Source organism: Polypterus senegalus, chromosome 8 (assembly GCF_016835505.1).
Source record: "Polypterus senegalus isolate Bchr_013 chromosome 8, ASM1683550v1, whole genome shotgun sequence".
Taxonomy (NCBI): Eukaryota; Metazoa; Chordata; class Cladistia; order Polypteriformes; family Polypteridae; genus Polypterus; species Polypterus senegalus.
This window is the reverse complement of record NC_053161.1, coordinates 28,149,089-28,210,036: the sequence shown is the minus strand read 5'-3', so window position 1 is coordinate 28,210,036 and position 60,948 is coordinate 28,149,089. Positions and strand designations below refer to the sequence as shown.

Here is a 60,948-nt window from a genome sequence, read left to right as displayed (position 1 = left end):
AGGGCAGCCCACACACAACTGGTTTTAGCAGAGATTTGACATGGTGTAGGTACAAAATAAAAAATCCAGTTAAAGACCCACTGCTACTCGGGCACAGGTCGTGGCAGATGCGGTCACACACAAGATGCACACCCTGCTCTGTTTCTAGTTCAAGCATTCAATGCATGACACTGCGCAGTAGCAGAAAAGTTTGTTCTTTGCCTTTACATATCAATCCTGCAGATATTTCCATTTCCACTTGCACAAACTTGTACTTGCCCAGGGTCTGTGTGATTTCTCACCATGAATCTGTCTGTGCACACTAACTTAATGTTGGATTTAATAGGTGCAGACGTCACTCATGATTTCCTGTCTAGTGCAAGCACAAATGATGCACACCGGACTGTGTTGTCACCAACTTGTGGCGACGTGAACGTGCCAAATATAAAAGGGCATTTACTGCAGAAGGAGCTCAAAGACAGAAGGTGTGTAGGTGATGTATCAGTGCATGTGAGCCCTCTCCTTGGCTCCCGCAGGCTATGTATTCAAATTAAATACTAACAAACGTAACTCATATTCATGGTGTATTTAGCATTCCTTGTCATTCTCAAACGCACCAAATTCCACACATGGTGACTGGAGCTAATCCCAGCAGCACGGAGTACAAGGCAGTGTGCCAGTCAACCAGAAGTCCCGACTCGTACTCGGTCCATAGGAAACACAGTGATGGGGTGCAAGAGGAAGCCATGCTGACCCCTCCAAAGCTGTGATCTGTTCAATTTTAAAAGCAGCACTCCAAAGCTGAACGTTGATACATACCCAAATCTCAAGTTATTAATAGAAGAGTCAAGTTTTGACTGTGTGTACTTCACATCCCCACCTTGTTTGGTTTATCCCTGCTAAATATAGGCACAGGCTTTTGTGTTTTTTGCGTCAATTCTTTCCTAAGAGAACCTCTGCCAACGCATACGAGGCGTGTGCAGCAGGCTGTTTACGTTCACAGGAGACAATGAACACCGAGCGCTCAGGCTCGCACGCCGACTGGCTAGCACAATATCTGCTTTTATTAGCCTTAGGTTCCAGTTTTTACATTTATACAGATTACATGTGTCTGGTTGCTTACTATGCCTGACCCATTAATAAACCGTGTCATTTCACAAGGCCACATTGTGACGGGATGTCAATATATACCCACCACACAAAGCCCTGAATGGACAGGATACCAGTAAGTGAAACATAGTAAATACTTTTAAACATGAAAACATTTTTCCTGTCAACATATTCTGCAATTTTTAAAAACCCTGATTAACAAAAGGGCAGCAATTAAAAGAAAGCACAGTTTGATCCTGCTATTAATTCAGTTTCATACAAACAAAACATAGAAATGTCTTTTGCAACTCAGGGATATAAAAATATCAGTTAAAATTTTAACTTTACAATATGTACATTAATATTTGCACTGTTAAATTACAATTACTATTACTCACTAAATACCAAGTTAAATATATCTCGTTGAACAATGCTAAATACTGCAGTTTTAGACGCGCTGCATGAACGTTACGACTGATTAATAATTGAACGGCTCACAATTGCACGTCTTTCAGTTGTCAGTTATGCACTGAGCTGTGATTGGTGGAGAAATGGGTTACATGATAAACCGTGTTGGCCTGAAATACAAGCAGACTGTAAACAATTTGCACAGTGGACACCTCTTAAATCTACTTAGTTTGAAATTAAATAATTAAGTCACAATACCCATATTGAGGCAGCTGAAATGGCAATATAAATACAAAGAAACAGTTAAAAAAAAAAAAAAAATAAAATAAAAATCAGTTTTTGGAGAAACCCCATATTCCTTCATCACCTAGCTAAGAAATAATGCAGTTTTTGCCCTTGTGGCCTTTTTTCTTTTTGGATTTGGCTGTTCTGGTTGGAAACAGTGCTGAAGGAAGCACCTGGGCTGGACTGGAAAGGTCGTCTGTGTAATAGCGGTACCTCTGCTGCCTCGGTTGTGGTATTGGCTGTCCAAGAAAGTACCCTTCTTCCTCCGAGTCCGAGGAAGAGGATGAACAAGTGGAGCACCAAGAGTCTTCATCACCATAAAGTCCAAGAAATTTGTCCACCACTTGGTTCGGGAATGCATAGTCAGTTGTGGCATGGGAATATGGTCCATACAGTTCCTGATTGGGCAAATATGGCTGCGTACCTGGAGGGCACTTTGTTTGCACCAACTTGTCATAGTCATCTGGGATATACATTCGGGACCTTTCCTTTGCACATGGTCTCCTATCAGTAGCCAGGTGCAGAGCATTGTCAGAACGGGACTTGCGGCTTCTTCTGCGATGGTGATGGCTGCGATGATTGTGTGGACGCTGACTTTGCTCGTCAAAATGATAAACTCTTCGGCGTGTCCTCTCGCTCATTGGAGGCTGCCGAACCTCTATTTCGTTATAATGTCCGTTATCTATCACGTCGTCAGAAAACTTCACTTGCTGAGGTCTTGACTGCGATTTTGACCTTCGAAGTGCGGGCAAGTGAATGGGCTTGGGCTTTTCCTCGGCTAACGCCAAGTCTTCATTCTCCAGTTCAGATGTTAGGCTCTTTAGTGAGTTTGTGCTCCTGTGTAGCATCGATGAGTTAAGGGTCCCCATGTTACTGATTTTCTCACAATCTTCAGTATCGAGTTCCTGGAAGTTTTGTAAAGAGTATAAAGAAGGCCTTTGCTTGTTTTCTCCATCAGCCGATGCCCCTGGAAATAAAACACATGAATACGTAAGAATGTACTTTAGATCGGTTCCCCTCCACCATTACAAACCCCTACTCTGCATATAATAGTCCAGCCTTCTTTTATATTATTTATGCTGAATTCACTTCTGAAGTCACCATTACATAACAGGTGTACAAGTCAGAGTCATTGCTAGGATTACGATGTTTCCCCTCTAGGACGTTTAAGTTTGGGTTTTAACAAGCGTTTGCTGCCACAATAACAACAGGTGTTGGATGACTTCATGTACTCATTTTCATTGGCTTTTCAGGTAAAATGTTCTTTTCCACATTTGCATACAAAATGGACTAGAAACGTAATTAAAAAAAAGACCACCACTTTGGAAGCTAACTCTTCTATACCCATATCAAACTTTTATTTTCTACCTTGATAACTAGCAATTCTTTCAGCTCAGAGCAAATCAAAATACATACTGCATGTCAGGACTAAAGGTACAAATGCCAGAACAGAAAATGAGCTGAAGAAAGCGTCCTTAATATTTGTCCATTTGCAACATAATCCATCCATCTTTCCATTATGAAACCTGGGTCAAGGTTACAGACCCAGAGGCTATCCCAGCAGTAGTAGGTGCAAGGGAGGAACCAACTCTGGACGTCATAAAGCACATATACCTACACTGTGCCAGTGTAAACAATGTACTGATGTGGTACTTGCAATGGCCCTAAAATTTAGCAAAAAAAACATTTTGGTGTAGCATTATACTCTATTAATCGAGGACTCTGCTCTATAAATACAAAATGATACTGCTAACCTTCTACTGCAATAAATATACATCTCTTACCAGTAATGTTTGACAGAGCCAAGGAATCCATGGAGTCTCCAATACTGCGTTCTGGCTGCTTCAGTTCATCTGTAATGCACTCTAAAGAGCCATCGTACCACTGTTTCTGGTCACGTTTAAAGCTTGTGGCACCATGGTCCATCTCTAGCTCTTGGATTTTTCGGCTACTTGCAGGCCCAGGGTGACTGCCATAAGCAGAATCTCCTAATCCATCTTGGGACTGGGTCCAGTACATATCAGATTGATATTTCTTGCTAGCCAAGCTTTGATTATGCCCGTTACTTTTTGACTCTGGTTTCATCTCACCCCCATTTTCAGACATCCAAGTATCCATCTGCCTAGTGCTCTCGGGCTGCTGGAACAGGGCGCGATCGCCAAATTTAAGTAGTAATTGAGTCATATAGTCTTCGTGTTCTGCCCATTCCTCTGGGTCCTCTGGAGCTTCTTGCTCCTCTCTATTTTTCCAAAAATGATCAGAAAAATTTGCTTCCTGCCTGGAGATATTTAGATCCTCCAGTTTACGAGATAAGGTATCATCAGCATTTCCAGAAAATACAGGAAATTTATAATTCACAGCTGGGGAGAAGAGCAAGGACTGTCTGCATTGATCTGCTGATCTACTACTCTTCCCCATTCGCACACTTCGCCTAGATTCCCTTGAACGTGCAGACTGAAAAGCTGAATCGGATGAATCTGAAGCATGAATGTCTTCACCAAGACTGCAAGCTTTGGAACAATAAATCCTTCCTTGTTTAGGTAAGAATGGACATCCCAACAAGGATGTTTTGCATTGAGAGCAACAGAAACAGGTTTCAGTCGCATGCCAGTGCAGCCCATCGTATGTCATCTGTGCGTGGTCAACCCCTGTTCAAACAGAAAACAAGGCAAAGTTTAGGGAGGGAGGTAACTCTTCAATCCAAACATTTGAAAAGGCACACAAATCACGGCAACTTACCGATATGCTCCCCACAGACCTCACAGTATTCGGCATACAGCGATTCAAAGCAGCCACAGCAATATGGTCGTCCATCCTTCATGATGTACCTCTGTCCACCAAGAACAGTCTCACACTCAAAACAGCAGAAGTGCTTCATGTGCCAGTGGCGGCCCTCGGCCTCTGTGCATTCATCAGCAAAGATTATCTAAACCAGAACACATTACTTGGTGTAAAATACTTGCTAGAATAATCAATTGGAAAAGCAATTGCTTGAATATTATACTTGGCACACTCAAATGGAAAAATGGTGGGATGTGACATATTGATTTTCAGCAAAACATTACAACATCAGCCTCCAAATATGAAGTTCTTCTGATACCACATTAGCACGGACTTCATATTGCATTCTCACAGTTAACCACACACCACTTGCATTTAACATTTCTAGGCAGTCACATGTTCACGTCAACATCTCTCACTGTTTCAGATGGAAATGAACACACTAAAAAGGTAGAGATTGCTTAGCCTGCTTTAATTATACTCACTTGTAAAACATCACTGTCCTCAAAGACACATTAGATGTATTCTTTATTTATTTTTTTTTAATGTGATTTTGATATCAAACTTAAAACTTTATTATGGTAACTTAAATTGCTACCCTATTTTACTATTACTTTAGCTATTTTCTAAGATTTTAATTATTATTATTTTCTAGCCATACTAAATTAACAGTTGAACAAGACAAGACAGAGTACTAACAGCGCAGCATATATTGACACAACAGATTTCTCATTAAGCAGACACTGGTGTTACAACCATAAGAGGGTGCAGAGATTGTGAAGTCAAGGCAGTCTGATATACAAGAGACTGGACATGTTGGCAAAGCATGTGAACCAATGAAGCAGGTGCTTGATGACGTCGCGCACAGTTATTGGCTCAGCCGGAATACACTGTGGGTAGTTTGACTCACGATTGACCACATTTTGCACATACTGGACAACAGTGTGTTTTGTTTTTTTTTAGAAATGGCTTTATCAATGTTTTTCCTCAATAAACTGAAGAGGCCGAACCACTTAGTATCTTTGAACGATTATACATTGTATTTCATTTTGTTTTTTCTGCTCTCTAGGTTGATATGGGAGAAGGTATCTGATCTGATTTGAATAAGATGAAGTACTTACTCTCTGCCCTTGTAATTTATTAATTGTAATGAAATCATAAAAATATGCAACTGCTGCGTCACTGTCTCTTTAAAGTGAAAATTCTATTTTGGTTAAAAATAACAGAGGGTTACGTTTCAATTAAACACAACTTGTGGCCCTTGTCAGTTACTGGCTACTGTTGACCCAGTTGATCTTACTTCATCACATGCTGAGCAGCGGGGTTTCAGCAGTTCAGCATGATGTCTCCCACAGTGAATCTTTCCGTCCTGATAGAAATAGATGAGGTCAACCAGCAGCTCGTTACAAGTGGAGCAAGAGAAGCATGCTGGGTGCCAGCAGACTCCAGGACCAGCTCTAGAGGCAAACACAGCGATTTCACCACCATTAATGTTTTCTCCGCACTACAAAACAAGAAAAGAAAGAGAGAAAGAGAGGCATTAGACCAACACCTTCTAGCAGTCCTTCAAACTTTCCTTTTAGTGTAGGAACACATTTCACTTTGAAACTTAATGACCTAATGATATTTTTTTTTTTTAAGACCGACGTGTAATGCTATCTGAAGGTTTATTTCAGAAACAGACATGTTTAAGAGGCACTGGGGGCTTATCCTGTAAATATAATCTTGCTATTTACAGTTTGGATTAGTACTGGAACCAAAATGAGTCTTTATATTGCTTCATGCTTATTTTTCTATCATGTTAGAGAATTAAAGTAATCTTTCTAACCTAATAAAAGAAAAGATTTGATCATATAACTAACTCAGCATAAAATTCCTTGAGCCTAGTGAACTCATCAAAATGAACTTTGAAACAAAGTTTCATTACACATTAAGAATCTATTTAGAGTGAGATGGGCAGGACTATAGTGGAAAATGTATCTAAAATGAGCTGTAAAATTCAGTAAATAAACCAAACATAACAGATTCGGATTCACTTTGGCAGATTTCTGAATGTCCACTTCAGGTATGTTTTAGTCTAGGGTATCTGAAGGTTATATAAATGGTATAAATAAAGCCAAAGATTTTCAAAGACATTTTTGCAAGTAGCTTCTATAATTAGAAAAGCACTTGTACATACCTGGTTACAAACTGAATGCATTAGCGTCCGAGGCAGGAGTTTAATTGTGCCTCTTCCTAGCGCTTCTTTCTTGCGTTGTGTGCTGAACATCTGTAACTCCTTTTTCTCCTCTTCACTGAGGGCCTGGCAATATCTCACCTAGAGGGAAAATTCTAGGCTTTACTTTTGGCATTTGTAAAATATTAGGCAACAGTATGTGCTTGCAGTGTTTAGATTTTACAAAGAAACTTCTCAAAAGTGAAGCTTTTAAACTTTTTCAGTTTCACAGGTGCCAGCTGCCGCTGGCTTTTCAGGATTTGATTTTACAACAAGCTTTCCAAATATGTACAAGACCTGCTTGTTCATTTTAAAGTCACAAACCTAAATGGAGGCAGTGTTGAAGGACTGTGTGAATGAAAGCAGCAGAAAGGAAGGAAAAAACCGCTATGGTATTCACCTTTCTCCCCTCTTTCATATCCAAAGTCACTACTGACAAATGGCATTAGACCTCATCAGTTAAGCTGCCTCTAATGTGACTTACCAAGGTTAATGAAGAAATTACTGGCTCAAGAAAAAGCTGCTGTTTACTTCAATGCTACTAATAAAAGTGTCCCCAATGAAAAGACCCCAACAGATACACAAATCCAAGTTTAGGCAAGATTATTTTTGTGAGCTATGTCGCAGTGCCACACTCTGCTTTGTTAAATGTTCATTAAACTGGTATTTGTCACTGATCAGCAGAGTCATGATACCACTGTCTCCAGTTTATAATGTAGTGATAGATCACTACAGGCAGTGATGCCCCTTCTGGATCTCCACATCAAACTTGCATGTTTCCCAATTCCCAATGTTATTTGTAATACCGCAAGGTACAAACTGCTCACACTATAACTGCCCTTGGTAAAAACAAAAGAAAAAGGTACAAAATGCAAGGAGAGTTGAAGCAGGTTTACTAACACAAAAACTGTTCAGACAAAACCAGAACAAATGTCTTAAAGAAACATGTCTTGCATAGGAGTTCTTGTAAAAATATTATTTCCATTTAGTGTTTTTTTCAAGTAAGAAAACTTAGTTTAAGATATTAATTTAATATTATTTAATTATGCTGTGTTAAAGTTGAAACAATTGAATTCTATAAAATATGTCAACAGAACAATAAATGAAACAAGTGGTTGATCAGCCACCCTGTATCTTTCTGCAATGTTCTAATTTTGGTATCCAGACTTATTCTTAAATTCTTATTGTTATTGGTTTTAGCTTTTACTTATTTTAATTTTTACTGCAATGATGAGTTTGTCTATGTGGTGGTATATTTTTATTTGTCTCTCCTATATATCACCCAGTGGTGTTGCATCTTCCTAATGATACTAAATATAATAAAGATTGGTTAGTTATTGAAAAGATAAAGGGAAACTTCCAAGGCATTACCCATTCACCATAAAGTCCACAATAGATAATTTGAGAAACTAAAGCAGTCACTCATAATTTAGAGTTAACAATTAACCTAAACTGCACATCTCATCTAGAAAACTGGAAAATGTATGAAAACCCAAGTGGACTCCATGTAAATGCCACACAGTTTCTGGGCTGCTCCATCCTGTGTTTATGTTTATGTTACTCGCAAATAATTTAAAAGGAGCTGCAGAGTTTCATTTTCACATAAACACTGTATGTTGTTTGTGTTGATCAGAGACTAAATATCCTACTGAAATGCATAATATTTTCATAATGTAATACAGCAAAATGTGTCACAGTCCAAAGGGGTTATTATGGAGAATAAAAAACTCTATGGTAAATACAATGTATGTGAGTAGCTGGATTTCATGTTTTATGGCTATACCTAAAGGTGGCCTGCTATTATCTGCTCTCCAAGTTATTTTTTTAAGAATATAACTAATCGATAAATATATATATATAATATCCATACTAATTTGCTGACCTGCACTTAAACTTGTTTTATTCTTACCTCATTATCATGAGGAGGCAGTTGATATAACAGTTGCTTGATACGATATTTCTCTCCAGGGCTGTTAATGTAAGGAACCTTATCCTCAGGTAGACAGGAAAAGTAAAGCTGCACCTGTATTTAAATAAGCAAAGATCAACAGTGATTTTTTTTTCCTTTAAAAAGCAGTTTACAACCATTATTAGTAATTGTAAAATCATTTTATATATTTGAGCAAACTTGCAAATGAGCAAAAGTTTAATAATTTTGTCAAGACTAGCATCCCAATTAAAATATATTAACTGTAAGCAAAGAGTTAATTCAAACCACATGATACCACAATAAGCAGGGAGCACATGGTCAATATGTGTCATATTTAGTCTCCAAGGGATCAGAGGTCAGTATAATGCCTCCTAGTGTAACTAGCGCCCAGCTGTTAAGCACATCTTCTGGAATGCAATTAACACTCACAATTAGGGGTATCATAAATTATGCACATTTAATGCTGCCATCAACTACACCCACCTCTCAGGATGGTCAACAAGGCCGCCGAAATTCCACATTTTGAACTACAATTATCACACATTGTGTGTGAAGCAAGCCAGAATACAGCCCCTATAAACACATTAAATTTGCTCTGCGCATTTTACACATTGCAAAGACAAAAAGCCATGTGCAGAGTTTTAGTGATCTCCTGTGGATTTTGACCATCCCTCCCATCAACCTCTGCTGTCTCCATTTGCATTTCTAAGGAGGTGGGGCTTATTTACCCCCTTATAACAAATTTCTCTGGGAAACAGCCACAAGTGATCCCTTCATTGCAACAGACGCCACACCACCCAGACACAAGTTCATGCTTTTTTGCAAGCTCTAAATGAACAAATAATTTACTGCAGCACAAGCCTTTTGCCTGAGGCAAACCGCTTATCTATGAAAGGCAACGGCAAATAATTACTAATAATTATTTGCAGGCTGGAATAAGACTATAGAGGAAAAGTTCCTGTTGTTAAATATCGCGCGGCAAGAAAATTGGTGGAAAATAAGCTGGAGATTACAAAGGAGAGCACATTCTTGTTACAGAGTCAAATAATATATATAAAAAAAAAAAAAAGTTCTTTACAAAATCATTTTTAGCTATTTTCATGTTAGCACTGCTTGACAGCATCCATTTACTAATAAGTATGAACTATTTAAATTAAAAAGGAGGCCTTTTCTCCTATAAGAACAGTTTACTCACTCAACATGTTTGGTTTTTAAAATATATTTTGTCAAAGCTTTCTGCTAGCAACAATTTAGACTACTGCAAACATCTGATGATCATTTCTCAGGGGTCAATTTTTGTGAAAAATAAATTAACACTGCACCCAAAATAGTATCATGGACCTCCATTAATTAAGAACACAGTAGCACAAGACTTCTTAAGTAACTTAATTTCCAGTGCAATCTGCAAAAGGTATGAAATGCAGCATGAGGAAGAAAAGGAGCTGCATGGTGTTGTATGGTACACAGAATTATTACGAAACTAAATAAATACAGGTGTGCTACTTCTATTGGGAAAAGCTCAACACTGTCTTTACGCTTCCGACAAGCAGTGTATATAAAATAATGTAGCATAGTGCTGTGTTTGGAAAGGCTTTCTTTGTATATCAACACTTAATTTTCCCCTTTGAAGTGAAAAGCTGGTTTGTGAAATATTGTTACCGCAAATCATTAGGCTTTTGAAAACGGTGCTGTCTTTTACTAATTGAGTAGAAGCAGGATGTTAAAAATGCATGCTTTCAAACTCTGATGACAGATCTCGCACAGAGTAGCTACAGAGAAGTCAAGGTCTCATTAATTATGGTGTCCACCACCCAACACCTAATAAATACTAATTTTGGCAACAGCTGCGTCTACGTAACTAAACGCAGATGTTACCAGCCACAGAACTGGAAGGTTTTTCATTAACCCGACCCATTCTAAACATCAATTTCTCTTTTCTTATTAAGACAAAAGTGTGGAATTCCAGCTGCTTAACATTTGGGTTAACCACGCTGTTTCCGCACATCAATAGTAACAGTAGCAGTAAAACCAGCAAAGTACCTGGTGCTACAGAGGAAAGCTATATAAAAATAGACCCACCTGCTCAAAGAATGAAAGTTTACACGCTTGTCCAGAGATTTCATTACTGGCAGAAAAGTTACACAAATGTATGATTTGGGAATGATGCATCAACAAATCAGGAGTTCCATATGCAAACATGCAAAGATGCTGTGGCACCATCAATTTTGCAGATGCTGATAGTAGCCATTTGGGCTAAAGATGAGCACTTTGGTCCACAGCAGGGCCATAAATGCTTTGGCCAGGGTTTATTCCAAGGCTGAGGACGAGTCACAGCATGTGCCTGTGATGAACCAGGCTTACTTTCAGCTGATGAGTTTGGCAGTTCATTTCTTAAACACTTGATTTAGTAAAATAATGTTCAGTTAAATTTCAGAAAAATCTATCTGAATGCTGATTAGAAGACAAGTTATCACTTAACTCTGGAATTGATTTCTCTAACTGAACAGGATAAATGTGATTATAAAGTTAATAAAAGTTAGTAGGTTTTGGACAAATTTGTGAAAAAATATTTTTGGTTTCGTCACAAGCTTTCCTTCATTTAGCTTTCTTTGAACTCTTTATGAGAGTTATATTTATATTAATGAGCACCCAAATTCTGCAATTAATATTGGCCGAGTGTTCATAATTGAGAAATTTACTACTATTTTTGTACTGCAGCAAGTACTTCATCCCTACAGTTACTACAAGCATGTGACCGGTCAGGGAGATGGCATTACTGGCCAATTAATAAAACAATCAACTGTTATTATAATATGAAACTAAATTTCAAAACTGATGCCACAGATACTGTATGTTCTCCCTATTTACCTGTTCTGGTCGGAGCCCTGGGGGAACCCAAGCATATTCTTCCATGGCGCATCCAGAATCATCATCAGATGTTGAGCTACGCTGGAATCCAAGTGTGAGTTTGCTTACTTTCTGGTCCATTTTAGAAACCTCTTCTTTTTTCAGTTTCTTCAAATGTTAATCCTACCTAAGAAAGAAAAGGAATTGACATTTTACCTTTCGAGGCTGAAAAAAAGTTGGCAAAGAAATGCAGTTCCATACTCTCAAAATTCAATATCCTTTCTTTTCTGTGAACAAAATAGCCAAGTTGGACAGTTTTCATTTTATTTAGGACAACAACAGGTAACACAGTTGTATCACCTCTCTTATGGAAATCTTTATATACAGATATTTTGGTACTTATGGTAGACTGTGCTAAAGTTTTATTGCTTTTTTTTCTTTTTTAATATTGTATTTTTTCTGCTACACTGCACTTTTTTGAAACTTGTGGCTCCAGTTTCTTCCCACGAGAACTGTAAGAGGCAATATCAAGCATTCCAGTTACTTTTGTAACTCTCCAAACTAAAGCACTAATCACCACTCATGGTTTCAGTTAATTCTTGTGTTTGTTCAGATTAAATTTAATTAAATGTGCTAGCAAAAAGTAATTTGTTTAAACATCTACCCTCCACAACACTACCTATAGAGCCCATCAAAGAAATCCAAAAATAAGCACACTATATTGTAGGCTTGGGTAGGAATAATTATTTAAAGATCTGCCCTTAAACTTTAATTTAAAAAAAATGTTATTTTGAGTATACAAAAAGAACAGTTTGAAAAAACTTTTTTTTTTTTTTAAACAAAAACAACATACTTGCATTTAGCAGTTGATGAAAACTGAATTGCAAGTGGCGTTGTTTCCTCCAAAAGAGAAGGATGCCACAACAGTTCTTATGCCTGAAATATTCAGATTTGCAGGTTTGACTGAATCGTCAGAGGCACCAATAGTGAATCCCACTTTACACAAGATACACTGGAGACAGCTAACTTACTGACATCCAAATTTAGAGAAGCAGAGATACTTTTTCATGAAACTGCATCTCATCACATGTCCTGGGTGAAGTCCTTCCAGCCCTTTAAAATAAATTAAATAATTTCTCTTTTTCAGAGTACTAAAAATCCTCCTAATGTAGGCCATCCAAATACAGAACTATTTGAAATGCTCATCCTCTATTAAGTAGTGAGTAAAAACTCTTTTTATATATCACCCTTTACACAGAGCATCATTGTAAAAGTTTACAAACTTAAATGCTTCACAACAATAAAGATGACAGTATAGAGCCTTAAAGAAGCAATTGAAAACAATGTAATAGTTTAGCTCTGGCAAAAATGCATCTATTACTCATTAACACTTTTAATGGTATATGGCCTTGCCAAAGGCTTCTTCTGGTCTTCATAGCATTTTCAAAACACCAGTAGACAGGTTATTCATCTCTGTGCAGTATGGCATATTGTCAAGATGGCTAAATGACTTGTTAATGTGAAGTGTTCACAGGTCTTACACTAAATACATCATATCAAGAGAACTGCGTCTCCGTTAAGCCATGTCAGACCACTCCAAAGTGAAGTTCTGCTTGTAGGTCACACTGCAGAGATGAATAAACACGTTACTGATGCTCTGTAAGTGTTATGAATACCCCACAAAGTGAATGTTAAGGTCGGGTTACATAATGGCAAATGAGTAATGGAGGCATTTGTGCAGTACCTAAATGAAAGTGTTACAAAAAAAAAACAAATTTGCTACGAGTATATGAAGATGAGAATTAGGCCTTCGTTTGCTTTGATAAAGGTTAGGAATTTAACTTTACATCATTTGTGTGCTTTCAAAATTGATGTAGAATCAGCACTTGTAAGATCCCTTCTTCAGTTTCCAGCTTTGTTCTCATCTGCCAGCGCCAGAAGGACTTTCCAAATGAAATGATTAGAGGCCATCACCATCGTTGTAAAATACCATTATAAGAATAAAATAATTGGCAGTTTCGATGTTTGTTTGGTGATACGTTTTCTCCCATATCTTTGAAAAAACTGTTCGACTGAACAAAGTTCTATCACAGCCAACCAAACTTTAAGAGTAAAACTGGAAACACTGCATAGGAAATAAAATGTTTTCATTTACACCAGTTTTCAATGGACAGAGATGGCACGACTGTTATGAAGCTCTAGCAGAACCCAAAGCCTGCCTTAAGAACTAGCAGTTCAAATATTCAAAGAAAACTCTTTACGCTTACATTTTTTTTTTTTATCTGTGCTGTACTTTGTTATTCTGGTCAGTTTAACTTGCAGAAAAATTTTAAGCTCGTAAGTATCTATAAAATTTTGCAACAAACTGCATCTCAAACAGTTGACTATACTTTGGCACATGGCAGACCTTGAAAAGATGTATGCTTTTACAGTTGCACCCATTCCTCAAAAAGCCACAACAAGCATTCAGTAAGAGTCTTCACAAAAAGAAAAAGCTGTGTGTAGTGGTCAGCAAAGCACAGAAGGTAACCCCAACAGCTGAGAAAACTAATCAGATAAAGCCTCTCTGTTAACTTTGATGACAAAGCTTCTAAAATAAAATTCACCAGTCTTATTTTGCTGAGCTCACACTTGGTGGACTTTTGAAGTGCCTTCTGCATGTATTTGTATGATTGTGTAATGTATACAATGGCTTTTCTCTGACTCTTTAGTAATGCTTGAAGGGGCAAACTAGTAGTAACCATATCAAAAGTAGACATTATTGACAAAGCCACTGGTCTCTGCCCGTTGACCATTTTCATTTCATTTGCCTAACAAAAGAATAACCAAAAAGTGACATAACATCTTGCTCACAATATACACACAGGTAATATTGAGAATTTAACTTAACCACCGCTATAAAAAGCCTTACAAATCAAGATTCTGCTCATGATTCAAGTACTTAAAAAGGAAATTGCAAAGTAACAGGATTATTCATCCTTTCAATCCTGATAAACAGGAGTATATAATTACTGGCCTTTCCTGAACTAGACCCATTAGGTCTTTGAAAGATTAGATCAGGATTAGAGAGATATCCCTAAGAAACCTAAATATCCTCGAGTCACTACTCCATTTGTATTGATCTTAAAACTTGTAAAATGACCACACGTCCTTTTTTTTTTTTTGAGGTCATGGATTCTGCAACCAGCTACTCACGAGTGCCACACCTCTCTGATGACCCCCTGCTGCTCAGTGGTGTCTTATGGGGTAAACTGTTTAACAGCTTCTCTTTGTAACACCACTTGTTAACAGGACTTTAGGGAATACAAGATGCATATCACATAAAGCTCCACAACCCAAAGCAGCTTGATGTAGGAGCAGCTGACCAACAATTCAGTAGCATAAATGCTCCAAGGAGAGGACAATTCAAAAATAAGTTGCAAAGACCATAATTAGCCGGGGCAAGTATCTGGACTACAACTAATATAGGTTGATTACTTTATTATTTTTTTTTTTTTAGTATTACCCTCCTTATTTCAATGTACTAATTTTTGTCAGGATTTTGGGTTGGCAAGTGGACCTTCAATAACTGAAAAATGTAAAACTTTGTGCATATTGCAAACAGTTCTTTAATTAGGTTCTTAAAGTCATGTACACCAGCATAAAAATTGCTTATTTATTGTTCTTACTTCAGATACAGACAAACCAGAAGAACAGCTTTCATTTAAAGGGCCTTGTCCTTCATTTGCTGTAGAGTGCTATAGGATATGAAACAAAACCTCTTTAACATTGGATTACTTTACAACTTTTGTTCATTTGATTTAGTATAAAGTTGAAGTCATAGGTGTGAACCTCTTTTAAACCTCTGTTAAATTAAATGTCCGGCATGAGCAAGGTATTATTCAATTCAACAAGCAGCATGTCTATCAGTATAACAATTCAAGTTAATTAAAAAACAACCATGCAACAAATCCTGAACGATTTCCGCTATTAGGCCAAAACCTTTATATGCCCGCTGTGTATCTAACATTTACAACCTACACTAGCTCCTCCTCCCCCGGCTACTGTAATAAAACTTCTAACAGCAACTTGGTTTTATGGTGCACAGCAAGTGACATCAAATATACCTGGAACGAAACCCAGAGCTAATTAAAGCAGACAAAAGGGTCAGCTCGGGCCACCTCAGCGTGCTGTAGCTGTCTCACTCTTTTACCTCTAAAACATACCACAGAGAGAGACATAAAAGGGACTAATGAGCAAGGATCTGAAGTTTTTTATCATGCTATGTATATTTTTTAAAGACTTCGTTCATAGGGTCCCCTTGGAGAAGGCCTCATTTGACCATTCTCCACAATCTATTTACGCAGTTACAATTATTTATTTTGTTATATATTCTACACTTAAACACAGTAGCATAATTACACTCCAGTATATTCAGTGTCTCATTTCATCACTTTCTGGCACTGACAAAGAAATCCCACATCCAAGAAATTAATTTTCAAGGACACAGCCGACAGAGGAGGTTAACCCAGTCTGACCATTTACAATTACTGTATAAAAAATTTATTAGGAGCTATTTTAGTTAATGTAAAATGAACTTTTAATTTATCTTAAGCCAGAATGGATGCTCTTGCTACATACGGTAATGATATTTATATTCTAAATAAACATGTGAAAGTCTTCCAAAATTCTCGACTGACATCTATACCTGTGAGACTTAAAGTGCAATTCCCTCCTTGTGGACAGTGTGTGTTTCTTTTGGTGTGATTCAGAACAACTGAGAATTCAAGCTGTTGCTCATCTAGAGCAGTTTCGATTTAAGCGTTGTAAGGGATAAACAACTTTATATTCAGTATTATGGTATGAGACAGTCAGACTACCTAAAGCAAATTCAGAGACATTTCAATTAATTGTTATAGAGAAAACTGAAGAAAAGGTTAATCTGGTATAAAACTTAATTTAGCACACAATGAGCTCTTACCTTTATTACTATGTCTTTCTTCACCAAAGCTCTATCTCATGGGAGAAAGTGCATGATGTCTGAATTGTCGTCTCCAGTGTACAGGTTTCCCTGTTTTAACTCAACAAATGCACAAGACATGTCTATCCAGGCAGCAGCCTGTGTGTGCTTTATCCTTGCTTCAAGTTTAGTGCCATATTCAAGCTGTCAGAACACCCCCAGCACTTACAGGGCAGCCTGTACAAACACTCCACTGAGAAGAACGGCAAACCCAGATGGCTACCAGCACTGGCGACTTCCGTCACCTCTAGCCCATGCAGTGAACCCTGACCACTCCCTCTGTGCAGCAAAAGAGAAATGCCCTCCCCAGCCGCACTTCAATACACAACAGGAGTCCCGGAGACACACAAGGGTGCAATTCCAGGAAAGATTTTTTCCCCTCCCAAAAGCGCCTAAGTCAAAGCTTGCAGCTAATTCCATCACAAAAGATCCAAAGAATACGGCTGTCCTTTCCTCCCTTAATTCATTCAAACATACAAATGAAAAAAAAAAAATGTAAACAGCAAAGCTTTTAACTGTGCTGCTGCATTATGCCTACTCTGGAAGAATGACATGAGGCACAGCAAAACTGCATCAATTCTGAACAAAATAACTTTACATATGTAGCTATGCCTGCAGATGTCAATGTTCATCTGTCTCAAAGCAGATACACATTTTGACATACAGCATTATAAAATAAAAAAAGTAAACTTTTGCCACCTACAGATAAATAACATTGCAATGTATGTAGCATTACCTCATTTCTCTAGTTCTTCTGCTAATCAGCCACTGCTCCAAAGGCACATCCAGTGATAAACTCCTCCAGAGACTTTCATACACACTCTCTTCCTCCTTACAAATGCTTGAATGAATGCCTGAAGAGCTTGCTGCTAAAAATCATCTCCTACTTCCCCAGTTAACAATGATGTCAGCAAGTCTATACTATTGTCCCAGAATAGTTTAACAAGACTCCTGTGAATTTGAAGAGATCATTAACATATGAATCCCTAGAATTCATTCCAGCAGCCAGCCCAAAAAACCTTATACTTGCGGGATTGCTTGCTTCACTGTAACAGTACTAGGAGGGGCAGAAGCAAAGCAAAACAAAAACAAGCCCAAAAATAAAAAGCGGCCAAAAGACTTTTTTTCCTCTAATTATTCATTGTTTATAGTACAAAAGCCAGACAGATACAACGTATCATATTACAAATGTATCTGTATTATAGGACCCTTAACAAAGAGCCTACTTTCAAGCAGCTTAACCCTTTCTGAATAAAGCATGTTGTTTTTCCTAATTACCAGATTATCTGATAGAGAAACAAGAAATTGCAGATAAAAGGATTATCTTTCAAAATGGGAAAACCACCCACTTATCCCTGACAGCTGTTGAAAGACTAAAAAGTAACCCATTCCAGCTTTGGTCATTTGAAATTATTCCAGGACCACCACTTATTCATCTCAAAACCAAAACAACATTCTAACATGTACCATCAGCCGACCACTAAACCCACATGAGATCATTAACAAAGACTTAAACAATATTAAACGAAAACCACCTACTTGTAAATTCTGCAATAAAGTCAGGCTTTAACTCTGTATATTCCAGAATTGAATAGGATATCTATTTTAACAATACTAAGCTGCAAAAGCTTCATTTTTTTTTTTTTTAGTTCAATAGATTAGCACACTTGTGTCCAGTCTGCAGTTGGGTAGATTGCATGACAGCTGGGTTTGATCCCAGGTTTGGGACATACTGTAGCAGGTGCTAAGAGTGAGACCAGTCTTAGTTGCAATGCTCATGGAAGTGGCAGAAGCCAAGAATGGCACATTTAAACAAGGAAATGCATATTGAGCATTCTTAAAACAAGTCTATTCGCTAAATAAAATAACCACCTGGGCTACAAATATTCTTCTTCAGTTAGTTAGTTAGTTAGTTAGCACATGGGTCGACAGGGTAAGGAACTGGCCTTCAATACTAGGTGAAGGGATAAACCAAGGTAGGTGTGAAGGGAAAACCCAATCTCTATTTACAATGGTGTCAAAAGTGGCATGTACTTCATAATGGGTGGTAAACTCAGGAGGTGACCAGCTAATCAGTGCATCTATACAAGCGTGTTAAGGTGAAATCATAGCTCCAGTCCCAGAGGCCTTAGCAGTACAAGGGTATAGAAATTTGACTTTTAGTTCTTCTAATACGTCACTTATGTGTCTTGTCTGTAATGGCACTGAGCGGTTGTGGTACAATGCCAAAAGGGAACAAGTTGTGGCAAAACAAAAAGGAGGAATGCAATCGTGGGTACACTATTGTATTTATTTTGCACAGAAATATACAGATTTTGTTTTAAACAAAGACATCTGCATATTATACATTGAAACGTAGTTTATGTCCTTAATGCTTCTTGTCCACCACCAGGTCACACTTGTCTGACTTTACATACACAACATGCTATACATGATGCATACATGATTGTGTTTTAAGCTACATACAATCTGTCAATACATCATTCCTCACAGCTTGATTGCATTTTGTGATGAAACTGGGAAGCAGGCCAAATGTTTATGGTTACAGCTTCATGCCACCAGAATTTAAAAACTACATTAAAGAAACATTCTGCACAGAGAACAATGCTCGCATAGTTATACTGTGATACTTGGCCACAGAAAAAGTACTAAAACCGAGTCTGTGAATGACCATAAAAAACACTGGTGTGTTTTTAATTATTCTCTAAAGTCATTATAGATTATATTCATTAGTTTGTAGCCATTTTAAGTGAGCTACATGAAACCAAATTATGTAACTTTATATTTCTTCTAATTTGGCATTCTTCCTAACCTTCATCAGGATAAAACTCTATTCAGAAATCAGTACAAAGAAATTACCAGATATTCACATTTCTATAGCTACTGGCCAGTTACACTGACATGTGTTGCACAAATTCCACAAAATGGCAAGAATAGTTGACCCTGTAGACTGTTATTTCCTCTGGAATTTAAAAAGGTGTAACCTTTCCTGCAGTCTCAGAAAAGTCAGCTCTACCCACTGCTGTTTTTCTGGTGGGTGGTTTGAGGGCGGCAAGCAATTTCCTAGATGGAGATGCTTAACAGTGGATCCTGGGTTGCGCTTCCCTTTTCCGATTTGTATCTGATTTTAACTTCCTCTGGGTTGTCAGATTTAATTTATGGTTTACTACATTCGTGATTTACTCTGATGTTGTAGATGGTGGACATGGTGAACTTTTCCAATAGGCAGCTATTACATTATGGTATTTTTTTACTGCATGCAATATAATGATCTCAATCAAGAGCCCATGATGTCTTACTAGGCTTTGCTGATTTCAAAAGTATTTTGGGATACAAAATGAAACCAAAAGGTGCAGGAAGGAAAAAGTGGGAAATGTGTAATAGAAGCAAAACTTGTCTGGGCAAAACGTAACCAGTGTTTGACTGGAATTTCACTCAGAAGTGAGGATGTAGTTCACAGCCAGTTAACACTTCCTGGAGGACTGAATGCCAATGACTGAGACGACCAGCACTGAGCAATCGAAAAAACAGCCCTGTGCAAAAGACATTGCTGCATAGAAGGGCAGAAAGCAATTAAGAAGCAGCTTAGGTGTTAGCCTGGATTATGCTCTCTCCAAAGGTCTTTCTTTGTTTTCCTCAGGTGGGAAACGGCTAGTAGTTTGCACTCAAATCAGCCACTAAATGTCAGACAGGCTACTTCTCACATCCAGTATAAAGAAAGGGGCAATACACAGTTGACTTGTCGGCTGCTTCATTATAAAAGAAGAAACATATATAGAACATGCTGCCAAATAAATCCTATCACAGATAAAACACTTAACAGAATGTCCAAGGATCAGCGTCAGTAGAACATTAACGTCTTTAAAAAAACAATTAAATAACTGTGTAAAAAGAAATACTAGTCAAGAAAATGTTTAAATTGTTTAAGCAGAACCTACAACAATCAAAAAATTGAAAATTTGTGTAAAGTGAGGCTGCACAAAAGGTAAAATTTAATGAAGGTAATTATGCAAATAAATAATTCAGCCTAAAAGTGCAGTTACAAGATTAGTCTAATGACACTGTGGTCTAGTGGATAGGACAGATGACTATACACCACAAGGCTACAGATTCAATTCCTGCTTCCAACTTACAGTTTGATCTTGTGCAGTTAATTAATGTTGTAAACGTAAAATAGAAGAAGTAAACAACTAGGTTATTCACATATACAAGGAGAATGTCATTAGGGAAAAAGTAATGAATGCAAAATGCAGCTTTTAGTGAGTTTTATGGTATCTATATCAGCTGCAACAACCTTAAGCTACGGAACATGTGAAGTTGCTAATTATTCTCTACCATACTATCCCATGTTAGACTGCGGAAGAAAAAAGGCACACATTATGTTTAAACATTATATTCTACTTGTACATTCTCACCACTTCATTTAACACTTTGGAGTTAAAACAGGTACTGTATTTAATGTCAACTGATTGCCATTAACAGAATTTTAACCTATATCTTAAAAAAAAAAAAATTAGGTTTTTGTTATTAAAGTTACTTGAACTATACATCTGTGAAAAAGACTTTCTATAGCCAAGATGTCTGTGTTGTGTCACTGCACAAATTACCTCACAACTTAATGGGGGAAAAAAAAAACCGAAAGTGATGCAGACATTAATAAAGTTGTCAGAAAGCATTATTCTTGTCTACAGAGACAGGCAAGATACTCCAAACTATTCTTCTCTCAGAACTGAATAGAGGAGGCAAAATGCCAATAGATTTATTAGCTGTCAACACTCACTGCTATAACTGTTTACCAGAACGCATCACAAAACTGCTGCTTTAGTCCTTTGCATTTAACAAGATCAATTGCTTGGCGTCTATTATTCTCCCATATATTACAGTCACACAAGTTTGTGAAGACAGTCTACTTCCTGTTGAATAATAAGACATCCAGCTCAAAGCTGAGCCTCATTACCACCTCAATAGACATAGACTAGGTACACTTTCACTTTGCACTTTAAAAAAAAGTTTTTTTCCACGCAATACATGTAAATACTGGAGATAAATCCTGTGCAAGTCATCATACTAGCAGTATGCTAGTCAGGATGCAAAAAGATTTGATTCTTCTATTTCTTCCACAAATTCCTTGCTCGTTTTTAAGAATAAATACATAAAATAGATAGATACTATCTATCTATTTTATGTATTTATTAGTTACACTGTATCTATTCTTAAAAAAGAGCAAGGAATTTGTGGAATAATCACATTCATTTGTTAAAGTCAGGCAGGAAACTTAAAAAAGCAAGTTGCAGCATACAAACCTTATCACATGTCAGATTTAAGGGATAAATAAAGACAGGTGCTTATCCTTGCTTATGTTTGTAAGCAGAAAGGAGGCAATAGTGTCCCTTTTCCTATCTCAAGGAAACACTTTATTATCTATGCGATCTTTTCAAACACAAATACCCCATAAATCCATTGTTTGCAACAAATTCTGCTGTCGCAGGCTGATTCAGTTCAGCAGTGCTTCACACCTGGTGTTAACCTCTCCCATCTTGTAAAATCTCGGATGCTTAGCCTTCCCACCTGAACCCAACAAGTCCTGACAGCCTAGGAAACGACACCCCATCATAAAACTAAATTCTTTAACGCATATAATTGAACCTTGCAGGACACATACTTCTGTCCATAGCGTAATTCCCTGGAATTTAAAAATGTAAGGACCATTAAAAAGACTTCACTTTTCACTGCAAGAATTGAAAACTAAAAACTTTTGAGTCTTGCCACTGCCATATGCCAGTCTAAGTTTTGTGAGTCAAAAAAAAATCTATAAAAATTGATTCATTATTAAAAATAAACTATTAAAATAAAAACATGTAGACTCATTTTAAAGTATAGGAATTTAAGTCAGTCTGTCTTGAATTGAGTGTCAAAGCCACTTTATAATACTATTACAAACCTGTCTCTTACTCTCTTCTTAAACTTAAAGAAAATGAAACAACGATAAACTAGTCATCAGTTAAATTACACAATACACAGTTAAATAAACTAAACGGTTCCTAGTTTAAGATAAAAACCTATCTGTATTAAGTTTGAACTGCTTTCTTGTGTTCAAATGATATTTGCACATTGTTTTCTTTCCAAATCTCAAAGGTTAAACTGAATGGCAACACTGTACTTGCCTTGTAGGAGTCTTTTAAGAGACAGGCACTGCATCTGATGCTATTGACAAAACTCACAGCTCCACAGGAGCCTAGATTTGAATAAGCAGTTTCAGAAAACAAATGGATGGATGAAATATGCACTGTGTTGGTACAAAGCATGTATTATAAAAAAAATAAAATTGAGCATTATCGAAATGGGATGGTTTACATTTAGTAAGGAGCACAATGCAAAGCCACCATATTGATATTCAATCAGACAAGAATACTCAAGACTACATCCTTTGGAGAAAGTTTGCATAGATTTCTATCATAAAGTTGTGACCACTATTCAAAGATGGATCTGTTTTGAATAATACGAGTTAAATGTCATAACAAGAATGATCAGTGTTCATATCTTCAGCAGTACCGATTTACTTTGCTCACCAGACTTGCATGTAAAAAATGGTAATAGTACTTTAATGTGTATAAATATGACAACCATCCCATCTCAGGTTTTAGGTACTTATTTAACCTCCCTTTTGCTCTGATCTTTTAGCCCAGTTGAGAACCTCTATTATGATCAATTTCCTTTTGTTCAAGAAGTTTAAATAAAGTACACCTAAACATTTTAAACTGCATATTACACACTTTGAGCTGCACTGGAATTTACAATTATAACAAATCTTACTCCAAATGGATTAAAATATATGAATCATTCATTCATTCAAATATCAATTGTTCATAAATGCTTCTTCCCAAAAATGATGATACCAATCCTAAATACAGCTCTAACCCATTAAAGGCTACCCTGTAGAATTTCCAATTAATTTAAAGTACTCATGGATATACTGGATACTAATCAAAAATGTCTTCATTAGTCGCAGGGTGCCAGCTCACCCCCAGCAATACTGGTCACAAAGTATGAATCAATGGGAGAGAAGACAGCTCACTGTAGAACACATGCTTACAGGGGGTGAGTTTAAACTTGGCATTGAACCTACTGTAAATGCCTTGGTGATGTGGGAATAAACATGGAAAAACGTAATTGTGACTGTGCAAACTGCACACAGTTACAGTGTTTGTAAAAGAACCGAGGTTCCTGAAACTAAAAGACAGCAAGGGAAACTAGATCTGTATAACAGAGTTGTGCTTTGCTTTCTCAGTATTCAATACTGAGCTATTTTTCATATTCCACATATTATGCAATAGATGAACATCACATATATTGTTTTATGTGTTCAGACATTTGACTTGGGATATGTAACTTGGTACATATAGTTTCACATTTCCAGTTCTGTTTGACACAGGATTCAATAAATGAGAAAGTTTTAGTTTCCCCAGTATCTTGTCGAAAAACTCTGTGCCCCCACAAAAGTAGGTACATTTTTCAAGCAAATGAAGGACTGACAAATTACATTGGCTAGGATGGGGAAAAAAGATTTAAGTTTACCATAATTTTTAAAATATTAGTGGCAGGATTGCCATATATATACAATCTCTAGTTGATAGGATATACAGTGTTGAGCTAATGTTTTTAAGTTGGAATTTTTTTAAAACTCTCAAATTCATAACACAATAAAATTATAAAATCTTTAAATCTGTGTTGTTGGGCAAGACTGTTTGGACTTCCATTATTTAACATAAAGAGAAACTTTTTAACTTTAAATTCCCTTTTCATTAGAAAATGTTCCATTAGTCTAGAACTGAGGACAAGCAAGTATCACAACAGGGAAAATAAATACACATTAGAGACCACAGGGTCAAGCGGAACTAAGTGTGGAAATTTCATGTCCATCTATTAAACTGACACCTATAGTTGCTTATACTCTATTCGTCTGAAAAATAGAGAACTGAAATCATTTGGTGAAAACAATTTGTATGACCTTCCCATGACATTTCCATTTAGTGATGCTGCCCATATTTAAAGAAGGCATTGCCTAAGTTACGAATTGCTAAGACTCCAATTTATGTTTAAAGAAAAAGACAGCATTACAAAATTAAAATAAACAGAACATTTCTCAAACTCTTATATTTTTATTTAACCTGAAACTGCAAAATACATTAAAAGTGTAGCCTGAAAAATAAATAAGTCATCATATACAGAAGTAAAATCAAAAACTGCTATATATTTAGATAAAGATGAAATTTTTGAATTTTTCCATTGTTCAGTTAAATATGTGGTCTGAATTGCAGATTAAACAATTAACAGGCATTATAAACTATAAATTAGATTTAAGATTAACATTAAACTACTAAAATTGTACTGTGTTTATGATAAAACCCTCATTACCAACACCGCAAAGCCATTAGTTCATCTAATTAACTCTTTCTGTGGTCATAGGAAAGTCACATGCTAGCAATTCCACGCTTCATAATTAAACACAACTGTTCAGCAAATCAAGGACGGCCATTTCTCAAAGTCCACATTACTTTCAAGTGCAATGCTCTTTTTTTATTTTTTATTTTTAAATGACGTGAGGAAATTGACTTTCCAAAGCTTTCCACAAATACAAGTGGCAGACACTATTTTCACCATAAAATGTGACCACGTGTGGCTGATAGTTGTGAAAAAAATAGACAAAAAACACTCCCGCAACGCTTGAGCAACACTAAAAACAGCACATCTTAGAATATACAGGTAACAACACTTCCTGTGCAACCTAACCCACATATACGGCTTAAAAATACTTTAATAAAGGTTATATACTTAATATTTTGGTAATTATATAATTATAAGGCCAGTAAAACTGTTGCCATGCACCACTCTACTGACTTCATAGTACAGTATATATCTTGCCAACTCTGTAAGTTGACCTTTGTATCAAACAAACCAGACCTCACCCAAAAAGGTTTGCCATGATTTACCATTTTTGAAATCTCATCTGCAACTCTGCATTAGTGTGAATGTACTACTTAGTTTGTGAGAGGAGCTGTAATGACCTTTTCTGTCCCAGGAGTTCTCCAGCTGTGAGCATCACTGGGCAAGTATAAAGGGTCTGGTTTTATTACAGCTGCAGTTATAGTGCTTTAACCTCTCCCTTTAATTTGATATTGTAACCGATACATTCCACTTTAATGGAACACAGAGGTCATCTTTTCAAAGCCCTTGTAAAAAGGTGAACTTTTAGAGCATAAAATCAGCTCTTTTTTTTTTTTTTTTTATAAGGGGCATAACATGCTCTTACTATTTCACCGCAAACCTCTGAAAACAAGAAAGAAAAATAATAATAATAACCTGAACGTTCAATCTGTCATGTTACATTATGTTCAGTGTTCAAACTGCACCTCCTCCTTCCACCCTAAAACAACAATGCAATATATATATTTTTGGTCACAGAAGTAGCCATGTCTAATGAAGTCCAAAGCCTACTGAGATGAAGAGGACTGTTTTCAATTGAATCTCTGCACCAATATTGGTGAAAGAAAAACTGATTTCTCTAATGTGTTGTGGCTGCCTCATCTGATTTTCCTGAAACACTCAAGTCTAGACATTACATTGGCTTTAATCAGGTACATGACTACAAAGTACAACGTTAAAAAGATGCAGTTATTCGCTAAAATTTTGTTTTTTAGTAGTGACTGAAACACAATATATGGTTACATAAACAACAGCAAGCCAATTTTAACAAATTAATTTCCTATTTATAACTTTATACTGTATTTAAAAGATTTGTACTCTGTAATCTGAAAGAATTTGGTCTACAGGTGTCTTCTTACACAAGGTATGTATTACTTTTCTCAATGGAAAAAGTTAATCTCAACAAAAGTATCTTTTTGAAAGAACTGTGAGTCACTATTACTGTATATATTAGAGCTCAAATAATGAAGCTTGTGGGTAAGGTTGCATAATCTTCTTCACACCGCACAGCTGATTTGTAAGTAATTTCTGGCAGTGGAGAGCAACACATACAGTACAATGAAAAGTTCTCAAGGTGTGCACTGCTGCCCCCTGCAGCTACTATATACAATGGAAGGTTTATTCTTATCACCTCTACTGGTCTTAATAATTTGGCAAAAAGCAGCAGGACAAAGATTTTACATGGAGGCTTGAAAAGATTAAAAGAAATTGAAGCACAATACTGACTTACAATGTTGGTTTAAAAAGTTATTTTACAGATGTAGAACTATTTAAGGCCAGTTTTAGCAAAGACGAATCTTAAAGGATCTCATGTCATTTTCTGCACCATTTTCCTAGTTTGGGTTACAAGCAGGGGTAGCAGGGCAGGACAAGCAGGGTAGATTTAACTTCAGTTTCAAGGCTCTGCAATCCCCAGTTATGGAAATACCCAGGTGCCTTAAGGACAGCTGAAAGATATAATCATCCCACCTTATTCAAGATGCATCATCTGGTCTTTTCCCAGTAATCTATGCTCAATATATCTAACATGGTAGTGACCTAGAGGATATTCCTTAAACACCTGTATTGGTTTTTTTTTCATCTAGGGTAACAACATGCTACTTCTCTGCAGTCCTCCTAGTCTGTGTTTTCCCAAGAAAACAGAATCAATTTCAAAAGATGGTTGTCAAGTACAATGTACAGCGCACTCCACAATTACTGACACCCCTGTTTAAGATGTGTTCTTAGGCTTGTAATAAATTCTTTTTTTTTTTCCCCAAAAAAATATAGGCGAGAAAAGAGAAAAGAGAGAAAGAGAAAAATCCAATATTTAATTGAAGTACATTTATTCATTAGAGGAAAAAAATCCCACATTAAGAAATATGTTTTACATGAAATCATGTGTGCCACAATTATTGGCACCCCTAACAATTCCTATAAAATAAATGCAATTGAAGCATTTTTGTAATTTCTAGTTTAGTTTTTAAAGTTGATCAGAGTAAATTGGACCTTTTAATTAGTAACTAATGACTTCCTGTGTTCCTGGGGTATAAATATGACGTGACACAGAGCCCTATTGCTCTTAGCCACTCTTCAACATGGGAAAGACAAAAGAACATGCCATTCAAGTAAGGCAGATGTGTGTCACCCTTCATAAGTCAGGTAATGGCTACAAGAAAATACTCACCTAAAGCTGCCTGTATCTACAGTCAGAGGAATAATAAAGTAGTGTAAAACAATGGTAACAGTGACAAACAAGGCTGGACGCGGACCCAAGTTTATCTTGCCACCACGCACAATGAGGAGGATGGTAACAGAAGTAAAAAATCCCCCAAAGCTCACCCTTAGAGAACTGCATCAATGAGTGGTATCTTTTGGTCACAAAGTCTCCATGGCAACCATAAGACGCTATCTCCATGCCAACAAGCTGTTTGGGAGACATGCAAGGAAAACTCCTTTTCTCACCTACAATCACAAACATAAATGTCTGGAGTTTGCTAGCGGTACTGGGGCTTCAACTGGGACCATGTGCTTTGGTCAGATGAAACTAAAATTGAGCTTTTTGGCAACAAGCATTTTAAGTGGGTCTGGCGTGAATCCAAGAATGAGTATGCAGAAAAGTACCTCATGCCCGCTGTAAAGTATGGTGGAGGATATGTGATGCTGTGGGGCTGTTTCTGTTCCAAATGCCTTGGGAACCTTGTTAGGGTACATGGCATCACAAACTCCTTGAAATACCAGGACATTTTAAATCAAAATCCGGTGGCCTCTGCTAGAAAGCTGAAGATGGGTCATCATTGGGTCTTCCAGCAAGATAATGAACCTAAACATATGGCAAAATCTACACAAAAATGGCTCAGCAGACATAAAATCAAGCTCCTTCCAGGCCATCTCAGTCCCCAGACCTCAACCCCTTTGAAAACCTGTGGGGTGAGCTGAATAGGAGAGGACCCAGGACTCTGGACGATCTAGAAAGATTGTGCAAAGAGGAATGGTCAAAAATCCCTGTCTCTGTATTCTCCAACCTTCTGAAATGTTATACGAGAAGATTAAGTTCTATCTTCTTGGCAAAAGGGGGTTGTACAAAATATTAACAGCAGGGGTGCCAATAATTGTGGCACACATGATTTCATTTTAAAAAATGTATTTCTTAAAGTAGGATTTTTTTCCCAATGAATAAATGTACTTCAATTACAGGTTAGATTTTTCTCTTTTTTGTGTTGTGAGCCTATATTTTTTGGGAAAAAAAGGAATTCATTAGAAGCCTAAGAACATATCTTAACCAGGGGTGCCAATAATTGTGGAGGTCATTAAGAAGATGTAATACATTGTTTTTTTCTCCTCTTCATAATGCTAAAAAGCATATACAAAAAGGATGTCGCTGCCCTTTTAACATATATCACAAAATTAGAACTTCTATAAGTAAAGAATGTATTTCAGTATGGTGAGAGAGTGAAAAATAAAAAACATAAAATGCATTAATCTAACCAGAGCCAAAGAAATGTTAGTGGTTTTCATAAGAAATTTAAAAAAACACAAAAAAAAACCAAGCAAATCCAAAGGTTTCCACCCTATAAAACATCAGTGTCTGTGCAAGCTTTACTGATTACAGGGGCATAGGTACTCTCAGGGCTTATCCCAGCAGCATTAAGCACAAGATAGTAACCTAGCCTGGATGGATTGTTGGGCAAACTCATATATACACTCACTAAACCATATTTTGACCAAATTATATTTATCAATTAATCTAACAAGCACATCTTCAGAATGTTTGTGTATAATGAACTATATGCAGAAATTACAGAAATTTCACAAAGGTCATAACATGAACCCAGATCAAAAGATCTGTGATGTAGGCATAAACCTACTGTGCAAATGTGATCAATGTTATAATAACCTCACTACAAATAAATTCAGCTCATTTGGTCAATTAATAAAGGAAAAAATAAACACAATGGAAATGAATTTTTCTCAACCAATCCCTGTAACATAATGAATTTGGTACTCCTTGATAAATACAAATGTAAAAATATTAGGCACAGTATCCCAATTTCCTAATATGGGCTCAACCTGTTTGGAGTACTAAAATGACTCTCAAGAAGTATACAAATCTAAGCATAATTCAGAAAAAGATTCCATTTTGATACCTCTTTCATAAATTATCATTTTCATAAATATACTGTAAACATTTATCATTAATTTGAAGAACTATTTAACTATAGTCTAAAATAGTTATCAACTATGTAAACCAGTAAGCTGTAAAATGATGATGAACAGCTCGACCCATGACTGATAATACTGAAGAACCAATTTATTTATTTATTTGTCTCTACCCTGATGAGGAGTGTTTCACTACACAGAGAGGAAGAGTTAGGCATTACAAAAATGAACTGTGACATAATACAGAATGGTTCACATTGACTTTCATTTTAAAAATGGCCTTTGCATACCAGCCTACAATATGGGAATTATTAGTGGTACAATCTCAGTAATAAGTATTTTAGAAATCAATAATTAAACCTATGGTTTGTAAACTGGGGCAAAAGGCACATCTCAGAAACATCAATTAAAATAAATAACTCTGACTGACCAAACAAATTATTACACTGTTTCACCCAATCAATTTCCTCAAAGGTGTCACCAAACATGGAGCCATAAAAGTGAATGCACAAAATCATTTTTTTGACTAGCATTGCCCTTCATTCAAAACATATGCAGTAGTTCACAATAATGTTTACTTAAGGACATGTCACAAAGTGTCAACTATGTAATTCCCAACTTCATTTGGGGTAGTTCATAGTAGGTCTTTTAAAGTGGATAGCAAAGATTATTTTATATTCATAGCCCAAGCATGATTGCAATTTAAGACAAACCACCCAATTTTCCATAAGTGTACTATATCAACATCCATTTTATAAGCTGTACAAAACATTTCATCCCAAATATACACACACATACATTTTAAATGACTGTATTTGTGTGTAAGATAGCATTTATTTTTAAACAAAATGATGATCACCCTATATCTATTTAATCTTTTGCATAATTTACTGAAGTACTTTTTGGATGGAATTATCCCAAGCTTAACGGCTGCTTTGTTTAGACTGCAGCATCAATTAGGTCAACTAAGACTCCATATTAAATTTTAGGAAGAAACCTCTGTTAATAAAACAGAATGTGCATATTTACATATTTGGGCTTGTATGTGTGTGTGTGTGTTTGTGTGTGAGAGAGAAAGGGGGGTTAGGGAGGGAGAAAGAGTGTAGGTACATATTCATGCTTTGAAGTAGAGTATGCAAAAATGATAAAGAAATAAACATTTGTGTCAAATGTGAAAGGGTTCCCTCCTTTGAAAAAATAGTGTTGTAAAATGTTGGTTTTCATCAAGAATATCTGGAGATGGGCTAAATAAATATCAGGACCTAAATATTGCTCAACAAACACAGCGCTGGACAAATCTGAAATTACTACTACTTACAGAATTAAAAGACTAGGACTGTCTAATTGCCTGTCTTTGCCATGGTTTTTCTTAGTATCCTAATTAACAAGTAAAGTTCTAGATCATCAATATATGATGGATCAAAATTGCCTTAAATCAGCATTTTTTGATAAAGAGCTTTTTACTGAAGTTATGGTGATTATACAAATAACTGCATGAAAACATGAAAATGAAGCACATACAATCTTAGGTAGAGGGCATAATACAGGTAAATAACAGCCCTTTGTTGGCGTCTATGGTAACCTGCGAACATTATATGGATCACTGAGATTATATATACTGCAAAACAAAATGGAAAGCATAAGAATTAATACAATTTCATTGTGCACTATATTCAGATGATCCAGTAAAACTCCTGAAGTAATAATAAGAGTAATAATACATTGAAGTAGCCATTTTTTTTTTATCTATTTGAAATAATGCATATATTCAAAACCAAAGAACACATCAGGTGATGGACAGATTATTTCCGGATTAAAAAATTAATAATAAGCAAACAGGAAGGCAGCAACACCCATCGCATATTAAAAACGCACAAAAAAGAAAATAATTATCTTTAAGGTTTAATTCTACCTCAACAATATCTTCATTGTATGGTAGTAACTGTAGTTTGAGGAAATATGAGTAACTGTTTTCACAATCAAATTAAATAGACCCTTTTCATGGTACTGTTTAACAAAACTAAAAAAGAGGAGTATTTTTGGATCTCATTTATTGCTATATCCGATAACAGTCTTATTATGTCATTCCTAATACCGAAGAGACCAAAGCAAGTTGTTTATGCTCCTCCCTTAACACAGACTGGATCTTGCGAACAACTGAGTTAGTGAAGTCTTTGAGAGACACAGGTCCTCTTACAATATACTATTTTAGATAGTTAAAGCACCTGTTTTGCTTTGATGCATAGGTCTGGCAAGTATGAATACCCTCTTCACCAACACAGCAACAGAGGGAGTTAAAAGGTTAAACCAATCTTATTAACACTATAAAAAGGCCAATAATTAACCATTGCATCTCAGGTCTGTCTATTGCGTTATTGGGACATTACTTACTTACTTACATACATACATACATACATAGTTTACCATTCCCTAGAAGCCTCTGTGACCCCACAATGCCACTCTCACTCTTCTGCAGTTCTCTTACAAGATATTTCATCTGTGCCAATACTTTGCTCCTGAAAACATCTTGCCAACTAATTATATAAGGTTTCAACAATAATGGAAATGAAAACTTTAAACATTGACAATTTTTTAAAAGAGTAGTATATTAGTCAAAAATGTGAAACTACCATCAGAGATTTACACACAATATAAAAGTGAATATATGAAGATTAGCTGTCATTCTGCATTTACAGTGCCATATTCAAAAAGTATACTGTAGATTGTGTTCAGTGAAGCTACTCAAACAAAACACATCTACAATTTCAAAAATGCTGTAGCACTTAAACATCAAAGAATACAATTTGGTTTTAGTGAGAAAAATCTTTTAATACCAACCTAGAACAGAAGGATAAATTCATTTAGGCTTTATAGTTTAAAACAGTAATTCCACCGAATTACTTATTTTCATCTACTTCATGTGTCCTTGTGCCAGATGAAGCATAATGGGCCGGCTACTAGCAAACAAGGCTGTACTATCATTCTATAGGCTCATTGTGTATTTTATGGAAAGTAACATCTGCATTGGTGACTGTCAATATTGACACATCTGCAAACAAGCCCATGACCTACAGCATTTGCTTTAGGACATTTCAGTTCAACAGATCCTTAAATTCCTTTCTGTACTTCACTGTGTACAAAATGACATTTACAACCTATTGATACACTCTGATGGTAAACTTTTGTCATTTACATTGTTCTTGGGATCTTTTTATAAAGGAAGAAATGCAGTTTACGTTTACAGATGTGACAAATACAACACACATGGACAAAGAACTGAGTTAGTTCTTTTAAAGCTAGTAAAGCTTGATCTAAGGTCTTAGGGAAAGTTTAAGAGCTGTAATAATGTTAGGCCGGAAGGTAGAGTAATTCTGACAGTGACCTCAGTAATTGCAGGATATTTTACAGCTTCAAAAAATCTGCATATTTGCAAAAGCTAAAAATGCTTTCTTATTTATTGGTAGAAAACAGCTGGGCAAAGTGTAGACAGCATGGAGTCTTAATGGGAATCTTCTGTTAGCCTAATAAAAGTATTGTTTAGGTAAAAATACTGCATTGATGTGCCAAAACACAAGGTGGTGTTTAAGACCAGGCTGCCATCTCATTGACAAGTAAACTTTCTTTACAAACCCAGATGTTAAACTGCCTAAAGGAAATTCCAACACACTTTCTCCAGTGGAAAATACATGATATGATAGAATACAAGCCTGCACTTGTTAAATTTTGCAGTTGACTTAGTTCAGACAATGAAGAGAGTCGTCTTCAGTATGTACTCTTATACAGGACAAACATAATTTTTTCCACATTGTCTGCAACTAGTCAGTAGTAAAAGAGACCAATCATAAGCTCAGAATCAGAGAGAAAGATTATTTGTGCAAACATTCAGTATGTTTTTCAAATTGGACAATGTATCATTAGTCATAAGCATTGTACCGGACATTGGAAATGACTGTCTTATTTCTAAGTGAAGAGAACAAAGTTGATCTCTGAACAAAATTAAGAAAAAGTAGAATAAAGACACAAATCGATTCAACAAATGAGCAGTCAGTGTTTCCATTTCAATTTGGTACAAGTGCATTTCTTAGGAATATTATTTGGAAAAGGTAAAGAAAAATTATGCAATAAAACTTGACAAAGTAACATATATGTTATGTTAACAAAACGGATCTGAGGGAGGCGGTTTGATTTTTTCTGCATGGACCTTTTCTGTTACTGCTGCTTCATGTGTAAACTGGCAGCTAGCACTCACTTTTCCACTGCATTCTGTGGTCACCAGAGGCCTCATGTATAAACGGTGCGTACGCACAAAAATGTTACGTACGAATGTTTCCACACTCAAATCGTGATGTATAAAACCTAAACTTGGCGTAAAGCCACTCACATTTTCACGATAGCTTCAACCCTGGTGTACGCAAGTTCTCTGCTCGGTTTTTGCAAACTGGTGGCACCCAGCGTCAAAGCAGTGCTACTGTTCCTGTGTGGTTACCCTTTGTTTTTTAGATCCACATCCCCGACGCGGCTTTATCATATACACTGAAACTAACTGCATATTGTTTATTGGTGTAATGCATCCGATTGTAATTAACCTGTAACAATATAATGGTCCTCAGAATGGTCAAACTATTCTAAATACCACAGCTGCTTTAGCGATGTTACTCTCACTGCACCTTCCTTTTCTTCTTTCAGCTGCTCCTGTTAGGGGTTGCCACAGCAGATCATCTTTTTCCAAATTACTTTCACTGCACCATTCGGAATATGTATATCACTGTATTTGAGTCGGGAAATCACTGCTCAGCAGCTGATTGGAAAGAGAATTAATCAGGATACATGATTAAAGCACATGCTGCCTCCGCCATGCTGCCTATTGAACTGCTCTCAAATGGCAAACGCTTCAGAGCCTTTCCTCGTGGTTCAGAAACAGTTTCATCCCAAGAACTATAAACACACTCAATCAGACCATCAAGTGCTCTTTGTCGAACTGTTTGTACTTATAAGTACAATCACCTCACTGTAAAGTTGCGATTATTATATTGCACAACCTGAGCCACTTTATAAAGCCTGGATTTACATATGATGACGATATTTTTAAGATGAAATGCAGCAAAATAGGTTTATTATATTATACAGATAAAACTTTAACTTCATTTAAATAATCTATATTGTTCATAATTAAACAGTGAAGACATAGTGCCACAACGCTAGCAAGTAGCTCCCTCTCCGTTCACGGATTGTTCCTGCCTCACTGAAAAAGGAAACGAAGAAAAGTAAGGACAGGAATTGGATGTTAGTACATTTGAAAGAGACAGTACTGCTGCAATAAATTACTTTATCAAAGGTCAAGCACGGCAAAGCAAGCATCTTGCGGGAGGCAGGAACAATCACTGCGCCACCATGTTCCCATGTTTAATAACATGCTTTAACTCCTATCATCATAAAAATGATATCATGTATACATCTCAGTACTTTAATTATTCAGATAGCTGTAATATTACGAATGTAATGGATTCTGTGTCCTGTCGGAGGAAGAGAAAGCCCGGAAGCACATAGTGATTCACACACAGAGCACATAGAAGATCAAATACAAAACAAAGCATTTAACATGCTACTTTAGTTACGATGGGATTTGAGAAACCAGTAAATTAAACAATTTTAAGGTGAAGTTTATGATGTTCTACTTTAATGACAAAATAAACTATGTGATTAAAGTGGAAATTTCGAGATTAAAATTGACATTTTGTGCTTTTTTCGCCACTCTGTGCCTATATTTTTTTTTCAGCCTTCATGTGACACTCAGATGGTGGGCTACGACTTGCCTTTTCACGGCGACTCTGATATCTGACAACTTCTTTTTTATTTCGGGCACCGTGCGACTTTGTGAACTTGACCATTCGAGTTTCTCAGACACTCTATATCACTCGATCAACTTCCTTTTGTTGTTTGTACCACTTTTTAAACCAACAAATAGTACATTTTTCCTTGCCTCCACTTGGTATTCACTGAAATTCTGCTATTTTCCCCTGTTCTTTTGCCATTGTCTTTTCACAGAAGGCTGAGCTTAAGGGCTATTTATATTGATTTGCATATTCAAAGAGGCATAATTCTGGGAGGAGTTGGGGTGGGACAGCAGGTGCGTGCATGTGCGTTACTTTTCACGCTGACCGGGATTTATGTAGCGGAAGAATGTGGAAGTTGGCGTTCGCACAGATTTATGCATCTGGATTTTTTTGTGCGTACGAACATTTCCGCTTTTGTGCTTAAGCCATGTTAGAGTGTGAATTCTACTCACGCCATTATGCATGAGGCCCCAGATCCTCGAATTGTACTCTTGGTCAATTATGCTACAACATGCATGAAGGTAAAGATTTCTTTTAAGTAGTCTTCTGAGTATCTGCTCCTTATTACCACATGTACAAAGTACAATTAAAAGCAAATCTCTCAACCACCACATAAACAGGTAAACCTGCACCAGTTTAAATATAAAAAACTGTATATAAATATAAAATCTGAATAAGGGTTTCCTCTTAAAAATTCAACTTTTGAACAACAGTTACCATTTTCTAATATCTGGCTATACTCTACCAATTTTATTTATCAAAGTATGGAGTTTGGAATTTTTACTGACCACATTAATTTTCCACTTCTGTTGGCATTAACTGTGCATTCTGCAAAAACAAGCATAAAATATTCTAAGGGTTGAGACAAAATGAGTAGGCTAAAAGTGACCGAAAGGGTGGCAGAATAGTTATAAAGCAAAAACAGTAGTTATTTTTGCTTACAGAAATAAACAAAAACTTAAACTTACCATTCACTACACACCTTGCATTTAACAAGTTATGTGACACACAATCATAGATGTTTCCTCTTGGCACCAGCATTAACAAGCATATTAATTACCACATATCTAGAAGTGCAAAAGTGTCCAATAGAATATTATGACAGCACATATTTCATTATGTGTGATCAACTCCAAGGACAGAGCAAGAATAAGAGAGTGGGAAATCAAGGTAACTTTAAAGTATAACCAAAAATACCAAATCTTAAATAGATAAATGATAAGAACTATTGTTTAAATGATGAGTGCTAATTGATAAGCTGTAAATGTATTAGCTACACCCTCTGAGGAGTACATGAAGAAGCACCTCTATTCTGTTGCAGTGCTTGCTAACACTGCAGGTGTTTGATCAATTTGAGGCAAGATTTTTATTTTGGATAAATAAGATCGAAATTTCAAGGTAAAGTTACTATACTCATTGATATGAACCAGGAAGAGGTGACACATTGTACGTTGATTAGCACATTCAAAAAGAATTTAACTTACTTTGTGCATGTGATAATAAGGACCAAAATACTCAGAGGATACCAGTGGGAAACAGGGTAGTATCTGCCAGTTTACACATAAAGGAGTAGTAACAGAAAAATGTCCATATAGAAAAAGCAACAGCCTCCCGCAAATCTGTTTTGTTAGCATATCATATAGTATATTACTTTGTCAAGTCATCCAGATCTGATACACAAATTGTAAACTGCACTTGCCCACCAGATTGAAACTAACTGATCCATTCAAGGAAAAATGCAGGGCAACATTGGTAGTGAATAGCAGAAAAAAAAGCTAATTAATGTACTCATTACTGTAAAACATAAAACACATGGAATCAATCTCCAGTGGAAAACAAATGCTTAGACATAAAAGGAACCAACCTTATCAGAATATTCTTTTAATTAAAATGAAGCTGGCATTCAAATTAAGTACTGCACCACAGGTTTATAGTGATGTAATGACAACCACATGTGCATCATTTATTTATTTCATATAAATTATTACTGCAAAAAATTACAGTGTGCCTGTGTGAAGGCCAACACTTATCATGCCATTACTAACAGCAACTCCCTTAGAGTTAATGTAGGTATTTGGAATTCTGGCAAAGTTGGCTGAGAAAGCTGAATCTTTAATAGTTAGGGAAACTTGCCAGAACACAGCACACCAGTCTCGTCTGGTATTTGAAATCTGTATCCGATTACTGTAAAGACAGAGACGTTTAAAAAAAGTTGGTAATAATATGAGCTTAATTATGTGACACTCAAAAAAGACAGGGCACAAAATGCATAAGAGAAAATTTGAAGGAAAAAAAAAACATAATAAATAACATGATCTACAATTTTGTAGAACCATTTTGGATTTATTCAATCATCTCTTGTAAACCAGGAAAAGAACCTTCATTATGCTACAAGTCTGAAGGGTTTTAAATGCAGGATGGAATGCAGGCCTGGTGGTTTGCTCCTTTAATACAAGGCAGAACACTGAAAAACTGAACACTGCTACATGGCACTGTATATAATGGTCCCAGAATACAAGGAAGAGTATTTCTGAATCCAGAAGTTGCACTGCAGATGGTACAGAATTGAACTCCTTTGCATGATGGTAGACAGTACAAATGAGCATTTTTGAGTACTGCCCTAAAAGCCCACAATCAGCAAGTGAGGTGGGGCAAAGGCATGTTGGCAGGCAAAAACGGTGGGTAGAAAAAAAGAAAATTAAGTTGGAGGTGTCCTTTGTTGCAATTAATATGCTGTAGCAAATGCTCTCCAGTATGTTCTGCAAGTTATTACTTCAAAAAGTATGCAAAATGAAATGCCTTATTACATATGATTATGCCAACAGATCGGGGTTATTAAATTGCTCTTCTAATGCAATGTTCTTACAGTATGTGCATCATTATTGTGATCTTCCACTCCTCCCTCATCCTGCTGCACTGATCTAAGAGTATATCACAGTAGAGCACAAAACACTTCATACAAAGTAACTTAATTCCTTCCACTGTCTACCTGCTGGCCAGCACCGATAAGAAGTCTTACCCATCCCTGTACACTCCAATTGATAATGCAAAGATATGCTTGTGGTAGTGAGGCAAACAGGTCTTTCATTCAGGTTACTCTTCACTTATTTTAACCTAGATGTGCAATGCAAGTCTTTGTCTTGGTCAGAAACTAATACAGTACATAGGTAGATTAACTAAGACCACTTGTAGATGATGCAAACAATGACTGAAAAAAATGATCAATTGTATTTTTATATTAAATATGATTTGTTCTGTTGTGTTCATTAAATACAAACATATTATACAGCATATATTATGTTCTGTCATTGCATTGCATCTGCTAACAACATGAGTATTTTCACTATCTTACCTTTGTGTAATTATGGCATTCAGTCATAGTGGAAAGAGTGCTTTAAAGATTTGTTTCCCAATATTACACAGTTTGTGTAAGGCAAAAGGGGTGGGAGCATTGGGACCTTTGATCATTTCTGTGCATATATACCACAACTGGCTCTGGCTCCCTGAAATTTCTATAGACTATAAGTACTACAACTATTCAACATATTCACTCTTCCAGAGAAATTAACATTTACAAAGGTTTAAGTAGGCCCTAAACTAGGCCTGGAGAGAATGCAGTCATATGGTCACAGTTATGATAAATCACACCTGGTAAATTCTGAGTCAGTAAGGTAGTCTTGGGACAGAGGAAGGTAGAACTGTCATTGAAACTAAATGTTATTTTAAAGTATATTTCATACATAAATATTGAAACTGGTGTTAAAAATGAATTTAGATGCATGTACATTTCAAGTCAAGTACTGGAGGTGCCATTTTCATGTTAATGTACCTGTTAAATTTTTATACTTTCCATCACAATGCAGTACATTTTCTTAGCATAAAAAATGTATTTAATATTTTCAACACACAAATTTTTTTTCTCATTGTACTTCCTTTATGAAATACATCTCTTACAATAAAGGAGGAGGATAAAAACACTTGTGTTGTGCCCTTGGCTTACATGAATACATTACCCGAGTTCCTTCTGTAACATTAATTTGTTCAAAAACTGGTGGGCACTTGGACACCAAAGACCTAATGACAAAATAAACTATGAGATTAAAGTGGAAACTGAAGAGATTAAAGTCGACATTTTGACTTTAATCTCGACATCGACTTTCTTTCCTTACTGTGGCACTATTTCTAATATGCTTCTGTATGACACCAGACACAAGTTTTCACGTTGACTTTGACATCTGATCACTTTTTTTTTTTATTTCGGGCACACTGTGACTTTCTTAACTTGAACTTTGGAGTGCCTAAACAACCAAATAGTATGTTTTTTTCCCTTGCCTCCACTCCACTGAGTAGGACCTCCGCTTAACAATTTGTTTTACAAGTACCTTTACCATTGTCTTTTAACAAAACACTGAACAGAAGGGGCTATTTATATTGATTTGCATATTCAAATATGGGTTCTGAGCTTGGGAGGGGCTGTTGGCATGTGCATGCAATTCAAATTTCACATGACGATTTATAAAAGGAGTAGTGCCTTGAACTTTGCTTAAGTACAGTTTTATGCATCTGAATTTTTTTGTGCACATGCACATTTCTGTTTTTGTCTATATGCCAAGTTTTAGTGTGGATATATATCTATGAATATGTAAATATTTGGAATATATTTACTATTTGCATTTGAGTGCATTCATCCTTCCGTTAATTCTGACCAGTTTCCCTGTTGATCCTACTGAGAAGCACTTCCATAGCGTGCTGTTGATATCACCATGCTTTTTTCATAAAGATGGTATTAGGCAGGAGGTGAGCAGAGCCTGGTCTTTGCCAGATATAGTGCATGGAATTCTTCTGAAAAAGTTTTCCTCAAGCCCTTAGAGTCCTTTAAATGCCATTATGTAAACTCCAAGCAGGCCTTTATACAACTTTTACTCAAGAGTGCCTTCAGTCTAGCCACTCCACCATAAACACCTTATGGATGGAGTACTATTAAGATGGTCATCCTTTCAACATTCCATTAGAGTGGCCATTGAGTTGTTGGTCACCATTCTGACCAAAACCCTTCTTGCACAGCTTCTCAGTTTGGTCATAATCCCAGCGTTCCAAACTTCACCCATTTTAGAGTAATTCAGGCCACAAAGCGTTAAAAATGGTTTTATACCTTTGCCCTGATCTATGCCTCACCACAATTTGATAGCAGAGATTCATGAACTTCATGGCTTGGCATGGTTTTTATCCTGACATGCAGTGTATATTGTGGGACTAGGTATGTACCAATCAGGTTTTTGTAGTGCCAATAACAATCGTGATATGTTTTTTTTTCTCTGTAAAAAACATTTATACTAAGCTTCTGCATAGCCAGACATGGAGAGGCCTTATGCTCTATATTAAAGTGGTATCTTTGGTATTTTTATAATTATAAACCACAGGTGTTACCTGTTCATTTTTTATTAATAAAATTTAATTCCATAGAATTATTGTTCAATGACCATACAATACTAAAATAAATGAAGTTATCTTCAAATAATTTTTAACTAATATGTAGAGAAGATATTGATCCATAATATTGAATATATGGCATTAAAGAAAATACAATGCTTTTCATAATAAGAAGCTGTGAAATGGTTTAATTTCTTTGGTAATGTACTTATCTGAAGCAAAGCTCAACAAAAAAGTAGTTTTCAACATTTGTCTAACATGTATCATTCCCACGCATTTATTCTGGCAATGAAACACTGCTTAAATGCAAATGCACATACACTTATAGGTTTTAATCATTTTTAATAATTAATTGCACTACAACTTTTTTGCTATTAAAATATATATTTTTTGTATTTATAAATATGGATTACCATTGTAATTATGCATTTCTTGTTTCTTATCAAAACAAACTATATAACACACACAAACTAATAATAAACATGGTACAAACCCTTAAAATTAGCAACAAATGTATCAAATGTTTGTAAAATGTTTGTCAAAAAGATATAAGACTAACATGCTTAACAATTTTCTAAATAAAACAGACCAATTTTGCCATTTACGACGACCAAATCAGGTTGCGACCAGAGTTTTGGAAGGAATTACGGTCATGACCCAAAGTTCCACTGTATGTGAGCTGCTATACTTAGCACAAGCTTGTTCACTGTCCAGACTAAAAGTATTCAGTTTACCTAAGAAAAAGAGCTTCTATCCTGTGTTTGAATCTAACATCTGCTCAATGTCCTCCATGTTTGTGTATTTTCCTTTCAGGGCTTTTTCTTAAATTCCAAAGACTTGGGTCTCAGAATTACATGTGACTCTAAATTGGTCCCTTGTGTCTAGGTGTGTAAATGTAACCTGAAATTGACTGGTGTTTCATCCATAGATGCTTCCCACCTTGTGCTTCATGCTGGTGATCAGGTCCAATCTTCTGTCACCCTGAATTGGATCAGTTCTCCTATTATTTAATTATGCACAACCTCATTCCTTTTTTCTTATAAAATCTGTTAATACAGTATCTCTTGTTTTTTTCCTCACCCTGATCTTGATAAAACGTAGCAAACAACCATTTAGTTAAATCTGATCACTCACTTCGAGCAGTACAGCAACACTGATATATTAAAAAAAGTGTCATTTAGATAAGAAACCATGTACTATGTGCACAAAATGTACAATGTATTTATAGGCCACTAACAACTTAAACATTATAAGTTAAAACACACAGAGTATGCAAATAAAGCTTGCTAACACAGAATCCCTGAGAAAGAAGATACCTGGGACTTTGGAACAGCTCAACTCAGTTCACACCCAAATTCCATAAAAAAAAAAAACTCCAGTCGTTGGTAAAGAAACCTGTTAAACATTACAGAGTCAAGAATTTAAATAAGAATGGGCCAGAATTCTTCCTTTGTCACAGTAACCTTCAATTTTTATAAGAACTATTAATTCCAATTATTGCAGCTAAAACGTCTTTGCCAAGAGACTGAATTAAAGAGCAGGTACATATACTATAGCCAAGAGAACCTTTGCATATTACCTGTCAAATTACATCATTATGTAATATCAGGACAGACGTAGATGGATGTCAAAATGTGTTAAATAATACATTCCTATAGTGATTTACTGTTAAATCAAAATTATGTGCATCCACACATATGCAGACACATATGTGAAGTGATACTTAACATCCTTTAAATTGCACTACTTTTAACAGATAATAATAAACATTCATTTTAAGCAAACTAATGTAAATGATCATTAAAGTAACTCCACATACAGCACACTGAAATGTGCTCCATAACTTTTAAAAGTTATGAATGGAGTTATTTGAATAAACTGCACATCAAGCAAGTTTTAATTTGTATTTTGGCCATTTTCAGGCAAAATACCCCTCTGCATGTGAACAGCTGGAGTGAAGTTTCACCTATAAGAATATGATTAACACTATTTAATTTGTTGCAGTGAAATAATTAACCTTCACCACTAGTTGTGGTTTATTCTTACTACCTGTGCATTTCTAATTGCTTGTTTTAAAATAGGGCTACACTTGCACTTCATAAAAGTTAAAAATGGCAAAATATAGCTAAAATCATATTTTGTGAATGCCATGGTGAAACTAATAGTGCTAATTCACTATACAGATAAACCAATGTCACAGTAGTAAGATGGCTATTTCTGCAAAATAATGTCCAGTAGAGGTGGAGAGAGTAGAATGTATTTCCCTTCTTTAACTTTATATTACTTTTTATAATAACCATATATAATTTTTTACTACCCTTCCTATGTAAAGTACACATTAAATTTTATTTACCATTTAGGGGAAATTCCTCACACCACTGCTTCATGTCTTAAAAAATACATGACAATGTTATTTCTACAACTGCAGGACCTTAAATGGAGGTGGTCTGGTTTTCTTTCAACACACTTGGCAGTATATATTTCTGGATAAAAGATGACCAATGTGTTTATGTTACATCTGAATTATGGATAAAACTGTATAAAATATTTTACATTTGCTCATTTATCCAATTAGTATACTATAATGCACCAAAATTATTATATTTGTGCTAATTATGCTCTAGAATATTTGTACAATATGTGCACAATTAATGACTAAAGGATTTAATTTAAAATTGGAAGTTTTTTGTAAGTACTTACTACAAAAATGAAACAGTCACTGATTATGTACAGTCATGTGATTCACAAGAATGCCACAAGTGCAACATAAGCAGATGAAACATTCAATAAATCTTTGCTCAAAAAATGTTTAATTACACTTGAAAATACTTTAACAAATGAGCAAAACAGTTAAAAAAAATCAATATTCACAAACTCACTCTCCTCATGTAGCATAACAGAAATTATAATTGAGCACTTCTAAATTCCAGTCAGGTCCCAAGTGCTATTAAACAAATTTAATCTTCCACTTTTCACATGATATTCTTCTCTTGCTAATTCTGAGTTGATCAAGCAGATTTTCACCATGACCAGAAGTAGTATTACTAAGTCTGGAACTGCTGTCAACTTTTTCTTTTTAATTCGACTCTGACAAAACTGCGTCTTCATTGCTTATAAAATAGTCTACAGTCTATGCATAGCAAGTAAAATATTGGTGAATTCCTATACATTACTCTTCACTGCATAAAGGCAAAGAGTATTTATACAGTCAGTTACTAAATGTCACAGTTTTTGCATAGATAAAAATAAAATTAAGTTAAATACATAGTAAACAAAACTTTGTAAACAGAGTGTGGCAAAATAATCTAATTTACATAATATTGATAGTTATTGGTTAATTCAATACAAATAACACTCTTCTAATAAGGGACCTACACTTTACAGTGGCACAGCTGTTTAGTCTGCCCTACATCACTAGCAGGAAAAGTGACTTTGTGTAGGTCACACAGAGATGAGGATTAACCCAGCAACTTTGTGGTTTATAGTCCAGCTTTGGTCTCTAAACCATACTGTCTGGAGGTTTAATAAAGCACTTACTTGTTGAAGCTAGTAAAATCACTGGATCAAAGAACATAAAGAAACCATAAATCAAATGTATTCATTAAAATGTATATAATTCATTCTGACATATTTCATCCCATTTTTCCCATGTCAGTACCACAAGGACCTGGATCCTCTTGGCTGCCTCATCAACAAACAGGAACAAGATCCAAATGAAATGCTAGTCCACAATTCAATTAATCAAATTACACACAGAAATGCATAAAAACTATGGATAACCATTTAAGCCCCCACCTCCTATGATAAAAGTTACCTGCATTTTAAAACCCAATTAATTTCCTTAAAGGGAAGGTTTAAACTTTATTTTCACTTAAGAAAATGCTGTTTACTACAAATCTTCTAATTTCAGATATCAAACCATTTTTTGGTGATTTAAACTGGCTTGAAGTATATAGTATATGTAGCTGCATGCCCTGCTTTGCACAAGATGATATGAGAATAGACTCTATCTGTATCCATTTTTTTTTTTTTTTTTTTAGAAATAAAAGGTTCATATAAAGGGTAGATTAGTAAATAGAATTTATTCTGTATGTTTTAATTGCTAATTTTATAAACAATATGTATATTGCCAGTAGAAAGTCCAGCAATCTATTTTTCCAATTAAAATTTAAAATATTTACAATGTACAAAATGTTTAAATACTGCACTGTAGCTTTCCAATTCTCAGCATTAACAATTTTACAATGTAAGACTTCTGGTATTAATTCTAAAGTTAAGCTAACATTTTAACATGGAATGCTTAAATGCTTACATTATTGTGATCACCAGATATATCACTCAAAAAATACAATACTATCTCAGAGTTCCTCTCTTCCTAATGTGATATTCTCAGCCAAGATACTGTAATTCAAAAATCAGTAGTTCTATATGAAAGTGTGTTAGAAAACACAGTTTATTCATTTATTTATAAATGTTTTAATGCACAGTTAGTACAATATTTTCTGTTTACTTCACACATTAAGTGAAAATGCCACTTAATATATGCAATAACTTGATATAGATTGTAACAGCTCTATGTTTTAGTGATAGTTGACATTTTAAATCACCAAGGAAAGACAATCATCTTCATTCTGAAACCGATTTTGGAATAAATGGTACTTTGCCCTTTAACAAGTTTGTTAAATATTATGCCCATCAGAGGGCAGTACAGGTATACAGATAACTGTAATTTAGCTAAGAAAACTAATGGATGCCTGCATTCAATCTACATGCTATGACTATTTAACTTCCTAGTGTATACCACCATGTAGCCAAAATATCGCTTCTATTTTTACAGGTACTGTGGTAAAATAAACTGAAATGTCTACACAACCAAGTTACTAAAAACATACAATCATGTATGTCTACTTTCATTATTCACATTATTCATCTAAAACAAACAAACACAGTTGGATTAACAAGTTCTAAGAAGCAGTATATATTAGCAAATATACATTTGATAGCTAAGAGCACAGCAATATAGTACTCATAATGACTACACGAGACTTTTAAAGCAAACATTCAACAGCTAGGTCTGCTCTAATACTACAATTGAGCCATCATAGCTTACACACGAGTAGCACTAATATTACACCTATAAATCCAAGAAAATAGCTCAGTCATTAGGTTCCTAGGATGCTGCATTCAGCTTGGGTACCTTGTTACTCTGACCAGGATAAACAGGTTCACAAATGGATGAAGTTTCAGTCATTAGGATACTAATTATTTCAAATGGCTTGGTCTGAAAACCACAGACAATGCTCACATAATCTCCACTATATAATCCATGAAATTCTTAAATATATTGCTAAGAGATTTTTTTTTAACTTCTGACATTTCCATAAAATGTAGGGCCACATGGTGTACTGTGCATATAAGACACTCCACACACATTCAGACCTACTTATACAGAGCCATTTAGAGATGCCAGTCAACCTAAACTGTGATGTGGAAATAAAAAAATACACACAGAAAAAACCCAGATAACACCACAGCAAAACATGCAAATTCCACACAGACAGTGAGACTGGACCCATACCTCTACTGACCTAACAAAACTAACATATTTTGTATTGTATGCTAAACAATATAATGATTATAAACAAGATAAATACAACAGCAATAATCTTTGCCAACAGCAGCTTACACAAGGGAAGAATCAGCTCTGGATGACATGCAAGTCATCAAAGTGTATACTTACTTAGCTCACATCAGATTAACCTAAGAGAATGCCTTTGAATCTGTGAGTGCCTTGGTAGAATACAAATTCAAAAACACTTATATAAGGAGTTATTTCTCAAAACTTAGAAAATTTTATAATCCTTGATGCACATTTTACTGCTTTTGTATTGACAGCTTGCAATTAACAGATACAAATTCAATTACATGTTTACCACTTTTATTAATTAATTTTCTGTAACTGCTTTTTCTAGGCATATTGGAAGGGAGTACTTAACATTTTAATGATAGAATGCACAAAAATATCTAATTATTTTTAATAACATTCCAGAACATCAATTCCCAAGACAAAACAGATAATTAACCTATGTTACAGAAAATTTTACAACACAGGATACTTATTCTTTAGGCACTAAAGCAACACATATCCTTCTTCAAAACCTCACTTATCACAAATAACAAAAGAAGATTATGAACTAATGTAGAAACTAGGGATGCTCTGATTAGGTTTATAAGGTTGATACCGATTACCGATTTCATGTTACTTGATCGGCCAATTCTGATACTAATTCAGTTTTCCCCCTCTTTATCCTTTTAAAAAACTTTTAAAATAAGCTCCTGTATAACGAGATACATAGAGGCTTATGTTTATCAAGAAAACACAAGACTAACATTTATAACAGGGTTAGAAGTAAAAGACACATTTTTCTGTTAAGCTGACAAGACTACTGTTAACTAAGCAGCAATTTCAAATTCAAATTGCCTTTAAAACAAGCTCACTGTCCCTACTCAAACGGTGACCATTTTAATTTAAAGGACAAAACAAGAAGGTCTGAATTCATTAAAGTAGATATTCATTCTCTTTGTCTAACTGCACAGGACTACTTCTCAAATTCCTCTCTCTCAATGTATTACTCCACTTTCTTTTGAGTAAAGGCTAATATTCCAGTCGTCTCTCTCTCGAACTCTTGTAAAACAAGTTTTGGATTGCTTTGCTTCACTTACTGTAATACCTCGCATGAAAGAGAACTGCAACTAAATTACCGTAATGCCTAAAAAAGCAGGAGCTGAAAAGATGTGATTGGATAATTTACTGATCACTGATCGAGTCTTTTTTAGTGAAAATTGATCAAGTAGAGCAGCTCTAATAGAAACATTTTAGTATTACATTCTTATTACTTTTACAACATTCAGAAATTATAAGCCTGAAAATAATTACCTGTAAAAGAACAAAGCAGAATTATCATAAATAAATGCTTGTCTGTGTCCTGGACTTGCGTAGATACCAATGCCCTTGTTCAGTGATGGGGACACTATACCATAATAATTGGTGCTGTCTGTTGGAAGATGCATAAAACCGAGGTCCTGACTCTCTGTGGTCATAAAAAATTCCTGGGCATCTTTCAAAATGAGTAAGGCAATTCCTGATGTCCTCACTAAACTGCTTACCATGGCCTGCTTGTTCTTGTTCCCTAATCCCCTGTGCTTTATTAGACAACTCTCTCTCTCACCCCTTCACCACTTAACACCTAAGGTGTGGAGAGCATACTGGTTCAAAAATGACAACAATTGCATCATCTAGGTGGATGCTACACATTGGTGGTGGTGGTTGAAGTGATTCACCCCGTCTATGTAAAGTGCTTTGAGAGGTTTGAAAAGTGCTATGCCATATCAATGTAATTCATTAATGTAGTTTTATCATACGCTTTAACTGGGGAAAAAATAATCTTAAATAATTAGCATTTGTACTAAATAATATCAATTATTTTATTTAATTATTTTTATTATTTCTGCTATACAATATACTTATATCCTGAAACCTTTTTTTTTTTGGGTTTACATTACATTATGTTGGTCTTGAGGGCATCTGAGGACAGATTCTACAAAGGCATGTGTTTAGTAGCTAGATTTACTAATGCCATATTAGCTCTTGATAACCTCAATGCTTTTCCACTTAGTTTTCATGAATGGAAAAAGTTACCTGATAAAAAATAATTATATTTATTTTCAGAAATTACAAATATTTCATTGGATTGGTTGTCATAAATACACATGGAAAACATTTGGTGTCAAAGATGGCAATTAACATACTGAATTAATGAAATAATCAATCAAGTTAAGTGACTGCCCAGGTGGAACCGAAATGGTAATGGCTTGGCAGCCCTCAAGGACTTTGAGTTGAGCAGCCTTGTATCAGATGGGGTAGCCTGCAAGGATGCCAAACTTGAGCCCTGGGAGGCTGTAGATCTATGTTGTTTGCACTGCAACCTGAGCTGCTGTGCTTGAAGAGTCTTTATTATTACGAAGACAGAAAAAATAAAAATCATTCTGCCTCAAAAAGCTTTCAAAGTTGAAACAACCTGTATTAAATGCATGCTTCAAAATCATTATCTGTAAACCACAGTAAAATATCATATTTATTTGTTAAATATTTATTTACTAAACAAATGGTAAGATCAATTTTTAACTATAAATGACTGCTAGGAAATACAGACACCATTCTTCACAGTACAATTTGGAACTTAAGTAAGCTCACTTGATTTAGCTAAGGATCATGATTTCCACATTTCTGACCACTAGGGGACACTGCCAGCTTAATCTGGGACATTTCATATAACACATTTACCTTAGTGACTGATGCTTTAAGATATTTGGCTCTAAAGGGTTAGAAGTGCTGTTTAAATAAAGCAAGAAATTCTGTTATGTTTATAAACCAGCTATATTCTAATTCGTGCTTTGGTGAAGTTTTTTAAACTGTTTTCAATTTGCAACTCTAATTATAAACATGTTTTTACAAAACATAACAATAACATTTGTTTTTTTTTTTTTGCAATCAAATATCGTGACCTGAATACAACAATGCTGACTCAATTTATGTGTCCATTAAATGGAATAATTCACCACCAAAAAAAGACAATACAAAATTCTGATCTTGATTCTTTATTTTAAAATATATCTTGAATATCCATCCCCCCACACCCTTACTGTATACCTTCATAGCCAACAGGGTTTAAAAGTTGATGTTGGTCCCAGCAGAGTGCTATATTTTGCTTTGCCATGCCCCCAGCTGTGGCCACAATGACAGATTTCTGTCCAAGGAAAGCCCTGACTAAATGCATGCCAAATTAAATCCTAAACAGACAGCAAAGATAAACGGCTGTTGTTTCAGATTACCCCTAGTAAGGCTATGTACTGTTAAACTCTCCCTTTCAGAATTTGTTTAATAAATTAATCTAGTCCTAAAACAGTTTTTCATGGATGTTGTGGTTTAATAGCTATATCGTTATGTGTATGTCATATAACCAGAGAAAAAGTTGAAAAGATGAGCACAACTCAAATGAAAGTAAATCTGAAAAGAGTTTTCTTGTGGGTTTGGCGAAGGAAGATAACACAAATGTACAATTGAGACTAAATCTCATTTACAAACACTATAAAACAATGATAACTTTAAAGGGGACCTGTCAGTTGTCACCCAAGTGACAGGCAACAGCTGAGCATATACATCTGGACTTTTAATGCGTCAAAACGTTTCCAAACCATACAGCAGTACTACTCACTCACTTACTTACTCAGCAGGTCAACTTAGTTAAAACTGTGCCTTTAAGATCCCTCACTGTGCAGGATCAGCTACGCGCTGCAAAGAAATAAGAATTCCCATTTCACCTCTTCTTATACATGAGCTGTTCTGTTTGAAAGTATTTTCCTCCCTCGAATTCAGGAAAATAGTCGCATCTGACATTGTACAACTTTTTCCATTAAAGAGCATTCAATGTTTAAAACAAACTAAACTGGACTTAACTTTTAATGTAGAGAAAGTGTGTAGGCTGTTCAGATTTCTTCTACTTCTTAATCTTTAAAATTGACTTAATTAAAAAGTTAGCTGTCAAATAATACAATTTTATATAATACTGTCACAAAGCTAAAGCACAAAACTAGACTCATTTACCAGTTTCCCTTCTTAATACTGTCTTACTAATTTACTTTAAAGATTTTCCTGAGCAATGCATAGTTAACTTAAAATAATGCATCTGAATGCGTGTATTATGATCAATTCTTTAGCAACCTATGATAGTGCAGATGCAATACAAAATAAAGATAAGTTCTGTTACCGTTATTCTCTCTTACAGCTATGCCAAGAAGACACTAGGTATTTAAAAAAAATTACCCTATTAAGTTAAACAACATTGCTCTATATAAAAACTTGACTGCCCAATTCAGATCACTTGTTTGTACTTTTCTTGGAAAAAAGAAAAAAAAAAGAAGACTAGAAGTTGTGTCTAAGTCACTAGGGGGCCATAAAACAAGCAGAAATCGGCCAATCATAATACATAAAGACAGTTCTCTTTCCAATTCATTTCTGGATTCTGTTCGCTATGGCTGTTAATTAGCGTGTCAGGAAATGACTGTTGGATGAAGGTTTTTATTTTAAAAAAAAAGCATCTGACATTACGTATTGTACTGTACTATAAAGACGTCCCAGCTTAGACGTGCATATTCGAACGGATTGTTTTAAGCATCCCACGGAAAATGCTTTAATAACTGTTTAGTAATTTTTTTTAAGCTGTCTTGCATTCTTAAAGACGTCTCCTTCGTATTTTTCTCAAGTAAATTTGCAAGAGAATTAAATGGGGAAAGCAGTGTTGGGAGGTCTGTCTGTCTCCTCAATACAGTCAGTCCCGTCCACATAGAAAGAATCACTTAAGTTATTGAGAGGTTGCAGCTTTATGCCCATAATAAGAAATAGCATGTCAAGCACTGTTGAGGCGTATTGTAAATATTCAGTGCTTGCTGAATAAGTAATGTACAGAAACACACACAGAGGTAAAAGTTAATAGCCCGGCACGTTTCGGATGACGGTAAAATTGGCAAGGGGAAGAATTTAGGAACTCTGGGCTGTTCCGAGGGTTGTCATTAATCTCCGTTACGCGCTTATGTATCGCGATCAAGTTGCATTTATTGCGTGCACTATATGTCGACTTTTGCTTTCACAAACAAATAACGAGTCCAAACTACTTTATTTGTTTCTTCCCATAACTAAGATCAGCCATCCCACTTCTTCAATCATCACTTTTATCCACTTTTCTGCCAGCTTTTCTCAATTGCACCACTTTAGGTATCTTTTTAACTACCAGGGGCAATGGAGATAGTACTAATACAAATAACAATAATGAGCATTTATACTTAAACGAGAAATATCGTGCATTTCTATAAAGATAAAAAAGACTGAAACTTTTCTGGTGTGCAGGCAAGCAGCATTGCTGCCAGGATTCCTGAGCAGCAATTTCACTTAAGTACGCCGTCAAACCTGCGAGAAGACAGCTAAAGTGACAAGAGAGAGAAGGTGACCCCTTTCAGCTTTGATTTGCCTCATTTTGTTTCTCTACTTATCAACTAATTTCCTACTACCTCGTATGTTTTTAAATTAAACCAGTCAAGCGCATATTTATGAGACGTAACGACTCACCTCAAACGACGGCGTGTGCTGATAACGGGATGCAAAAGCTCCAGCTTGCTATTCCTTGTATTTTCTAAGTTTATTTGCAGTTGACAGGTTTTACAAAGAATCACATTGGAGTTCGGAAGCTTCAGGGGTCCGCCAAATTGCCACTCCGTCGACCTCCCGTCAGTCAGTACAATATAAAGGGACACATTTTTACGTAGGGGGAACTGAAGAAAGAGCGTCTTCTGCCGAAGCTCTGGCGTTCAAGTAAATTGCTTCGTCTGGCTATGCAGCGACTCGCGCACCAACGCGCCCGAGCCTCTATACACACTGAAATGACATTAACGTTTACTCCCAGCCCATTGGCTTAAACAAGCAACCCCCCCGCCGCCATTTCCCCAATCCTCGAGAGAGTGACAAGCCGGGTAGATGGGAAAACCTGGAGGCCGGGCCACAAGCAGCCACGGGAAGGGGATGTACCAGGAAAAAAAAAAAAGTGGACGGCGACCCAAAGACTTGCAGGCGCTTTCTGTTGTCATTGAAGAACACTTTAAAATAATCAGAATGTCTGGAGCCATTTCAAAAGGAAAATACGACATCTGTCTGTTACTGACTAATTAAAAGAAGCATTGGACGTCTCGGGGGCCACAGTGGTGCAGTTATTAGGGTTTTTGCCTCACGTCTGCAGTCTGAAAGGCTGGGTCTCTATATGGATTCTGCATGTTCTGTTTGTAAGGGTGCTGCCGGAAAACACTTAGGTTAAACAGTAGCAGAAGATATAAATTATAAGATGTAAGTTATTGGTTCAAGTCGCGTCACTGGCACTGTATGACCTGCCTGTGTTCCAGTTGAAAAAAAGCATTTAAAAACGTAAGCAATTGTTTCTTAAATGCCTTGGATAAAGGTAGCAGCCAAACAATAATTGCCCAAGTGACCTTGCAACCCTTTAAATTGCTAACCTTGTTTGATAATGTTACCACAATTAAAATCTTTCTTTTGGAATGTTTTATCCATCCATCTTCCAACCCACTGAATCCAAACACAGGGGTCTGCTGGAGCCAATCCCAGCCAACATAGGAACCAATCCTGGGCAGGGTGCCAACCCACTGCAGGACACACACTAGGGCCAATTTAGAATCGCCAATCCACCTAACCTGCAGGTCTTTGGATTGTGGGAGGAAGCCAGAGCACCCAGAGGAAACCCACACAGACACAGGGAGAACATGCAAACTCCACGCAGGGAGGACCCGGGAAGTGAACCCAGGTCTCCTAACTGTGAGGCAGCAGCACTACCACTGCGCCACCATGCCACCTGGATTGTTTTATATCACTGAAATTCCATCCATGGTCATAAAACAAATGCATAAAAGAACCCAGCAGCAGGGCACAGAGAATTAGATTCAGCAAAAAGATGGTTGGATCTTAAATATTTGTGGTATTAAATGGTGAGTTTCCACTTTTTATTTATGTATGAATATTATAGTACTGCCTATTTTGATGAGGCAAAATTGGTGCAAAATGTAAGATGCCACATATGCTGCATATATATGGTGTACTTTACTGTAATAATTTTTAAAATAAATTAGTTTTTACAGGCCCTTAGGGTGGAATTAACCATCCATGTTCTTGCTCACAGTGTTGCAACACTTGGGCACCACCTAAATGGTCAGCTATAATGCCTCTTTTCGTAACTGGCATTTTCTTATTCAGAATTACAACCCACAGACCAAAGTATGCTATTGGGCTGGTTGATGAATGCGAAATATCTCTAAAGGATGGCATCCAATCCTGTGTCCACCTCTGTTGCCTGTTTCTGCCTTGTGACTGTTGCTGCCAAAATATGCTTCAATTTTCCATGGCACTGACTAGATATAAGCAAGTCTAGCACAATGCACATGTGGATTATTTTTTAATTAGAGCAAATTATATATTTCTTTTATGCATTTAAGCATATTTGAGTTGTCCAAAGGGAAATCAGATAAGCACTTATAGATCTCTGTTTCTATTTTGTATTAAATAGTTTATTAAAACAAAAAATTCTGAACAAGAGGAAACCATTTTTACATGGTTACTTTAGTGCTGAATTACCACATAAACAGGCAAAACTTGGGGCATTAGTAAAGTTAGGGTACAAAATTAGAAAACTTTTTTTTTCTTCAAAGAATTTCATATTTCACACATATATGGCTTTGGGATGTGGAGGAAATCCAAAATAACTAGAGTAAAACTCATGTAGACGGGGAATCTGTGCAAATGTCACCCAGGCAATGAGTTTGTGGGACTTCCAGTTAAGTCTACTGAACCTGAGACAGCAGTGTTGATTGGTGACTTTGACTTGGCTCCATTTGAGTGAGAGTGCATGTGTATTTTGTGGTGTCTCATGATGGACTGCCATCCTGCTTAGGGCCAAGTCCTGCCTTGCATTAAATGTTGCCAGGATAGACTTCATCCTTGCATAACAACAACAACAACATTTATTTATATACCACATTTTCATAAAAATAATGTAGCTCAAAGTGCTTTACTGATGAAGAAAGAGAAAAAAAGACAAAGTAAGAATTAAAATAAGAGAGCACTAATTAACATTGAATAAAAGTAAGGTCCGATGGCCAGGGAGGACAGAGAAAACAAAAAAAAAAAAACTCCAAATGGCTGGAGAAAAAATAAAATCTGCAGGGGTTCTAGGCCATGAGACCGCCCAGCCCCCTCTAGGTATTCTATCTAACATAAATGATCAGTCCTCATTGTATTCAGGGTTCTCATGGATCCCTGAAATGAATTTGGAAATGGGTGATTTTTAGAATATTCCTAAGGTTTCTAGAAGCTGTTGGCCTCTTTCTGTAGAGGATGTGTATTTTTCAGATATTAACAATTTCTATCAGCTCCACAAATTTCTTTTTTAAGAAGCCCTCAGAAAACAACAAATTGCAAATGTAGTCTTGACTCACTGCATAAAAGCAATAGGTTGATATATTGTGCGTGCATGAGACTAAATGGAAGGCGAGTAAGACCAGGTGGATCGCACGTGGATTCAAATTGTTCTATCATGGTGTGGATAGGAGGAGAAATGGGGTAGGAGTTATTCTGAAGGGACAGTATGTCAAGAGTGTTTTTTAGGTGAAAAGAGTGTCAGGCAGAATAATGATTATGAAGCTGGAAATTGGATGTGTGATGATGTATGTTGTTAGTGCATATGCACTGCAAGTTGGGTGTGCAATGGGTGAGAAAGAAAATTTTCGGAGTGAGTTGGATGAAGTGATGAACACTGTACCCAAGGGACAGAAAGTGGTGATTGGAGCGGATTTCAATGGGCATGTTGGTGAAGGGAACAGAGGAGATGATTAGGTGATGGGTAGGTATGGTGTCAAGGAGAGGAATGAAGAAGGTCAGAGCATAGTGGATTTTGCCAAAAGGATGGACATGGATGTGGTGAATATGTATTTTAAGAAGAGAGAGGAACATAGGGTTATGTACAAGAGTGGTGGAAGATGCACACAGGTAGATTACATCCTAGAGTCAATCTGAAGGAGATTGAAGACTGCAAAGTGGTGGCAGGGGAAAGTGTAGTTAAGCAGCATAGAATGGTGTTCTGTAGGATGACGTTGGAGATCAAGAAGAGGAAGAGAGTGAGGGTAGAGCCAAGGTTCAAATGGTTGAAGTTGAAAAAGGAAGACTGCAAGGTTGAGTTTAAGGAGGAGGTGAGACAGGCTCTGGGTGGCAGTGAAGAGTTACCAGACAGCTGGGAAACTATAGAAGATGTAGTAAGGGTGACAGCAAGAAGGGCGCTTGGCGTGACATCTGGAAAGAGGAAGGAGGAAAAGGAAGCCTGGTGGTGGAATGAGGAAATACAGGAGAGTATACAGAGGAAGAGAGATGCAGAAAGTAGACAAGAATACAAGGAGTTAAGGCACAAGGTGAAGAGATAGGTGGCAAAGGCTAAATAAAAGGTGTATGATGAGTTGTATGAGAGGTTGAACACTAAGGAGGTAGAAAAGGACCTGTACCGATTGGCTAGACAGAGGGACCGAGCTGGGAAAGATGTGCAGCAGGTTAGGGTGAAGAAGGATAAAGATGGAAACATGCTCATAAGTGAGGAGAATGTGTTGAGCAGATGGAAAGAGTACTTTGAGAGGCTGATGAATGAAGAGAACGAGAGAGAGAAGAGGTTGGATGATGTGGAGATAATGAATCAGGAAGTGCAACGGATTAGCAAGGAGGAAGTAAGGACAGCTATGAAGAGAATAAAAAATGGAAAGGCTGTTGGTCCAGATGACATACCTATGGAAGCATGGAGGTGTTTAGGAGAAATGGCAGTGGAGTTTTTAACCAAATTGTTTAATAATTTAATGTTTTTTGTATCTGTATGATTCTGCTGGATTATGCGAATTTCCCCTTGGGATTAATAAAATATCTATCTATCTATCTATCTATCTATCTATCTATCTATCTATCTATCTATCTATCTATCTATCTATCTATCTATCTATCTATCTATCTATCTATCTAATGGAATATTGGAAAGTGAGAGGATGCCTGAGGAGTGGAGAAGAAGTGTACTGGTGCCGATATTTAAGAATAATGGGGACTTGCAGGACTGCAGTAACTACAGGGGAATAAAATTGATGAGCCACAGCATGAAGTAATGGGAAAGAGTAGTCAAAGCTGGGTTAAGAACTGAGCTGATGATTAGTGAGTAGCAGTATGGTTTCATGCCAAGAAAGAGCAAAACAGATGCAATGTTTGCTCTGAGGATGTTAATGGAGAAGTTTAAAGAAGGCCAGAAGGAGTTGCATTGTGTCTTTGTGGACCTGGAGAAAGCATATGACAGGGTGCCTTGAGAGTAACTGTGGTATTGTATGAGGAAGTCAGGAGCGGCAGAGAAATACGTAAGAGTTGTACAGGATATGTACGAGGGAAGTGTGACAGTGGTGAGGTCTGTGGTAGGAGTGATGGATACATTCAAGTTGGAGGTGGGATTACATCAGGGATCGGCTCTGAGCCCTTTCTTATTTGCAGTATTGATGGGCAGGTTGACAGACGAGATTAGACAGGAGTCCCCATGGACTATGATGTTTGCTGGTGATATTGTGATCTGTAGCGATAGTAGGGAGCAGGTTGAGAAGACCCTGGAGAGGTGGAGATATGCTCTAGAGAGGAGAGGAATGAAGGTCAGTAGGAACAAGACAGAATACATGTATGTAAATGAGAGGGAGGTCAGTGAAATGGTGAGGATACAGGGAGTAGAGTTGGCGAAGGTGGATGAGTTTAAATACTTGGGATCAACAGTAAATAGTAATGGGGATTGTGGAAGGGAGGTGAAAAAGAGAGTGCAGGCTGGGTGGAATGGGTGGAGAAGAGTGTCAGGAGTAATTTGTGACAGATGGGTATCAGCAAGAGTGAAAGGGAAGGTCTACAGAACGGTAGTGAGACCAACTATGTTATATGGGTTGGAGACGGTGGCACTGACCAGAAAGCAGGAGTCAGAGCTGAAGGTTTGCAGAGTTAAAGATGCTAAGATTTGCACTGGGTATGATGAGGATGGATAGAATTAGAAATGAGTACATTAGAGGGTCAGCTCAAGTTATACATTTGGGAAACAAAGTCAGAGAGGTGAGATTGCGTTGGTTTGGACATGTGCAGAGGAGAGATGCTGGGTATATTGGGAGAAGGATGCTAAGGATAGAGCTGCCAGGAAAGAGGAAAAGAGGAAGGATCAAGCAAAGGTTTATGGATGTGGTGAGAGAGGACATGCAGGTGATGAAGATGATCCGCTGTGGAAACCCCTAATGTGAGCAGCTGAAAGAAGAAGAAGATATATATATATATATATATATATATATATATATATATATATATATATATATATATATATATATATATAGATAGATAGATAGATAGATAGATAGATAGATATACTAGCAAAATACCCACGCTTCGCAGCGGAGAAGTAGTGTGTTAAAGAAGTAATGAAAAAGAAAAGGAAACATTTTGAAAATAACGTAACATGATTGTCAATGTAATTGTTTTGTCACTGTTGTGAGTGATGAGTGTTGCTGTCATATATATATACACACACACACACATATAAACATATATATATACATATCCATACATATCTACATATATACATATACACATATATATATACACACACATATATACATACATATATATATATATATGTATATATATACAGTATAATAGCATTCGTAGTCTTGCAGCTGAGAGGGCCCGTGGCAGATGTTTGCCAACTGGCAGACCAACCACATGCGTTACCTGGTAGGTAACCACCCATACAATCAGATCGGGACTCAGACTACGAATGCTATGAATGTAATTACTCCGATCTGCAGGGTGTCAAATAAACGAATCACACACCGTGGCGCAGTGTAAAGAGGCCCGAGGTTCGATCCCCGCGAGGGGTGCAGTGGAGTGTGTACGCCTGATGAGCCCAAATAAGGGCAAAACACATGTCGCGCACCCTTTGCATTGTTTGACAGAAAACAATGTAATATATATATATATATATATATATATATATATATATAAAATGCACGGTGGCGCAGTGGTAGCGCTGCTGCCTCGCAGTTAGGAGACCGGTTCGCTTCCGGGTCCTCCCTGCGTGGAGTTTGCATGTTCTCCCGTGTCTGCGTGGGTTTCCTCCGGCGCTCGGTTTCCTCCCACAATCCAAAGACATGCAGGTTAGGTGGATTGGTGATTCTAAATTGGCCCTAGTGTGTGCTTGGTGTGTGGGTGTGTTTGTGTGTGTCCTGTGGTGGGTTGGCACCCTGCCCAGGATTGGTTCCTGCCTTGTGCCCTGTGTTGGCTGGGATTGGCTCCAGCAGACCCCGTGACCCTGTTTGGATTCAGCGGGTTGGAAAATGGATGGATGGATATATATATATATATATATATATATATATATTGTCATTGTGGATTAATCAGTCCATGTTTTTGCAATATAACAATTTAGCAAGAAGTATTTTAAATTTCAGCTTAACTTTCAGGTTTTTATTATTGTAAATTACATATGAGAGGTCACTACATTTTTTCAGTGCTTTGAGCCCCTAAAGGATTTCATCTAGCCAAAAATAAGCCAATTGATGAAGTGGCTCAGTTTCCCATCCAGTTGCTTCTTAAATGAAGGCTGAGTACAGCCTAAGTGGACATGCATTCTTGTTTCTGGTATGACTGAGTATCATCATAGTTTCACTTACCTCTACCTTTACTATTGTGCCGGAAATGTTTCCGTATAAGAAATGATACACTTTTGCACTTTTTCTGCAAAGCCCCTCTGTGTACTGTAGTTGTAAAATGTATAGTTTTAACATAGTAAATATAATATATTCTCCTTGCAAATTACAATGATCATTTTTTATACAGTAGACCCTTAATATATTATATACAGTATAATATAGGCATTATATATATATATATACTGTTTATATCATAGATGGGCAAAGTCAGTCCTGGAGGGCCGCAGTGGTTGCAGGTTTTTGTTCCAACCTAGTTGCTTTATTAAAAACAAATCCTTGTCAATTATTTAATTTCATGGCTTGGTAGTGCTTTAACTCTGCCATGTCAAGTCATTCTCATATCCTAGATTTTTTTTTTCCTTTCTAAAGGATATCATCCAAAAGATATGAAGTCTAAAACAAACAAGTTATTCTCAGTGCTTCACTTTTTTCTCTTCACTTTCCTTCCAAGTATTTAATTAAACCCAATAGTGCATGATAAATACACACAGGTGTAAATGGAAACAAGCTAAATGGAGAAATACTGGTTTATTTTGTCATTTGCATCTTATTGCTAATAAGAAGCAATTAAAAACCAAGACTACAGCTGTTTAAGCCTAAAATAAGCAATAAGGGTTCAAAATCTTAATAAGCGAGACAACTAAAGTGAAGCAGAATTGTTACTTGAGCAATAAGTGCTTCTTATTAAGCAATTGGGTTAGAACAAAAACCTGCAGCCACTGTGGCCCTCCAGAACTGAATCTGCCCACCCCTGGTTTATATAAACAAGAGGTCTGCATGCTCAGGTTCCTTGATTCTATGAATATGTGTAATATGGGTTAAGTTGTTGGTCTTGGAAGGCTACATGGTTATCTGGCAATAACACATGGTGACCATATGGACAACAAAATGATTCTGGTGACAGTATTTTCAAAAGGGCCTTTATACTGTGTATATTGTGAAGTGGTAAGACCAGTGTAACAGTACCACAAAAGGAGTAGCAGATTGTACAAAGTCCATTGCAGTGTGTTCCACTATTCACAGAAATAAGATCTTCCCAGTGAATTGTCAAATAATTCTTTAGACGATGGACAAATATCTGTTTCAGAGAGTTTACCCTTCATTCGAGGTATACCCATTATTAATGTCTATCATTCAGTGCTTTCCATCATTTTGTGTGTCTAGACTGATGGCAGACTGCATTGCATGTCTTGGTACTTTAAGTCAGTTTAAGGCAATCAGTAATTTCTATTTGGGTTTATGACCTCTGCATTTAAATATAGAGATCACAAAAACAACAGTGCAAATTAGGCAGCATTCTTGAATGATACACTTCCAAATCAGTGAATGTCATTGTGTGGTGTTCCATCACCTAAAATAGCTGATCTTCTGTTCTGCTTGTTAAGAATTGTTTGGCCACACAAAGGTACATCAAGGAGGTCCTGTCGCTAATGGTATTCTTTCATGTAAGGCCGGCGTGCTTGCAGTGTTACAGTTCTGACTAAACACAGCTCTCATCTCACATAGCCACTACCTGTCCCTGGCCTGTCATGTTCTTGTAGCTTTTCTGACAGAACATGTGTCAGATGTCAAGTACAGTCTACTCCTCAACTTCCATGGACTTTTGCCTCCCTGG

At 36.4% G+C, this 60,948-nt stretch overlaps 1 protein-coding gene across 3 annotated transcripts; it reads right to left on the bottom strand.

The window, feature by feature from the left end:
- Positions 1 to 1,021: 1,021 nt before the first annotated feature.
- On the bottom strand, positions 1,022 to 52,425 carry prickle1a (prickle homolog 1a). Of its 3 annotated transcripts, none has more exons than XM_039760895.1 (8): positions 52,102 to 52,425; positions 11,556 to 11,721; positions 8,667 to 8,780; positions 6,722 to 6,859; positions 5,843 to 6,046; positions 4,501 to 4,687; positions 3,546 to 4,409; positions 1,022 to 2,728 (listed from the first exon to the last, which is right to left on the bottom strand). In XM_039760895.1, the coding sequence occupies exons 2-8, from the start codon at positions 11,673 to 11,675 to the stop codon at positions 1,848 to 1,850; spliced, it is 2,508 nt and encodes an 835-aa protein (XP_039616829.1). In that variant the 5' UTR covers positions 11,676 to 11,721; positions 52,102 to 52,425; the 3' UTR covers positions 1,022 to 1,847. The 3 variants fall into 3 exon arrangements, with proteins under 3 accessions (XP_039616829.1, XP_039616831.1, XP_039616830.1); XM_039760897.1 differs by lacking the exon at positions 52,102 to 52,425 and adding an exon at positions 17,270 to 17,284; XM_039760896.1 differs by lacking the exon at positions 52,102 to 52,425 and adding an exon at positions 16,495 to 16,509.
- Positions 52,426 to 60,948: the final 8,523 nt, after the last annotated feature.

Excerpts from the sequence above, each read along its gene's own strand:
- prickle1a (XM_039760895.1), bottom strand. The coding sequence starts at position 11,675 with ATGGACCAGAAAGTAAGCAAACTCACACTTGGATTCCAGCGTAGCTCA. Across the intron at positions 4,410-4,500 it reads GGTCTGTGGGGAGCATATCG|GGGTTGACCACGCACAGATG; the intron begins GTAAGTTGCCGT and ends CTGTTTGAACAG. Across the intron at positions 2,729-3,545 it reads GGCTCTGTCAAACATTACTG|GGGCATCGGCTGATGGAGAA; the intron begins GTAAGAGATGTA and ends TTTTATTTCCAG.